The sequence below is a fragment of the Megalops cyprinoides genome, chromosome 23 (genome assembly GCF_013368585.1).
Source record: "Megalops cyprinoides isolate fMegCyp1 chromosome 23, fMegCyp1.pri, whole genome shotgun sequence".
Taxonomy (NCBI): Eukaryota; Metazoa; Chordata; class Actinopteri; order Elopiformes; family Megalopidae; genus Megalops; species Megalops cyprinoides.
Window position 1 is genome coordinate 12,165,659 of NC_050605.1, and position 70,187 is coordinate 12,235,845.

The following is a 70,187-nucleotide window of genomic DNA, read 5'->3' on the forward strand; positions in this document are numbered from 1 at the left end:
ACTGGTTGTATTACATATACAAATGAATTTTGCATGGAATGCCACTTAATTTGGCCTAAAAAATTAAACACTCTGCCTGAGAACTCAGACATTGTGCACACAAAGCTTTGGTGACCAACCGGCTATAAGGATTGTCTGTTCTCTTTTGTTACAATTACAGTAAAATTAGCTTGCTAAAAAATGTCTCAAAGTTCCTCTCATGCTACTGTAGGCAGAGGAAACTAGCTGTGCTTTTCGAATAAAATATTTCCGTGATGGGGTGGCCCACTTTCATGCTTCGTCCTGCAGAGTTCATATAGACATGCTTGGTTTAAACCATCCTATAAAAAACATCTATGTGCTGTAAATTCTGACACTTCTACTTGAATTCCTTTTCAAACACTTGTCTTTCCTTACCATAATAGATGTCAGTTCCTCTGATGTAGTTCAGCCACGAGCTTCTCATACGGAATCAGGTCTCACTGTTTCATATTTGAAGCCATCACTCAATGCGATGCTGTGTTGTTCGACATCAAAGGAAGGCGTCGCATCACCTGCCGAGTTCATATGGAAGGAGCAAAATATCTTCAAATCACTTGTCCAAGACGTTTTTCCCTTATTAAGCCCTGCTACCAAGCAAGCTTAAAGACAGAACCGGGCCCTTTGGATAGGCTCACCAAGCCACTGTGAGAAGATTACACGCCATTGCTGCTTTTTTTCCATCCAGCAAAGACCCGCCACTTACTGCTCAACAATAAAAAGCCGAAGCTGTCATAAGCAGGGAAACCCAAGCCCATGTATCCGGAGAAACAACTCTTTCATAGTCATCTACCTGGCGCTGCACAACTCCTCTAAGCCTAAAACATTTTCAACACATATTCATTCAATACATTCAAAGCTCTGTAAGGTCAGGGAAGAAGCATTTTTTTTTTCACTACAAACTAATACTTATGACATTCTAATTAAATTGTTATTACAGGCTAAATATCCAAATATATTTTTTTGCAATTCTTGCTCATTATGAGAAAAAATGAGAAAAAATATTTTGAAAAGATTTATTTAGCCATGGCTCACCATATGTGCTATTTTAACTTCCCCAAATGGAATGAATTTCAAGATATTCCAGTTTTTTCACAACTCAGCATTAAAAATTAATAAATAAATGTAACACACAGTTATAAGTGTAATGTAAAGAGAGGAATATGAATGATTCAAAAGGAAATACTGTATATTTTTTCTCTTTGTTCTCTATTCCCAAATGTTTTCATCACCACAATCTACCGTGGGACATCGATTCTGCAGCCTAGATCCACCCTGATGGAGAGAATTATCACATTTTGTTAGGGTCGGCTGTTAACATAACCAATCGCGCTGTTGTCTTGTTCTTAAATTACAAACCTAACAGAAATCTTTTAATACCCCATTCTGAACAGGATGTGTGATTCTTAACACCCCTTCTCTAGGATCAGCACTGAGATGTGAAGTGTGTTTTGGGGGTAAGTTTAATCTTGGCAGGTCATATTTTACTCTTCTCAGATGAAACAAAGCTGCATTGGCAGCCCTACGTTTCATCTTGGGCACCGGGGTCCAAAACAAAGAGAAAATGATTGATTGAATGATGAATTATTTAGAGGCAGAGGCTGTAATATGAACAGAATGAGTGAAGGCAGTCAGGTGCAGATCTTCCTTCAAGGCTGCATCACACACACTTGCCCCTGTAATTGTACTAATGTGATCATTGCAAATTTGCAAAGATAAAATATTAATGCAGACATCACACGTGGCTATGTGGTGATTCGCGGTAAATATGAGATGTGCAGGTGAGCTCTGTAGCACACCTGAGCCTGCAGCGTTGCAAGTGATGTGGGGGTTTACTGTTCACAGAAAACCAGCAATATAAAAGAAAAGAAAATCACCTTCTGGCATTCACTCAACCTCACAATGCATATCAACACAGGAAAAACAAGCTTTCTGGGAAAAATGTGTACACCTCAAAATGTGAAGAAATCATGGCACCAAAGATAACAATGTGAGGTGGAGATGCAGAGAGAAGCACTTCACTCTTCAGTCGCCCAGGGAAACAGGAGGAGGAATGCGTACCATCTAGCCTTGCAGGTATACAGTCAACCACAGGGGGCGCTGATGTGATGCACGAACCAAGAGAGGCATAAATTTGGCCAACCTGGGCAAAGAGACACACAAGACATTTTCCAATATCCCTCCTGATGAAATTTCATTTGGATGGTAAATGCATTGTAATTTACTGTCACAAATGTCTAATGGATGTCTGAATCCAATGACACTGTGCTGGTTAATCAGCTCATTTGTGGATGAATATAGTTGAGAGGGAATGGATCTATTAAGAGTCGTTGTTAAAAAATGATAGGCAATCATACACAAGTAGAACTCTCCTCTGAATTTTTAGTCAAATCTTGATAGTAATTTAATTCTTATAACTTTCAAATAGAGGTAAGATATCACCCATAATGTGACTACCATCCTCATATAATATATATATTTTATGCAAGTTCTAATCTGTAGAGTGCTGTGCACTCAAATAACCACAACATGTATGAAAGACAGATGTGTTTTCCACTTGTTTTGTATAAGATATTCCACTCTCGGAGCTATGCTAGTACCTGAGGAGGTACCTGAGGAGGAGAACTGTTTACATGTCGTTTATGCAAAACAGAGCTGAATGTAGAAAAATGGCCGAGAGAAACCAATGTAATAGAAATGGTGCCAGACGCAAATCATAAATGATGAGTGCCAATCATCAGGCAAGAGTAACCCCCCCACCCCCCCCCCCCCCCGCGCGCCCCCAACCCCTACCCCCCCCGGTAAGAGTAAATGCAAGGCCCGTGAGAGCGAATCACTTCTGAGGGCTATGATTGTGCCCTTACCCCGCACCCATCATCGTCAGTCAAATGAACAGCTGGAGGTGAAATGCCTAAGAGTGGAGCTGTTTTACGCTCTTCATTACCCCCCTCCTTTGGGCGCGGTGTGGGAGAGTAACGCAGTGGCGGGAGAGGTGTAAGGCTCTGACGCCCCCCCCCCCCCCTCACCTCCCCGAGCAGGGGGCCCTAAGAGCCACCGTGCACGGAGACAGTCCGCAGCGCACGCTTCGCTGGAATGCGGCCCCCTCTCTGCAGGGGCGAAAGGCAGGGCCCAGAACATATTGACAAATACAAAACATCCGTGACACCGTCATTTATCAAGCCTACCGTTCAGTGGAGGGGCGAAGGGGTCAAGACAAGAATGGCGGTTTTTGTGTAAAGTCCTTACTTACACAGACATCTGTCTTAAAGGTTAGCGTGGCTTGCTCTTCTTAAAGTGTCCTTTTACTTCATGAGTCTTTATAATTATCTGGGGTCTTGCTCTATGCCAAATGCTATAATATAGCATCACTGTGTCTCTCTGTAAGCCATGATAATGAATTTGACAGCGGCAAAGTGGCTATTGATGGATTTTACAGGTGTCAGTGAGGTTTACCTAAAAAGACTGTTGTTGTCTGCACAGCCATTATAACCTTCATAATGTCACGGTACGTTCATGTTGAGCTCTCTCTTTAGACGAATCAGATTTAACAAGGCATCATGAAGTCATGGTCAAAGCCTCTTTATGACGCTCGCCAGACATTTGACAAAGCACTGAGATAAACTCCGCCTGTTTTTTTTTTTTTTTTTTTTTTTTTTTTGAGTGGCTTCCCCCTTGTGCACGGAAAAGCTAAATACAAATAGCCAGCTCCTGGCCAGTGCAGCGCTCTCGTGTGCGTCATCGGCCTGAACATTCCCAGGTGTGCAGGAGTTTTCTAGACTCGGCGTCTTATTTACAGGGTTCCTGTGTGTGTTGCTACCAGGGGTAAACAGCTCTGGGTTGTGGCCCTGCCGAAAAACGGCATCCTTTAAAAGCCCGCCCCTACCTGCTCCCGATGATGTCACTGTGACTGAGTCAGCACTGTGGAGCTGTGCTGAGAGCTTGTGAGGCTGAGACACAGCATGGCGTCCCCCCAAAGTGCTACTGCAACAACACCCACACCCAGAACAGGAATGCAAGGGGAAAACAGAACACCATGTCTCAGGAATAGACTGATCATTATATTACCTGAGCGCTTATTAACAAGGTAATGGGTACATGCTGTCCAGGAGGCTTTGGGCCACTACCTCTCTAAGTCATCCCAATCGTGGAAACATCTTGATGCTCCCGATGTGATGCTATTGCCGCGGCCTGTTGTGTCCCCGGCGAAGACGTATTCCTGCTGGCCTCAACAGCGGTGAAGTGCTAACAATTATAGTTGAAAGCAGAGCAACAGGCAAAGTGATTGTTCCTTCAGCAAAGTGATTCTTTTGTTCCAGATGATTTATGTTAAAAGAGAGCTGTTGAGCTCCTTGGGAGGGAGGCGGTCCTGGTAGCACGCCTCAGGTCTCAGTAGGGAGGGAGCTGCTTCTACCGGCTCTGAGCCAGAGAGGAGCCCGCTAATCATTACAATCACTTAGTCTTAGAGAAATGCACAGAGAGAGAGAGAGAGCGAGAGAGAGAGGGAGAGGGAGAGAGAGAGAGAGAGAGAGAGAGAGAGAGAGAGAGAGAGAGGGAGAGAGAGAGGAGAAATGTTACCATCGAATGGGGAGAGAGAAAGCAAAATAAAATTAATCAAAAAAATCTGCTGATCACTAGAAAAAAAAACCGAGACATTTTAACTATGATCCACATCTTTCATTTACTTTTCAAAATAGGTCAGAGCGGAAGAATCCCTGAGTTTAAAAACTCATTATAACACAGTGCTGTGATAGTCAGAAGAACCTTTACATGGTTCTTCTTGTGAGGTTTCAATAAGAAATGACAACCGACTACATTTTTTGGGAGTATAAAGTGTAAAACTAGGCTGTGTTTGTTTAATCTTTATCTCTGGGAAACATGAAATGTAATGTGCGGTATTAGGAAATACAGACTTCCAGATGCATCCTGCTTCTTTGCAGTGTAAATAGTCTCAGAACATATTCAGATATAATAAGGTTTTGAATCTGCAACTGGAGGTTATGATGACCTCGTCTCTGATATCAGAGTCTTTAACTGGGGCTCCTATTTCTTCCATGATGAAGTACACACAAAGCAGAATAGAATGCACATTCAAACTATTAAACAAACCATGTTAAGTGCTACCAGGAATTACTGTATGGTACTTGATCTTAAATGCTTCACTAGCAAAAAAAAAAAAAAAAAAAGAGCACAAATGAACTCTTAGATACAAATTTTCTATGTCACTCAGTAGCCAACAGAGCTGCAAACGTTTATTGCATTTAAAAAAAGAGGCGTTTTAAACACTCTCAAGATATTTTTGAAGCTGCCTATCTCCATGTGGGATTCCGTGCTCTCCTTCCCTTGTTTAGAGTGCATTAGCAGCCGGTGACATCACTTTGTCGGTCTATTTTTCTTGTTGTCAGTGAAATGTCCTGAGGCTATAACAGCCAGATTCGGCAGCAATCCCCTATTCATTTACTAATACGCAGGGGCCCAATTTTCCATCAGCAAAGCATGAAATCAAGAGAGAATGCTACACAACAAGCACGTTCATACAAGAGGCACTTCTCCTTTCATAACTGCCCGGGATCCTAAGAAAAATTTAACTCTTACGTGGAAGTCAAGTGTCTGTTGGTGATTACATTTCAGAATATCACTTCTTAACAGACATGCCCATGCATAAGCAATGACATGTTTTCAGGCAAATAATCACAATATTGCGTGTTGCTATATGCTCCTTCATCAATGAGTCAAAATTTCAGGTATGGGTACTTCACTGTATTGGAAACCTACAGTGCTCATTGTTTCTGTAAAAAATGTGAGCAAAGAGAAACACTCTTAAATGTACAGACAGTAAAAACGCAACCCATTTATTTATCATAAATCTAGATTCAGCTAGCTGTACTGCTAAGCATGCATCCACTCAAGGCTTGCGTTTCAAGCAATCATCGACTCTGACACACTCTCTTCCATCCATGCAAAAACAGAGCTTTTGTGAAGTTGCAGCTACTTCAACAAACACTGTTGCTAAGCACTCCGGCAAACTCACAAAAAAGTAGTTTTACTGCTCCGCCTGTGCTTGGCTGGCAAAGGCGCAATGCAATATGCATGACAAGAACAAAGAACACATAACAATCTCAAGCAGTGGTAAGATGATTTCTTTAATAATGAATCTCTATCAGTGTAACATCAACATTCTGAGAAATAACAGCACAATCTCAAAGAGGACAAAACTTCCATTATCTAATATATGTAGACAGCAGCATGTATGTGCAGTACAACAAAATGTACCCCCAACTTCTGCTCCATGCCACTCTTATCAAAAAATATGCGGATCATTTATGTTCCCCGCCTTTGTGATCTACAAGGCACTATTTTTATCTTAATCATAGGCCGTATTTATTGACAACTGGGTTGATCTATACAGTAATGGGTAGTCTTTTAATGAACAGATTGAATGAAGGCATAGTGTAACACTCCGCTCTGTCACAATTGGCACAGATGCTGTGGTGCTTATATTTTTGAACTGTGTCTTTTATGCAGTGGCATAATTCATTATAGAAGCAAATTCAGAGCAGTTTATTTTAAAAGTGTCCCCTGTGGTGGCAGTTCATGTGTGGGTTGCACTATACTGTAGGTATGGTGCAAAACCAGTAAAAGGCTCTCAGCTCACAGCTGACGTGTTCTGACAGCTGGGGATTGTGACAGAACTGCTGATACCTACTGGGAACCAAGGAGGATCAGCCCTGTTTGGGAGTACAGGCAGATTACAGAGCGACACCACATGTCATACACACATGTATGAGGGAAGCTATCCACCAAATATGCTCTTTGTGTTCTTTTGTCCTTGCTGTGGCAGATGCAGGTCAGGAAGGACTGCCTGCACTGGATGTCAAAAGCAGAACAATCTCTCTCTCTCTCTCTCTTTTCTTTTTCCCCTCACCACCCCACCGGAAAGAAGAAAAGAAAAAAAAAAAAAAAAGAAAACATCTAACATCCACACACCGTTTCCAAAACCGGCCCAATTTCTTTTTTTCGCTTTTTTGTTTCACTTGCATATACAACGCTCTGGGTTCTGAAATAATAAGCACCATTCTTCTGAAAGGCTGTAAAGAGTGGAATTTGGACACGGCTACAATGGCTTCATTATTCGCTTGCATTTCAGGCGGGGAGTCATACAGTACATGCATGCGGTCTCAGGAGGGTTCCCTTCAGCTGCTCTGTCTAGTTACACAGCAAGCAGAACCCAAGAGTGGCTGGAGACTCAGACAGGCCTGCACGCTGGGGTAAATACTACACAAGTGTCAGAGAGGAGCTAAGAGAAGGCGCATGCTCACACACACACACACACACACACACACACACAAGATGATGGAATGGCAATACAAGAAGCTTCTCTCTTAAGTCCTGAGATGGACACCTACAAAATATCACCCTAAATGGTTATTAAAAAGATTGTGCCCACTTATGTTTTGTGACTAGACCCTGAATTTCCAGCTATAAGGGTTACACATAAAAAAACCCTTCCTTGTGTTGATTATATGATTGGATATTGTAGGTCATTTCACTTTGACATGATGGCTTCAGCTGAGGACCCTGCTGATATCAACTCAGTGCCTGTCATTTTGAAAGACACTCTGCTGGACTACATGCTAGACACGAGAACCTAAATCAGCTCAACCTCACTGAATTTGAAACAACTGAGGCTCCAGTCCCATCTTATGACATGCCTTTATTTTCAGACATAAAAACACCATGCATGGACTGTACACTGTACAATGAGCACACTGTCTCTGGCCACTAAAAGTAAAGGTAATTTTATTACCACTCTCAAAACAATGTCCTCTTTGACATTTCCTCATGAAATAAAACTGACATGGCACTGGGCTGTGTGTTGCCTGGAACGTGAAATCTCTCAGCAACATTCATGAGCATAATTCAGTTCTGCAGGGGCTGATATTGGATATTGCAAACCCAATCAAACTGAGACGATTCTCGTTGTATCCCAGTACTACTAAATATGGATTGTAATTTCACATCTGAAAATCACAAGCTACCAAATCATATGCTATGTAAATATAATACATGGGTTTTTTTTTCTCACATACTACATGCAATCCCACAGAGTATTTGAATTTAAAGCAAGCGTGAAATATAAACCCTTCACACAGATTAAATTCTGAATCAAGTAGGCCATGTAAATGACGTGGCAGCGGGAGGCACTGTGCAATTAGCATACCGGCTCCTGTTAGCACAATTAGCATACCGGCTCCTGTTAGCACAATTAGGCAAAGCAGATGGCTGGATCTGAGGAGCCAGGAAGAAGAAGGGAGTGATGGCTGGACTCGTTCTTATAGGATCCTATCCAAGGACACAGGTGAGTGTGAAAGGGAAAGGCTCTTCCCGTTGATATAATATACAATTATTTGACGCAATTTTTTTCTTGTTAAAACTACACTACCCCCCAGTAAAAAGCTAGTCTTTAACAAATACATATTGTTCAAACAAACCTCGACATTGCTTAGGGAAAACATTAATGGATGAGGATCTACCTAGGGGAAGAGACTGTCACGGACCCCTTCTGGGGAATAGGCACATTTGGATAAATCTCTCAGGTTTACCTTTCAAAGTGCACATTAGTAAATACAGACACTGTAAAAAAAAAAAAACCTGGTTACATGCGAAATGTCTCATCATAAAGCAAATTAACCTGTAATGCATAGTAGGATGTCAAATGGCATGCGCAGGTTGATATTTCAGGATATGGCTGAATATAAAAGCCTCCTGTTAAGGGGGAAAAAAAAGCAAAAGAGAAAGAAGTAAACAAAAACACAACTGTGAGCAGAACCCTTAAGCATGCATCCCCACTGGGTTAGCGAGAAAAATGACTGTCTCACAGGAGAACACACCAGTGCCTTATGTCCAACATTCATTTACATGAGCCTTTACTGTGAGCACTTAACCACTGGAATGAGTACTTCTGAAAACAAATACCGCACGCTCGAGTGTCCTACAGCTCTCAGCCCCCGAGTGACACTGATTTGGTCACAAGTATACTATGCCGGCCCTTAAAACACCATGTAATATTGTCTGATCATGTGCATTATTCTTTCAGACTAACAGGAAGTCGACATGTGTCTGAAGACTGCAGATGAAAAGCCCTGGTGTGAAATAGCAATCGTGTGGAGTAATCGGCACTGGCGGAGTGATGGTGGATCCCGCAGTGCTGACAAACAGTGTGTTTTCCTGAAAGGGGGGTTCAGGCAGGCTGCTGCCAGGGCGAAGGGGGTTAGAGGGGAGCAGCAAGTAGATTACAAGCGCCTTGATCTCACATCTCCTTACCTGAGTTTAGCCCAGGGGCCCCAGGTTTCACAACCAATAATTCATCCCGGCCAGGCTGGGAGCTGTCAGGAACGGCATCTGCTTACCGTACCTGCGGCGGCCCGGGGCCGAGAGGAGCCCCAGAAAACACTGGGCTGCTTTTCAAGAGGCGAACCCCACCCCAGCGCTCTCACCGAATCATCACCATTTACCCTGCCTGTCACTCTCTCACTTTATTCTGAGAGTCTAAACAGACAGAACACAGTGCTGCCGGGAGAAAAAAAAAAAAAAAAAAAAAAAAGAACAGGCCCTTTTAAAAATGGGGCGTAAAATATCTGTGGTTTTCGATCAAGGAGAATAGAAGTTAGAATAAATTTTTAAATAAGTTATGATCCAATTGAACAAACAACAGCAGGGTCTGTTACAGATTTCATGAGCGTGGTACATTATAAATGAGTTTGCCAATCTAAAGTAATCAATCTACTGTAGAAGGGCTAAACTTATAAAACTCTGTGTTGAGATTTATAACACAATATTTACAACAGTGCCTGGTGTCTAAAACGGTATTTTTACATGGAAGCGCGTAGTTTTCTGAAGGTATAGTTAAATCATTGCAGGCCGCAGTTTGACAGACGTAAACACTAGTCACCACTTTGCTTTTTGTAGATCTGTTAGTCTCAACAAAGCATCAGAACAAAATGAGTCTATTTTGCATCAAAGCTTTGTAAAAAAAAAAAAAAAAAAAGACGACAGCTCATTACACACAATTGCTGGCACAGCCCAGGATCTCTGAAAGCCTTTAACAAGCTCAGAGGAAAAACAGGCCGTGGCCATCAACACAGGGAGCCAAAAAGGCACAAGTTCCCATAACGGCGATGGTGTAGAATTTGTTCGGCTTTACGCACTCATTTTTATAAACACTGTATGCAGGAATACTGGTGCGAGAAAAGAGAAAAGGGCAAAAAGAAGTGACATTTTGGCATTTCGTGGCGGGTTTTCTGTCGAGAGATCAAACGGGAGAACAGGCATTCCCCTGACACTGCCCGTGCGTCTCCCCTTCCTCGTCCCCTTTGAACAGGGAACGCCGCCTCATCATCTCCCATCTCCACCCCGCCCTCATCCCGCTCCCTCTCCGCTCTCAGTCACGCCGTTCCCTCCAAAATGGCACCTCGCAGGAAAAAGCCGCTAAAAGCTCTGTCTCTCTGCCGCGACTCAGCCTCGTAAGTTTGTTATTGGACATTGGTGCCAACTCCCAATATGGCGGTGCGTGCGAGCAGAACCTTTACCAAAATGCTATCCTTCACCCGTTTAAAAAATGGGAAAGATCAAGAAAGAGCAGAGTGGGTGTCACTCAGTGACGCTGTTGAAGAGTTAAACAGAACGACTGCTGGATGCATTGATTACATTAACATATCCAATTAATCGCGACTGCTTGACTCAAGCTGGAATTATTTCAAAACACCCCAAATTCCATAACTGTGCAAACAGCTCTGGGAAACACTTATCATATAATAGTTTAATTGCAATGATATGTGCATCATTTCAGAGGAGTCTGCTAAATTAGTGCTGACCCAATTTGAGAACATTTAATGGCAGTCAAGTTTGTGGCTGAGGATTTTACAAAACTTATTTATCAAAGTGCATGAATTGGGAGGTGAGTCAGGCAGGTAAATGTCAGTATTCTCCAATCCTCTCAGATAATCCCCTATAAAGAGGCAAAGCAGTGGCATTTTCAGAGGATTCTATCAGGAATGGCAGAGCGCTCAGACAATCAGATCTATAGAGGAATGCATCAGCACTGGTTCTACTGTGCAATGGAGAGGAACCGGAGGGGATGTCAACCAAGACCTCATTTCAGAAGCCCCACAATGCTAAGTAATTACGGCTGTATTAATAAACAGGCTTGGCTGAGCCAAAGTAACAATGCGAGCGGTCTCTTTGTTTGTGTCATCGGGGGCTCTGGGGGGACAGAGAGCTTGCTGTTCCCGTCCGCTTATTTCTCCGAGTGAGATGAGACAACAGGAAAATATACAGTGCAGCCAGATTCGGTATCTCTCTGAGTCACACCGTACTGCTAAAGAGAGACAGACATCTCCTAATAAGTTAAACAACCCCCCTCTCTTGAACAATATCCTGAATGCTGATCTGCAGCCAGGCAAAACATGTGAGGCCCAAGACAGCCTCATTACATCATACTAACAAAACAATGGTTGTCTATCCCAGCAATTTATCCGTTGAGTGTAATTACGAGTAAAGGTCCAGTAACAATATTGTCAGACGTGCTATCGAGGAGTAATCAGAATCTGGGCTGAGGGCCCAGGTATATGGACCTGTTCACCCAAGAAAACACATTCAAATGGACAGCTCTATGTTCCATTAATGCCTGGCACAGACAATGCACCTCAGTAACTCTGCATCTCATTATGACAGCTTTCATAAAAATCTGCTGATATGCGGGCCATTAAGATGTTTGATGAATGCAGATTATATGAAACAAAAGACAAAAAAGGATTAAAGACTTTTTTTTAGTTGCAAGCAAAAGGAAAACTGTTCTGATGCAATAATCACAAGAGCAGGCTATAGATTCCTCATAAAAACATCACTTTGAACGCAAGTAACGAAATTGCATGCACGCGCACAAACAGCTCTGGGACGGAAAACGGCATATTTGAGTGCAAACTGATCATCGGCTCAGTGCTCCATAAGCTTATTTTGTGGGTTCTAGAGCTGCTTTACGACATGAAGTCCTTTTTAAAAGGGGAGTTTCTCTGTTTGGGTTTGGCTACAGAAGTAAACCAACAAACTGCAGTAATACATATGGTCACAGCCGTCAGTAGGACTCCACTCTCTCTGTTTAGGACGGTTTAATTAGACAGTCAACCGAGGCAGCCGGCAAACTGCACAACTACACTGCAAACAACAATAACAGATAATGGCAAATAAAGAAATTCTGGGCAGCAAGCCACTGTTCTCAGATTGAATTCGCCGTAACTAAAAACAGATCGATATTGGGCCTGATAGATGTTTACATTTTCTTGTGTTCTGAAGTCAAAGCCCTTTCTTCTTCAATATGATGAAAGCCACTTGCACACAGAAACAAAGGGTTTCACTAACAATGCTTTCCGGAGCGAGCCAACGCCAGTGTTAGCGCTATTTACATACCGGGTTCTTGCTGGCAGGAATTTGCATAATGTTTTGTAGCTGTGTGCTCAGGGGAGCTGCATTGTAACATATTGGTGCTTAATGAACTCTGAAAAAATTGATTTTCCACAGAGTAAATTAAGAAATGCATTATAGCTGTTAAAGCAATCTTGAGGGAAATCGGAGCCTTCCACTGCTAAACTATGCTTGGTAAGTAATAAATTACATGTTATACTTATTTGCCTTAATTCATGCTAATTTTGCCCAATTAATGTATCACAGTAATTCCAAAGTCTGTCACAGGAGAGCTAATTATTTATTGGATTTTTGTGTGTGTTCAACTCCCCGGGTGTCGAGCAGCAAACAAACTTGTGATTGTCTTCAGACCCGGTTCCCAATGACAGTCCTGCAAGTAGCTGAGACAGGTCTGCCTTCCTTCCTCGGCTGCCCGGATGACTCACTGTTTACAAACTGGTCCCTTCCACTACGCTATCAGACTCCTGTGACAAAATTTTTCCATTGAATCACCACCTTTAGACTTTGTCACTTGACACCAGCCTAATGTGCATTCCTCTGCAAGGGAGGCCGTGAACATTGAAAGGTAGGTAGTTCTCTTCCAAAAGGTTTTTGAAACAAAGCCAATCGAACGTCCTCCTCCTTCCTACACTGTATCATTTTGAGGAAGTTCATTTATAGGACTGTTCACAGTAAACACACCCAAACAGCTGATGGGAACAGCCATTGTAAGCAAGTGTGAGGCTTCAATGGACAGCTGAAGCAGCCGGCCATGTTCTCTGCTTCTCTCTGTTACAATATCCTTATTTGAGAGTAACATTTTCCAGTGATCTTTATAACTTCCTCTTTCAATTGATGCTGACAGGGCTAACCACAGCGTCAGCTTTTGTGTAAAACAAGTACCACACTAAAAAGCACACCTTACTGTAAGGCTAAATGAAATCCCAAGAGCTGGTCAATGTTCTCGGAAAGTTTGGCAGTATCTCTGGAAAATGTTACTCTCGAACAACGCTATTGTTAAACTGCAGTAGAGAATATTCTCCCACTAATAAAGCTTGCACCCATTTCAGTTAGATAGAAGAGACCCCCTGTGTTTTCCAAAAGGAAAGGTGAAAAAAGGGATAAATAACCAAGAACATAACAAAACATTTGAAAATTTGCTGAGGTAGCATTACTTTTTGTCATAGTTTACACAATCTTTTTCATGTCTGTTTTTTCTGAAATCAAAATGCTTTGAGGGAGATATTTCTAGAAAAATCTTTATTCAACTTTGTATTAGTGTCATGATGACCTTCTGTTCTGGGGTTAGACTGAGAAGTCCTCTTCATCTACATTTGGAAAAAAACAGAAAAGAAAGCCAGTTTCCTTGAAGACACGGCTTCAGTGTATTCCCAGCTGTGAAACCATTAGTTGCTCCCTCGCTTATGATGATTGGTTTTCTGAAGAAATCAATTTGTTTTTCCCTCAGCTGTGACTTCCTCTTCAGAGGCGCACGTAAGTATCCTCTCCTCTCACGGTTATATTAAAAAGCTTAACTGAAGATGGTTTTTCAAGTAAATTAGAGAAAACAAAATCTCCTGATTAGTCAATTAAGTGCCACATTAGCCTCTCAGTTAATTAAAAGATAGGGCACACACTTTAAGGATTGCTAAGGCAGAGTGTTTAAACAGGAGATTGTACAAATGGTGCTTATTAAAAACTTACTGCTAGTCACTTGACATCTAACATTTCTGCACCCAGAATTAGACAAACAGATTGTCAGACTGTGCCAGTCCCTGGATTCCTCTATGCAAATCTTTTGGAATGAGTGCAGAGATGAAGAGCATCAAATGCCTCTGTGTCAGGATGTTAATGCTTTGACAATCAGCGACCTGCAAACAGAGCCAAACACAAACTGTCTTGTTCTGTGCAGTTTACCAATGCCAGTCACACTTTGAGGACAGCCTATCTGTTTTCAGGTGAAGCATTCCAGTTTCTGTGATTGCAATTTTCAAAACAAGCCAAAAGAATAACCTCTTTCTTCCAGATATCAATCTTCCTTTACACCAAAAAACAAGACTGTATTGAAAATATGATCACCTTACTTCTTACTTGTAAGTGCCAGAAGTTGAATCACAAACACTAGAAGTTTGTGGATATTGCAGGTTTCTGGGAATACAACAATGTGAAACTGTGGAAAGTCCCTGCTTGTGTCCAGCCAGTTTACACTTCTGGGAAGACTGAACCTCATCTTCTTCGCCTGTGATTTGTTTCCTGTCAACAGCACCAGGAATGAATAAAAACTGCCCAAGAGAGAAACTATCTAGGGCAGAAGTCAAAGTCTTAATATTCTATGCCTAACCTTTTATATCCATCATAAACACAGTTTGCCTGAAATTGGAAGCTTGTGGGAAGACATGGACATCCACATAATCAAAAACGATATCCATTTCAATGGTCCACTTTTCAAGGCTGAAAAGAGCATCTGATACTGAGATCCACCTATTGTCTATTAATTATTCTACTTTTGCATGAAGCTTTAATTCATGCTTCAACAGAACGTCCTTGCACTTCACCACACATTTGAATGCATTTTTTATTTGTCATTGGAGCAAAAGGATAATTCTGTGGCTTGGTAATATCTTTCATTTCTAACAGAATTATGCATCACGACAGACGTTTCAGAGAAAGGTAATATCGCACCAGATTTGTAAGTCATTCTTAATGAATCTACAGATCCCCAGTTCTGACGAGAACAGGATTTCTGCCAGTGCTTTTGAGAGGCTGGGGAAGGTACACTTGAATATCACAGTTCACTGCTTGTATTGCCATTTACGAGTCACATTTCTCCAGAACAATGCTACACTTGACAGCTCATACAGAAATTCATCACGCTAAGCTGAATTTTTTCTGCCATGTGTTAATTTATTAACAACCAGTGTATGCTCTAATGTAATAAATTAGCATATACATTTTTAACCTGGAATCAGAGTCATGAATATTCTCCAGGCTGCATATTCTTTATTATTATTTTTGGTTTTGGGAGAGAGAGTAAGAGAAGAAAGAGAAAACAAACAATAGGTAGTGGTGAAGCAAAAGGTGCTCAAACGGGAAAAATCTGTTAAAAAAAGACAAGCAGATTAGCAGAACAATGCTTCTATATCCTCTCTTGAATGAATAGCAGGACTTAAAAACACTTGAGCAATGCAACCTAAAGTACAGCAGACACAAGTTTGCATTACGTGATGCGTTGCGACCATGAGCAGTCTTCCACAGGTAGTGCAGTTAAAACTCGTTACATACAGTAAGTACACATGAAAGTCATACCCCGTCTTTGCTCCAGATTAGATTTATTTTTGGGAAAACACTGAATATTTGCAAAATGAAGATGTCATTTCACAAGTTGAAATTTTAGTTGCTAAACTACCTCCTTTTTACAGAAGTCAGAGGAAGCTACTTAAATGTCCAATTAAACAGGCTAATCTAAACACAGGAGATGCTAACTTTTTGTATTTTAGCAGCTCAGTGCTATAGTGGTCAGTGCTGTGGTCCTCAGCATGACTCTGTTTTAAAACATTCTATGCAGCCAGGCCAATAAGAGCTTCAAAATACTGTGCTATAGTAGAAGAATAGGGGTGAAACGACAGGAGAACCATTGCAAATATGCATACTTACCAGTATGTAAAATATGTACTTACATGCACATTGAAAAGAAAGGTCTGTTTTGAACCAATGTCTGAGGGTAACAGACAAGGTAGCCTTTTTGAATAGCAATCTTTTGATCTTAAAGTCTGTACATATTGAAAGAGAAGAGTTATACAATGTGCCTGAAAGGCTGCAGTTAACTACCTTTGACAGATGTGTAGGACAGATGTCATCAAAAAACCTTCATGTACTGAGGCTTTATGTAATGACAGATGCAGGTGGGATATTATAGCATTTCAGTCTCTCCAAACCCTACTGCTTTTTGTAAAGCACTGATGTGCTGAAGGATGATTTTTTACAGTAGACCAAATGAGATTTTTGCCTTTAAAAAATTACTGCAGCTCAAGCATAGTAGTTTTAAGGCATGTTTCAATCTAAGACTAATGTCACAGTGGCAGGATGTCTTTATTAACTTCACAGCTAACTGAACAACTGTTAATATGTAATCTTTACATGAGTGTTTTTAAAATAATTTTTGAGTTAAATGGAAACTTAAATATACAGCACCCCAGAGATCCTTGTGTGTTTTGATGCAATTCATTTTGTTTTTCCCTGCTAAAGATGAAGGCGAAATTGAAAAATAGATTTCAATTCTACAATAATATGATCATAATATGCAGAAACTGATCTACTAAAACACATCTGAATAATAAAACATGTAAAACATGTTACTCACTTAGCACAATATATGCAAAGTTGACTGCATATGGCTGCATGTTTAATTAGAAGAACTTATTTTCCATTCTTTTTTCATTCCAAAATGGATATGCAAAAGAAATGCATAGATGCACAATGCTGCCAAAGATCTATATAATTAAAATAAAAGTCCTCTGAGCTCACATAATAAATGTGAGACCATTACACCACACTGGGCTGTTGAGCCAGTACCAGAGAAGTCAGGGCACAAGACACCATGCACCATGCACTGTCTCGGGGAATTATTTGTGAAATACTGTTCAATTGAAATGCATAATCAATTTTCACAAGTTACCATATAATATACACTCCAAAACCATACAATTTCATTCCTGGAGTTGCTAAATAAATTGATGGTCAAAAGAGCACAATTGTAACACAGGACAGGCAGCAGCATAAAGTTGTGACGGAGGGAGTTTTTTGATGGAGTTGTAGAACGTGTATGTGTGAGCGATGACAGACATTGCCCCCCCTCGTGAGGAATGGCGTGCAGGTGTTTTTGCGTGCACCTGCAGCTTCTCCCCGCGTTACACTAGAACGGACAGGAAAGGCAGGCTCCGGCGTCTCACCGACTCACATCGCTGCCTTCTAAACAAACAGGCAGTCACCACAGCAGGCTGCCATTACACGCAAAGCAAACAGCGACGGATCCGCCAGGTTTGTACGAGGCAATTACATGGCTGACGAAGAAATAAACACATTTCTTTGGGACGCTGGTGAGCGTAAAGGTGTAAAACGCAGAATGACAAGGGAATCTTACAACTGCATTTTCCCATTCAGATGCTCTCCGTACATAAACAGTGGTAATTCTTAGGATGCTGTATTGACATGAATAGATAGGAACCGCGTTTTGGCTTGTATTAATGTGCTGCTACCTGTGGAAAGAACACAAGCACGCAGTACATACAAACGACAGAATATGACATTCAGATGGCTACACATCACATTCAGGGTATGCGTATAATTTTAGCCTCCAATAACTTATAAACAATTGGCACATTACTTGCAGTCAACATTAATTCACTGTGCAGTCACTGTACAGTGCAGTATTGTACCTGATTAAATCAGACTCCTTAGTTTCCACCTTTGCTGTGCACTCCTTGTGTCCTGTTCCCTTTCTGCACTTTGGGTGCTTCCCCTTCCTCATAAGCTATGATTGCAACAACCCAGTATGGCTGCATAGTGCGAGGGAGTGAGCGTGTGAGAGATCTTAGTCTGTGGAACTCAATGAGAACAGCCTGCTCAAAGCAGAGCGCTTCAGTCTCATTTTCCCAGCAGCGCTGGGAATTAATAGTATTATTGCCCGTATTTCTACATGCAATGATTTTAGGCAATTGGCTTTCACCCACCATTTGATGACTCAGCCCCTTGGCTTTTACTCAGTAGAAAGGGGTTTCCTTGGGCCTTAATAGTTTTTCTCCTTCCCTTTCATGATTTGACAATGTGTGAATTTTTCCTTCAAAATTCTTAAGATGCAAAAATACAAATAGGTGATATTCATGATTTGTATGCTTTGTCATATTTACATATTTACACCACCAAAGTAAGTTCATGTTAATACATTCTGTTTCATTAAAAGGTGGAAAGTTGTTTTTATCCTGCAAGCACTTCAAGAGAAACAGATTGAAATGATTCAGCTTCTAGCTGAAAATCTAGGTTCATAAAGTAGTAGTCAAGGTCAGCCTCATAAAAATTAGCTTAAAGTATATAAAGGATGAAGCTTCATTTTGCATAAAGCCCCTTAAATCACTACTGCAAAAACTGTCAATCCTGAGGTTACTTCAGTTTCTCATTTAAGTAATGTTAAGCCAAAAAAAAAAAAAAAAATCACAGCTTTGTTAACTGCAACAAATCCATATCGGCAAATGACAAATAATGATGGTGACATCTAATTTATAGCTCAAGGACCATGTACAAGCAAATAAACAGGCCTTTTCGTTCCACATGTCCTCCTCAATTTGCCTCTCCTACGGTCCAATGCATTTAAAAGAAAAAAAAAAGTCGAAAGTGCATGGCTTCATTCTGATGTCTCACTTGCAGCCCCCCCCTCACTACCCCCCACCCCCCACCCAACCTCAGAGAGACAGCAGACAAGGCCTGACACAGACACCCCATTTACATGCAGCTTGATGTTTAAAAATACGACATGCAGAGAAAATGCTGTTTCTGCAAGCGCAACTGAAAAAGGATAAACACTAAAGCGTCCCGTTATGTCTTTTTTTTTTTTTCCTAAGGCAGATGTTGTCAGTACAAGACTTCAAAAACTGAGTGCCAGGAACTGAACCGCTCTGTAGCCTAACTACAGGATTCTGTTCCTTGAAGGATCGCTCAAACCGCCGCTTGCAGTCTCTACATCATCCAGGCAGCACCTCCAGGTAACAGAAAGATTAAACACAGCGAGATGCTCTCGCAAAGCCGCAAAGGTTTTGTGAAGGGGGTTTTTAAATATTTAAAGTATTAACACTGAATCCAATGACACATTACTTAAAAAATACAAATCTGTAAGCAGGAAATCATTTACTTTTTATTCTGTGTAGCAAATAATGCCGTGTTGTGGTTAATAAGGTTAGAGCATAAGATTTTATAGAGGAATAAATGTTTTAATGGATGACAGCTTTTGAGAGAAGGGGGAAGACGACTAAGGAAAATGGATGACTGCGACAATTATTTTTTATGTGCTAATGCCTTCATTGGTTTTGGATTGTTAATTAAGGGTATGGGGGAGGGGAGGGTGGAAACTACAATAATGAACCAATATAAAGTACTTTGTCAAGAAACAACTATTAAACAAATATTTGATAATGGAATAAAGACATGCCAAGGAATCTCATACTGGTAATAGTAATGTTCCACTAAGATGTTTTTGGAAAAGTGAGGTAGTACTTAGTTTTACTTTTCAAAGTACGACTGTATCTTGGTAAATACGATCAAAATCTGTATTGTTAATCACATGCTTTTTTCCCCAAAACTAGTAAAAAGGTAAATGCTTTATATGATGCTAATACACATTAATATGATTTATATTTGGTTATAAAACAAGTACAAGCAAATAAATATTAAGAGGAACATAACAGGGCCCCCATGTCATATCCAATTAAATTCTCCAGGTAATGACCCCATTTGCATAGTAAGCTGTACCCACACGTGGGATTTCTAATGGGGGCACTACCTGAGTACAATAATTGAGAGTGACATCACTTGAACTAGTTTTGTGCTTACCCCACTGAAAGATCCAGTCATATTATTTTTATGTCATGCTACAAGTCTGATACCAACAGTCCTTAACTTTGATGTGACAGAGAAGAAAGGATATTATTGCATTATGCATCGGATGCTCAGAATGGGCTCTGGGTTCGGAGAAGTAGGAACTAATGCATCTCTGGGACACTTTAGCAAGCTGTTCCAACACAAAGAACATCTCAAAATTTGAAAGAATGACGAATCGATACAATAAAAAGTTTTTTCTCATGGGCCATTGTTGGTACTTCTGAATTAGAAAGGATAAATTTTGATAGTTTTTGACTAAGAAGCCCTTAGTCGATAAATTGGTGTCTACATTGCTTCATAGATGTTTTATTGCAACCATATATGATGTCATATCTGAAATTTGCAGATGAAAATTAATGCAATTGCACAAATTTGCTAAAAATGTTATAAGTAAACCTTGATTCATGAGGTATTCAGGCAGCACTTGAAAACAGAAGTGACCTCTTTCTGATGCTATTTAAACACAAAAGCCATAAAGCAAACACTTCTCTAACTGAAGGCAACTGACATTCTTTCAGTGAAGCAAAGCAACTTTTAGCTGGGAATGGTAGCTGAGGTGGAGGTAGAAGCCGGTGACGAGGACAGCGTAACGACTCATTTCATACAACATAAAAAAATGAACGAGTGAATTTCTGACAACAGGAAAAAAAAACTGAGCCGTATTAATCATGGACTGGCGCGCCCTTGCACACAAATGAACAGAGGGGGACTGATTGAAAGGATGAAAGGTGGGTGACATTGCAAAAGGTCACGGCACACTTACCTGAAGAGGTTTCACCTTCTTTTCATTCACCTCCAACACTGCCGTAGCGCTATGCTGTCAGGAATATTTATGCCATTAGTGAAATAAGATGGTAATTTTGGGCCATGATGTATCAAAGCAGAAAAGTCCGAAATAAATGGAAATGTCTAGCGAGGGCCGGCGGGGGGGGAGGTGGGCCAAGCGGGCCAGAGTCCGGGTTAATTGAAAGGTTAACAGGGGGCTGTCCCTGCCAAAGGTCAGAGTACAACATTAGCCAGCAGGAGGGCTGTTTGGTACTTAAGAACAGGTAACATATGCCCCTCAGAGCACCAGGCTTGTTTCCACGCACTGAAATAGCATCTACGTGAGAGCATTTTCAATGGGCCCCCAGGGTGAGCCACGGCTCGCTCTCTTTGCGGAACACCATTACACAATTTCACAACCCGCTGCAGGAGCGGATCAAAATGTCAAAAGTCAAAGCGTGTCGCTACTGACAGCGGAGTCTTTTGAAATGACAATGCCACCCTATCACCAAACCAACCCTATTTACCGGCATTCTTGTGATAAACTAACACGCTCTTTGCCATTTCACTGGCTGAATTTTCCCTGGCAAAGATGGAAAGGTTCTATTGTGTCCAATACCCAAGTTTGGGAAATATCCAGACGTATCTTTCCACAGTCTATTTAAAACAAATTAATTATTGAAAAATGAAAATGCCTTTCATCACCTTTAAACAAAGACAGGAGCTTGTTTAATACATCATTGTGGAACACCCAGATAAGTCATTTTCAGCTTGTGAACAATGGATAAACAAATTCAGAACTGACAGGTAGAGACTTAAAAAAACAACCCAAAACAACAGTAGGGAATCATTAGTTCCTGCATTTATCACAGCAGGGTGGTGTAGCGGTCAAGGCATTTGGCAGCTGACCAGCCGGGACACCGCTGTTTTGAATTTTCCCCCAGTAAAGGCCCAGCTTAATAAAAGCGCAACACAGCATACAAAAAAACGTATGCAGTAAACGCATGTTGACTAGGATACGGGTGTCCGCCGAGCACACAAATCCATATATGGTCAAAGCATCTTTCCAACAAGCTTTCCCGCCTCCCTAAATGAACACAGGGGTGTGGACAGAGCCTCACTCTCACATGAGAGTATGCATTCTGGAACCAGCTCCAAAGACTCACTATTGAGGGGGTGAAGATGGACATCTCCTTTCCATTATTAGCCACAGAGAACACGGCACTACAGGTGCAAGAAGCTGAGCTTGAATCCTCATTTTTAAGTTTTGTTTTTATTTTCAAAATAGTGTTTTGCTTTACAGTTTGAACTTTTAAGTTTAGCAAACAGCGAGGTATGACATACGCAAAGACGAAAAGATGGATTACCAGACTGGAAGATCAAGTTGTCAAAAAAAGACAGTATGAAAACACACTATACCTCAGAAGATAAATAATAGACTTTGGAAAAATGGACCTTCACATTCTCTACATTTAGTGTTTTTCCTATTGATAGCAATTACATCCTACCAGCAGAAAAAAAATACAGACTACTCAAATGTTATTAGATTGAATACAGACCTCTTTTGTAATAAATGCATTCTCTGCTGAAGAGATGACCTTTTAAAAGTGCATGTACACAATTACAAACAGGGCAGCAATGAAAAGAACAAAATAAGAGAGAAAGTATCCTCAAAACGTACAAGAACAACCTTTCACTGCTTAAGCACCACCAAGTTCCTCTAAGGCACAAAATGAACATTTGAAAATTCACAAACAGACTTCTCAGGAATAACTGATTCATCTTGGACAGTTGATACATAAGCAAATAGAATGAGTGTACTGTGAAGTTAGGCATTTTCTTTTATCTTACATGAAGGATTTTTTTTTTCTCACAGTCAAATTTTTCTTGTCTGCAAGCCTTTCCCGCATAATCTGAATGCGTTTATTCTGGCCTGGGTTGTGATGATTTGGTGTAGGTAATTAATATCACTTTCTGGTCCAAAGAGTGCAGTTTGATCAATATTGCTTGAGCAGTATAACACAAATAGGTAAATACACAAAGCTCATAAGAGCATTTAAAACTTGCCTTGAGCTCGTACCATGAGTAACTAACGAGATGTCACTAAAAAAACACTGATTCACTGACAATCACACACAAAAAAGCCCTGTTTGGGCACATCAAAGAATTTAGCATAGACATTAAAAATGCTATTTAACACTGAAAAAAGGCTACAAATTCCAAAATCTGTTCCAGAGAGCCAGTATCTCATATATACCTCATATAGATCTCCAGTATATCCGTTTGTTGGTTAGGGCAAATATCCAACATTCCACATTGAACATTAAACATCTTCACAAATATATCTTGCTTTCAGATATGCACAGGTTTTGGCAAAGCAAGGAATATTCTTTCATCAATCAAGCTTTATCATGGTATGTTGTTCTGTAAAGTAATTACCGTACTTTCCTGACTTTTATGATTAATTAGAATGCAAGCTCTGATTTGTTGTAACTTTGGCACAACTTGACACACTCTTATGGTACGAATAAGTGTAAATACAAGAAAGGGATGATTGTGCAACAGATTTTTCCTTAGTTATTAAGAAAATCTTAACTATAGGAAAAATTAAAGGTAGAAAAAAAATACCTGAAAAAGCTTTAATTTGCCTTACTTCCCATTTTAAAAATTTGTTGTACAGTTTGTGTGCATGAAGCCAAGATTGACTTAAGGTTTAGCAAGCTACAGTAGACAATGCTAAAACTAAAGCATTAAAATTTAGTGTATCGTGTATACAGTAAACGCGCTTGTCAAAACAAACAGTCCGAGACTATGAAACCCTGATTGGTCACACAGACGGTCATAGAAGTGCCAAAGGTATAGCTGGTGAGAGGGGAGAGAGTACAGTGTCAGACAGTATGTAAAAAATACCTTGGTATTTGTAACAGTTACTCTTTGGTATGAAATACAAAAAAAGGCTCCACTTCGTTTTCAGTTTGTGTCATTTACACTTTGGTTTTAAAGAAACCAACCAAACAAGATTATGGAAAAAACAGTGCTACAAGAGATATGCTAAGGATGCTATCAATAAGTATATCTGACTATTAGTTTCTCTTACCTTTAAAAGCTATTCCAATATCATATTTCTAAAAGACCAAAGCGTTGACTAGCATATGTGACACTAATACCATCGGACAACGACATTAAAGGACTTTTATTTATACACTGATTATGCTGTGTAATTGTGCTATATGGATATCATGGTACTTGGTGTAAAAGTCTTTCTGGAATCTGCCGGGCCACCTGGGGGGGGGCAGTAAAGCTGTTGGTGGAGCGCGGGCAGCTTGCGCCGGAGCAGAGTGCAGCAGTCCCGCAGGGGGGGGTGGGGCGGGGCGTGGGCGGGCGGGGCCCCCCTATGTGGGGAAGCAGATCCCGCAGCACTCCATGCAGATCTCCAGGCAGTCGGACGACTCGCAGCAGGCGTCCATGATGCCGCAGTCCATGTCGCAGGGGCAGTTGCAGTCGTCGCCCAGGTCGTCGGCGCAGCAGCAGCAGCAGGACTCCGAGGTGCAGGTGCCGCAGGACGCCTGGGCCACCACCATGTTGCAGAGCGTGAGGAACTCGCAGAACAGGCAGGCCAGGATGCAGTGCACGCAGCAGTCTGCGCAGCCGCGCCGCGCAGATTCAACAACACAGAACAAAGGAGCGTTAGAGCCCATGGAAAAAACCCACTTTAAAGAAAAAAAAAACAGAAAAAGAAAAAGAAAAATCCCTGGAACAATGATAATCGTTTCCCTCGTAATCAAGAGGCTGTCAGTAATGACCCACGAATCAGCCCAGCCAATTACTTCAGCATGTTTCCTCCGACACATCTGAGTGTCCTTTTCTGTCATTTATACTGGGCTCTGGAACAATGGGAGCCATTTCTTTGGGGAAAAGAAGTTAGATACATATCCTAATTCACGCATTCACACACAGTCTGTGTGCCCTCCCCCCCCCTTTTTTTTTTTTTTGGAAAAGCGAAAGGTAAAAAATGAAGCGCGGTACACAGGTGGCAATCAGCTGCAGGTCTGTCACAGTCACCTGTGCCTGGGAGAGGCAAGGCAATGCAGAACTAGACATTAAAAGTGAGACTGCCAGCCCCTGTCTCTCATAAGTGCCTGAGACACAGCTGTGACACTCCAAACAAGCAGAGGGAAGCAGTGAGGAGAGGGCTCTGACAGGGGGAACTGTGAGTAATGCTGAGTATTTATAGAGGCCCATGCAGAAAAGCCACACATCCTGCCCAACAGCTCCAGCTTCCAGGAGAAGGGGGGGGGGGGGGGGGGGGGGGGGTGAGTATAGAGGAATCAGTGGTCCAGAGAATTTCAAAAGGAATGAATTCCACTTAGGGACTGATTAGCAGATTTTGTAATAATGGGAGCATTATCATGCGAACGCACAGGCTGATCATGTAAAGCTGATTAGTAACGTCCCAAATTTCGCCACCAAATTGCTACGCTAATGCTGACGATTTTCTCTTTTCTGATTAACATTTAACCTCTTTTTAGACGTTTTACGTGGCTCCTTGGTGTGACGGCAAATTACTGTTATTTCCTACGTGTCAGAAAAAAATCTCTCTTACGGAATCACTATTGTCATATTTGTTTCTTTTTAAGTCACTTTCCTCCCCTCAAAAATGTAACAATATTTCATTGAAACATTCTTTTATACACCATCTATTTCTATTAAACATTTGAGATCACTGGCATTTAGAAGACACTCTTATCCAGAGCGACTTACATCGGTTAGTTTGGAGATGGAATAGGCAGCACTGTAACAAAATTGCAAAATTAATAAAGCACACCCTTTTCACAAAAATGACCATGGTACACCCCACCGCAGTGTCATTAGCGGTGGTCATCACTAAGCATTCAGGAGCTGTCACCATGGATAGGGTAGCACACGGCTATGGGTGGTCCCCGTGTTGTGTTAAAGACGAGTGGCCCTTGCTGTAACAGGGTGGCCCCTCACTCAGCCAGAACAGAAGCAGATAAGTTCAGGAGCCTTTGAATTGAGTGAGAGGCAGGGCACCAGTCCAAGAACACCATCATAAACACTTCATTAGCATCTCTTTCATCAGACTGTTCTAGACTGTCCAGGGCAGGACTTTTTGATTCAGAATATTTTACATGGACTTAAGACCGCTGGACGCTCATATCTGATTAATCAAAGAGCAGAACTGACCAGCAGTGGAGGGAAGTGCAAAAGAAAGAAACTAATCATATGAAATGTGCTTTGCACTGTATCTGATTACTGAAATGGTATTATTGATATAAAAACTTAATATGGAGATATAATATTAAACCTATCTTAAGTAAGACTTACACTGTCTAAGCCCTAAGCTACAGACTAAGAATCCATAAAGAACATAATGAATTTAATGATCACATATTATGCTTCGACTATAAACAGTTCATGTACATGCATGTATATATACCATGTATGTTATCATGTTGTATGATATAATGCAAGCATGAGGAGCACACTATAAACAACTTCAAACCAAGCAAAGTAAAATAAAATATAGAAAACTTCAAAATATGAGGAAATTCTGAATCCCTTATGAGACTGAACTTGGCTATAATTAATTTATGCTGTAAAAATTTATATAAATATATAACATTATGTACTTCAATAACTCAGTTATTCACTTGGATGTATAATTTAGCAGCTGTGATCAGTTTGAATCTTGAAGGCATGGGTAGGTTATGTACACGCTGAAGATAGGCTGATATATAAAAGGAAAAATATACTGCGGACCTTGCTTCAGCGAGAGGAATCACAACAACAATCATGTTTAATGTTCACCAATGCTGGGATATCCAAAATTCTGTAAGGCCAAAAACGGCTCAGGGAAATTGTCAGAGACATGTGGAAAAACTCGAAGGCTAACATCAAACGGGCGGCAGCGTGACACGTAACGAGCTGGAATAAGGCGCAGTGGCAAGCAGCGTGAATGCGCTGGGACGGAGAGAGAGAGAGACGCGCTGGAGGATGGCCAGGAGGCTGGCCCACAGGGAGCCGCCCGAGAGGCAGGAAACCGGCCAAAGGCCAGAGCTAACGTTCGGAGCAGAGCCTGGAAGCAGAGCTCAGTGGCAGCCTTTATGCTTGACACAGACACATGGAAGGAGTGCGGAATCTACAGGCAGTTGGACTTGGATCCATCACATCACACTCACTCACACGCACACTCAAATATAAATACATATATATACATACATACATACATATATATATATGGATAGATAGATAATTATGGATGGACAACGTACTTTTTTTTTAAAATAAAATTCAGAACAGCTGATGAAATGAGTCATTAACAACAAGACAATAATATGTTAATAAGTTCTTTTGAGTTGCTTTAGAAAGAGACACACACCTTTATGGCACTACAAAAGCCCATACCTTGCCGGGTTTTTGTATTGGGCCCAGCCAATAATTCAGCTAGCTTTCATGTTGCCCCCAAGAGGTCACACATGACAGCGGTTTTCTGTAAACCATTGTGATGGTTAATGTGTTCACTTACAGGGCTATTGACCTTGGCCGTTTTTTTTTTCCCCCCCCTCTATTTAAACTAGCTATTGTGGCAGAGCTCGCAGCATTCGAGGCAAATCTCCAGGCACTCGGCCGGCTCGCAGCACGGATCAAAGAGGTCAGAGCCGCAGTGGACGTGGCAGTGGAGGTCCTCGGCGGGCGTCTCCTGGAGGGCGGCCCAGCAGCGGGCGCAGCCGTCGCAGCAGGCGCTACAGGCTACATGCAGGCAGGAGGAGCAGGCCTCCAGCAGGCCCAGGGACAGCTCAGCGCAGCGACACAACAGACAGGCCAGAACCAGAGAGGCGCAGCGCTCTGACGGACAGGAGACAGAGAGGAGGACCGCAGACACCGTCAGCGGGCGCCCGGCGTGACAGATCAACATGGCAACCGAGAGAGGGCGGGGGCTCGGGTCTCCGCAGCGAAAGCGAGGATGACCATGGGGTTGTGCCGAGGGTTAGCGTTGAGCATGGTCCCACTCGCCTACAGGGCAAGCCTGTTTGGTTGGATTTTTCATTAGGAATTAAGATGTTAACCGCTGGCCAGCGCATTAATCCTAATACAAGCACGCGTTTGGCTTCTGCATGTGTGCATGACCTGGCCTGTCCAGCCCAGAGCATCAATGATTTTTCAATATAAACAACCCTTTTTAATGCTGAGTTAGAGCCCAGGCTGAGTCATTGTGAGCAGTGTTAGTACTATTACAGCTTCATCTCAGTGCCAAACCCATGAGTCAAGAACAACAGGACAAAACTCCCTCGGGCACAGAGCATAGAGAGCCTTATTATACTGTATCACACTCGACGGATATACAGATTATGCTAATCCATGTAAACATTAACCACAACTGCATGTGTCTTTCTAGAGGGGAATAAACCGGCTACGTGTTAGTGAACATATTGATTCGGGGGACAAGTCTATAAACAACCAACACAAAAATGATAATGGGCTAAACCTCCAGCTGTAGCCTTTTTACATCAGTTAGGATCTGAATATCTTTATAAAAATTGTATGAAAAAATGTCATTCCATTGAGATGTCCAAAATGACTATTTTGATAATTACTTTTACTGGTACAACTCATCAAGTCTGAAATGGCATTCAAGTGTACGGTATGGGGTGTTACAGTTTAAAGAACTCTTCACGTCATCACATTCTCTCCAAAAACACATTCTGTTAATTGTCTTCAGAAGCACCACTTCTGTCCCCCAAACCATTCAACCAGTAATCTCTAGAGCCTTTCGATATCACTCCCCAAAGTTATGTCACGTCTTGTTAACATACACTCTGCTTACAAACACTACAGGGCACGCCAACGTTTGCTGGCCTGCAGTGAACAAAGTTATTCTTTGAAGGGGAAAAAAAAGGAAAAAGAGGCAACATGGCAAAAGCTCTTCTGCTCCTTCTCATGGAAATTAATGAGGCATTAAGGACAAAGCAGGAGCATAAGAGCAGTTATGAAGCAAACAGATGTGGGCTGAAAAGAGCTGAAATGGGAAATGGAGATGTGTGATTCACGGAACGAGCAGGCCGCTGTTAATGATGGGACACTGTTAGAAGTGACTGGCTCATGCAGCGCCAGGGCCGGCTCCCAGCAGGGCCCCCCACTCTCCTCAGCCTCATTAAAAGGTCACACCTTGGCGACCATCAATCTACTCACAATCACCCTCATTTCGACACACATCTCATTATTACACATGCACAGCGCCTTCTTGCCATACTCTAAAATAGGGACTTGAATAAGAACATGCATATATATATATATATATATATATATATATATATATATATATATATATATATATATATATATATATATATATATATATATATATATATGTGTGTGTGTGTGTGTGTGTGTGTGTGTGTGTGTACTGACTAAATCACGTTATGCAAAGTCGTGGGTAGGCTGAGCCTTTTACAGGTCCATAATCACGATAAACCAGGTGTGTTTTCACCGATTTTTTTTTGACATTTGGAATGTTTTAAAAGAGTAAAGATTGATTACCCAAGCATTTGGACTAGACACAGACTTGGCACTTGGAAAAGAGTGCAGAAGTCTTTTCACTAGTGGTCCTTAGATTTGTAGATCATTACATACAGAATCCATGTTTCCAAAGCAATCTTAATGTGAAGAACACATTCCTCATTGATGGCAAGTGTAGTATAGCTACAAGGTGTTCCTATGAGCGCTGTGTGCAGGTAAACCCTTGAAATGTGAGGAGTCCGAAGCAGACTGGTGGAGGAGGTGGGGGGGTCCCCTGATTGGGCAGCTGCGTGCCGGGTGGGCGGGTCTGCGGAATGCGCTCCCCCGCTTACCTTCCGGAGAGGAGCCAGGCTTGTGGGAGCTGCTGGAGCTGCCCTTGCTCCTCCTGCTGCTGTCGCTGTGCACCGACAGGCTGGACTGGAGCTTGCGCTGCATCTTGTGGGAAACGGGAGACGGGTGCTTTCTGGGCTCTGCCCTGGAGTGCGTGACCCCGTGGTGAATTCCACCGCCATTACTCAGACCTGTGTGGGGGCCATTTTGGAGCTGGCCCGCTTCCCCCTCACCGGGCTCCTGTGCAGATGTGGCTGGCTGAGGCAGCCGCTGAGGTTGAGCTGGAAAAGAAGTTATTTTTAAATGTCACGCTCCCTCCTCAGAATGAAAGCTCTTCTGTACAACATGTTTCATCCAGAACGTGAACCTTTTTTTTTCTGCCTGTAAACCAATTTAAGTTCCCAGCTGAACTTGAAAAAATTCTTCAGTTTACCAGCTGCCTCCATAATATGACTGACTGGATGTTTGGAAAACAAAGTATTTATTCTGTACAGTGTACAACCTCCAATACCCCTTTTCAGGCAATGTTAATTTATATGATTCAGAGGTGAAAACAGGCTATTTAACCGCTCATAATTATCCTGTCTAAGAGATGAGATGCCCTGAAACAAATCAAATAAAACCCCCGATCTCCCCTCTTGTCTCCATAAGCACACAAGGTTAGAGTACAATTTGGTGATTCATCATCCTTGCACCCTCTTCTGTAGACCCTGGTAATACTGCAGCGCATTACAGAATGTACTACTTCACAACGCACGATCAGAGGCCGCTCCCCCTCTCCCCTACTCGCGTTTAAGCGCTACACCGCGGCTGTACGGCGCCTGAACGTGGCGCAGCACCCAGGTGAGTTGGGGGGACTCCTCCGCCCGCAGTGCGCTCCCGCTGTCCTTTCATGGAGCCAGCTTCCCCCCACCCCCCCCACAAGTCCCTTATTCTTACAATCTTTACACATGTGACAGCTGTGAAAAGTCAAGCGCGGCCCATCTGATAAAACGGAGCTGTGGCATTTTCAGAAGTGGAGCGGGGTGCAAATTCAGCTCTACTGGGAGCACAGCATTATGTTCCATCTGCATTATAAAAGGAGCAGCCCCACGTATGACTTATGAGTTCTCCTGAATTATTCATTTTTTGTCTGTATATTCAAGATCTCTGCCTCTCTTCTACCTTCTTTTTTTTTTTTTTTTTTTTTTACAAACTCTGCATTTTGCTGCACGTAACGCAACAACAATAATCACAGCCAAACTTCGTGACAGCTTATGAAAGTATCATTTTGTAAAAATACCTGAGATTCTCAAATCTGACGCGCACACTGCGCTTAGTATTTTGCCTGCACACCAACAAACGCAATTATTGTTAACAAGAGGAAAAATCCAGCCCGGGATTTTTTAACAACCCCTCACCCTGGGGGCCCTCTGACAAGAATGTAAAACAATGCAATTAAACACAGACGGTGCAGACCTCTTCATCCACGGTGTGTTTAAATGCCCGCATTTATAAACAAAGACACCTTCCGAATTGCATTCTCCTGACTTACTTCAGACAAGTGCGTGCACCGAGAGAATACATTCATTAAACTGTGTTTTCAGGAAAGTACGGGTCAATATTTTCTAATGAGCAGCTTTCAGGTGACACAGGTAGACAGTGAAAAGATTGTTAATCATATAAAATTCACTTCTCCTTTATTCCACTCCCAGGTTTTAATAATGAGGTCAAACGCAATTTCCTTTAAAGCCATCATTCACTACTGTTACAATGGGTCTCAAAATTCTGGGGCTACTCATTCGTTCTCAATTTTCATCTTGCTGATGTTTTTTTGTAATTCAAGTTTACTATACATTAATATGCCACCATGGAACCAACATTTTTAAATGTCCCACCAAGATCACCTCAAATCGCCCCCATGAGTTCAGAATTGTAATTCGCCCCAGTGGATGTTCATGCGTTTAAACTATCTTGAAGACCAGAGTTTCACCCAAAACTAAAAATGAGCTCTGTGCATCATTAGAACATCTCTTTGGACAGTACCACATAGACTATGTTGGGCGGCAGGATGTTCCTAACGTAAGGAAAGAGATTGGGACTATGACATGCCTGAAGAGTAACAGACTGATCGCAGTGACAGTGAGGAATCGTAACACTCTTGCACACCTCCTGGCGAGTTAGTTCCAGTGTTACTTGCCGCAGAGTGACACTCACAGAGTGTCAGGTGCAAGGAGCCGGAATTCTGATCATTTATGATAACAGATACAATTCTGCCTTCATGACTGTAGGGCTACTGGTAATGTACGCTGTCCCCAGATAACATGGCTATTAACACCTTGTTTGCACACATAGGAGATGCAGTTATACTGCGCACAATGCGGGCTAGTGATGCGGAGGGTAAAGCCGGAGGGTAGTCCCCCTGCTCCTCAGAAGTCCCTCAACCAGAACTCTCTCACTCTCCTCTTAGATTACATTATAATCCAATGTCCAAAGGAACCAGACACCATAATAAAATCTGTCCAAGAAAGAAAATCACTACAGTGCAGGGCAAGGTTAGCTTTCAATACAGGCTCTCTCTCCTGCTAGGAATAACAACTGCTAGCTTTTTCAAATGTAACTTACAGACAACTGCAGGAAGCCCTTGCTCTTCATGTACTGTAACTTAACTTCACAGATGTGCTCTAATTTACTATTTCACAAGTCAAAGAAAGAATGAATCATTCTGAATTACTACTATTACTTTCTGTAATTCAGGAACAGGAACAGGAACAGAACCCTCTTAGCTTAGTCCAGACATGTTTTGGCTATCCTTTTTTTCTCTCTCTGTATAATGCTGAATTCCTGTGTAAAATCATTGATTTCCTCTCTTCATTCAGTTGAGTGCAGACAAATATTATGCTGATCATTTACCCTACCACAATTATACCATTGTTTTTTTTTTTCAATTTAATAGTTGCTATACTGAGTTTCTGGAACAATATGAGCATCCCATAATGCTTTGTGGGGTTTTGAAACATGTCATGTTGACACTCTCCTGCTATTCATTGTTATTTACTCTTAGCTAATGCCATAATAGCAAACAAATGCTTTAAAATGGCATATGTGTGCTACATGCAATGGTACTCTAGTAAGATTTTAAAAGTGAAAATGCTGTCCACTTCACATCTAATCAATACAAGTAGCAAAGATGACAAGATACAATCATACAAAATCAACTAAAAAATTTTCAACTGTATGCAGTCAACAGGGAATTCTCAGCACACTATAATCAACACAAACATGAGTCTGTCATGTGTCGGGTAGGACTCAGCTTTTCCATATTTTTTTCCACACTACTGGTTAGTATAACCACTAACAATAACCAGCTGCTAACATCCACTGTGTCCTAGTGATCTCTTTCTGTCTCTAGAGAATCCAGAGATGAAAAAGACATTCATTTCTAAAATAAATGATCCAAATCCCCTCACGCAGAAAGAGTTTCTTTTTATAAGGAGACCACAGAGCCGTCCGTAAATGACAAGCCAACGTTGTCTGGCAACTGTAACTACCTTTCCTGTTCGAAAAAGTCAGGCTTTCAATTTACAAAATATAAATAGTTATTAGAAAACCACAACATAAACGCGACAAAACTGAATCGGTGGTGTACTTTCCAGTGCGTCAGAAAGCCACAAAAACTGCTTCTAGTGTAGGCCTGTGAACCATCACATCCAAGGAGCAGGTGGCAAATTCACCTGTGCCAGAGAATGCAGTAACCCAGTCTGCCCTCCCTCTCCTCTGCAGATTACAGACTCTGGGACACAGGGGCAGGAGAATTCACCTTCTCTCCGTCAACCTGGCTGCCCCAATGAAAACTGGATAAGATACGCTAGACCAGATACGCTAGACAGGTCTAAAAGGGGCACATTTATTTTTATTATTTTATAAGTCTTTGAGGTTTTCCTCTCTTATCATGAAAATAGTTACAATGCACACACTGATTATTGTGCTAATGGAGTTAATCCAATTAGCAAGGCAAGCTGGTATACCACTTCCAATGCATAAAAATGAATCCATTATATATTATAAAACATTATATATATATATGAATACTTACATACACCTATACATAGGCATTCATATGTATGTATGTGACATTTTTCATCTTTTCTAAATCAGACTCAAAATTAGAAATACATACCACAAGAAATAAAACATGAACACTACATCAGCTTTTAAGTAATTATAAGTGATTAAAATTTAAGGGTTGAGGTTCACCACAAGAGCCTGTGGTACCTGGCAGATGACGAGCCCGCATACCCCTCAAGCATCGCATATTTAAAACAGCATGTTCGCGAAAAACGGCTCAAACTGGACATCCAGTCGCCTGGTTTCCAACACAGACACAACTGTTGTGCACGCTCCAGTGTCGAGAGCGCGTTGTGAGCGCAGTGTGTACATTTGTAAGTAAATTATGCATAGTGCTGTATCCCCGTACGCCGCGGAGAAACACGGCATATAGTGAGATGTTCCTGACTGAGGAATCAGCCTCTCAGCCTGGTCCCCAGAACACCATCCTGACAGGCTCCGGTGTCTTGGGAGCATTTTTAAAGGCCAGTGCGTGATGGATTCATGAAGAACACACAAATATAATTGCCATTTGTCACAAGCCTTCAGTGAATAGCCCACACTGGGGCCAAGCGCAAGTGTGCCAAGATAGTGGGCCATTTCCAGGCCTGTTCTGTATATATAACTGTGTATAAACGGTTCCGTTTCAGCACCGTAAAATGAAATTCAGAGAGCGTGGACCAAAAGAAATAATAAAATAAATGGGATACACCCTTCTGGAAGCGTTAACGTGCACTGCAGTCAGATGTGAAAACAAGATTTTCATGATGAGAATCTAGCAAACTGCAATGTGCAAAGGATCGCAAGGGCAAAACATAGTCCAGAGAAAACATTTTAATATGCACGTTTCAATGTGGCATCTCAAAAATAAGGCAAGACGAGGGAAATATCTAGGTCTATGCCTGGAATCACTCAGAGGGAAGTGAGCGTGCGAATGGCTGCTGAATCCCATTAGATTCCCATCTTACACAATGCTAAGACAAGGCCCCCTGCTTCAGCTACTATTGTGTAGATGTATAATAGAAGTAAAGAAATCCCTGTGTGTGAATGAATGGATGCAAAAAATTTGCAGCAGCAGACTCAAGACGTTCTATGGACAGAAACTGTGTTAATTGCATATAAACATTAAAGACCTCCCATAAGGGCACAAAAATGTCGGAGCCACATCTGCATCCTTTTCTGACCCCAACGGTACGTCTTTAATAGGATACTGGCACTGCACACCCAAGAATACAGTAGGCTTTGCTCACAACTCAACGTGCTCCAGAAGAAGCTAGCTATGTACAGATAAGAGAACTATCATTTCATATCATGTTGTTCTCTATTAAGCTTGTAGACAAATCTTTTCCATTTTTTTTTTATGCAGAAGTGTTTACAAATTGCTGCCTCAAATGTCATCCATGAGCTCCAGTGTAGCGGTCAATTTAGCAGCTCTGGCTTACACTTGCTTTCATCTGTTTAGTTCTGGATTTCATAACACAAATAGCTCTTTAATGCTTTTCTGCTCTATCTGCCCGTTTGAAATGCTAATTTGTAAATGTGCAATGACCTGTACCAGGAGAATTTCCATTGTCCCCTAAACAGCCCGGGGGGCCATTTCTCCTCCTAACAAACAGTCATGTAGCGATGGCACGTTTTTAACTCAAAAGGGATATTTTTTTTAGAAACTGTATCTCCAGATCAGTATTTATAGTAACAAAACCATGGGAATTATATTAGAAAACATAACACGAGGAAGGCGTCTCATTGCAATTTTCCTTTCGCACATCAAAACCCATTTACCGTTTGACCTTCCCACTCCACAACAAGGATTGCCTTTACAGAGCAGAAAACAGACTTGGGAAGAGCAGCTCCATTTTAATTGGAAGACATTGCCCTGTGTGGCCCATTTGTTGACTATACAGTAGCTTAAATCAGCACAACCAACCCCCAACATTAATTTCCATAAACCACTGGAATATACCACAATTTCCATTATTGCCTTTACTGCTAGGAATCCACAATCCGAGAACCAATCAATCAATCAAAAATTAACTTGATATGAGCCCTCTTAAAGGTTTTCCTACGGGAACACTGTATGTATGGTAAAATATTAGATTATTTATACTGAAATATTAATTTGCTGAAAGACACTAAATCTATACTTTGGTTAAAAAAGTGTTCCTTAGGAGTAATCAAAGATTTCAAAGATTTGGAATTGATTTGACATTTGGAATGAAAATTTATGAAGACAGCATATAACTTGAGAGCACACTTGATTGTGACAGAAGCATGCGATTGGCCAAATTAGCAGGTATTAAAACATGCAGTAAAGACAGAAGGCAATAAAAATGGAACTCAAATAGTAGGCCTGCCTTGCATCTGTTTTTCCCAATGAAGGTCCACAGCGGAGAGGAATGGGTAATAACAGCACTACATCCGCAATGAATGATCATATGAGGCTCTATTTATTTTACACTTCAGTCTGTGGGCCATCTCCGCCTGTTGGTGGGGCTAAATTGTCTCGTCTGATAAAAACCCGTCTGAGCACCGGTGACATGTTCGGTGACAGAACTGTTTTAACTCTATTAACCTGCCTCTTCCATTCTGATCACGCCGTATAATATTTCATTTCAGAGAAATCCCGCGTTCACATCTTATTTTCCACCCACTTTGCAGCCGACGAAATGGGTAGTCAGTATTACTCAGCGGTTTTGTGTTGTGGCATACTTTTAATTCTCTGCGACAATCATTTAAATCTGGCTCTTTAAATGCAACCTGCATAGATCAGACATGAGAAAGCGCGCTTAATATTCCGAGCAACCCTTTCTCCTGATAACAATGACAAAGATTATATAGGCCGCCTGGGATTCACTAATTTCAAATTTGGTAATTTGGCTGCTGATTGAGTGGAAAAAATAACCCCTTTGGACCCCGTTCAGCTTAATTACATTTTACAGTGAAGACGGCGACTTGAAACACAGAGCTCAATTTCCCTGACCTGAGACCCACTGTGCGGTGGGAGGCGGAGGGTATCATCAATTATCCTTCGATTTTAAAACGGAACGTTTGAGTGATTAATATGTCTAACTGTTATCTAAATCATTGCAACATCCAACGAGATGTCATCTCCTTTAAATGAATCGCATGGAGGTAAATCGCTCGCACTGCAGCGCTCACTCCAGTTTAAAATAAAAATGTAAAGAAAAAAAAAATGACCTGTAACACCTAAAGGTGAACTGCATGAGTGTACTGGCTCTTCTGGCACCAAAGGGTGCAAGAGCGGCCTGATGAGATCAAGCATCCTTGAACTTTTTTCATTTCAACATCATGTGAGAGGCTGGGGTGAAATAAAAAACACACAGAGGGAATATCATTGCCTTTTGTCGGTCTCTGTCCCCCATGGAGGGAAGCACAAACCACAGATATGTACAGACAAATCTTCTCTTGTGCATCTACACAGCTGCTGTAAAGCGCAGAGATTTTGCCCTGTTCCGCTATTCAAGTTTTCTAGAACGATCAGCTATGATATGACTCAGTACAGGCCTGTGCGGGTTGCCAGACTCCAGGCCCTGACTGAGCCCCACCCTTTCTGACGGCTGAAAACAAAAACTGAGGAACAGAAGGGGGAAGCGTTTTCAGTTTCAGTTACACTGGTGACTAACAAATTCCACTTCTTACAAAATCGCTGCTGATGTAAAGGTTCCAGAGGAAATGGGCTTGTTTGAAACTCGGGGGCACAATGCATCTGTTGTAGACATTGCGATCAGCATCGGAGCAAACAATGAACGCATGCATGCTGCAAGCTATGCTCAAAAAGACTGCCTGTTGTGCCTGCTAACAGCATACTGAATGAAATAAAGGCTAAGCAAACATTATTTGCCCAGTATTACAGGAATTGCTGTAACAGTTGAAATACACGGGTCTGGGTCATCAGTTTCACCTCCAAGTGCCAATCACGGCTTTAAGCTGTGGACTCAGGGTGAGGGACAGAGGCACTGGTCTGCTTCTGAGAGGTTTTAAGAGACTGCTCCATCGATTTTACCCTGTTATAGAAGTGCCGGCTGCACCGTGTCTGAATGAAGCCAGCCTCTGGTCCCCAGTCATCCTCCACTGATCACAGAGACCTGACAGAATGACCTACCAGAGGAGCAGTGAACCTGCAAACTCATAGGGGCAGGGGCCAACATCACCAGAGATCTCTGTAATGGAGAGGGTTTTAACCTCAATGTCAGAGCCCAAGCCCTGTTAGAGGTGTGAGAAAAAAAAATCTCCCTGCTCGGCTTTGATTTGAAGTTTTCTCCACGGCATCACCCCCGTGTTGCGTGTTTGGTTTGAGGTGTGCACTGCAGCCGCACTGGGGCATTAAGACTCTTTGTAGTGAGGAGTAAACCTGCCCACAGTATAGACTGCTTACGTGCTCACAACAGACTGGGCACAGCTGAAACAACTCACTCAGGTGAAATAACACTCCCAAAAGAAAACCACATGGAAATCTACATCCATTACATGAAACTCTACACAATATACAATGTAGGTTTTGTAAGTGTGAGAAAGTCTGTATTAAACCATCATACCTCTCTTGCAGAAGAGCCCCCAGGTGGGGTGCCTTAAAACAGAAATATGTCAAAGTAAGATGAAGGAATAATGAAATCATGAAAACACTGAAGCCAAATATTTCAGTGTTAAACTGAAGTTTTAATTAGACAAAATTATGTGGTGACTGTGCTTTCAGTATTTCATTTTCAAATTCCCTATTTTTCTCCTTGACACCAATATAATATGCATACGCACAGGTACAATTTAGCACTCCAATAATAGCATAGCTTTTATAATCACTTTATGAGGAAAACAACAATAAAAACATTTTTCATGGAATTAAAGTTCTGAAAATGCTAATGGTGATTGAAACTTTATGAAATGTATCTATAACAACAGAATGAGGAAATAATTAGTATGGAGGTAAGATTACAATGGCCATTTTAATCAACCTCTCTACTGGCATTTCACCCTATTTATACAGTTTATGATTCTATGGCCCACTGCTAAGTAATCACTTGAGAATTACTTCTCGTGTTGTAATGGCCTCTTAGTTTTAACACATGATTTCAGTGAAGGCAGGGGTCTAAAGATTAAAATAAAGATTAAGTTCCAGCATAACAACAATCAGGCTCAATTCTGTCACGCCAGAAATTTGCATCAAAATTTAATCAGAAAAGGTGGCAGATTCCAAACTGGTTCAAACTACAGCCCTTCCACAACACCCAGTCTCTCTCTCAAACACACACACACACACACACACACAGACAGACAGACAGAGAGACAGAGAGACAGAGAGACAGAGAGACAGACAGAGAGACAGAGAGACAGACATGCACGTGCATGCACACACACGATCAATAAGATGTAGCTTAAATACATAACGACATCTGGACCAGGGATTCAGGATTTAAGATTGCAATACAATAAAGGCAAAACAAGTTCTTTTTAATTGCTTGCACTATACTTGTGAATGTGCTTCTGCTTCTATTAATACTATTCATTGACAGGTTGCAGGTGCTGCTTTGATGACTGCAGACCAGAGAATGGATGAAAACACTCCGTGGAGTCATCAGTCTATCATTACACCACAAGCACTCACAAATCTCCACGGCAAATATACCTGCAACTTCATTTTCGTGAAAAAAATGACTGTCACGTAATAACCTTCCACTGAGCGCCACATCGTCTACCTTAGAAAACTCACGCACTCCCTTCCAAAAGGTCATTTCTTCAACAACCTTGAGGTTTCAAAATTAAAGGCACAATCTCCAACAGACAGTCGGCCATACAAGGGCCAGGTTAATATCTTCTGCAAAGCGTAAGGCGACATTACTTGACCTTAATGCTTCACTTCAGAATTTCCCCAGATAAAAATACCTGTTCTTCAACAGTGTCTTTTTTATCCAGAAGAGCACTTAAAAGTATTCAACAATTCAATGAATAACGTGGCGATAAAACACCTGAACCGATGCTGGCTCATGACAATTTACTTATGGCAGCACGTCTGATTCCAAAGTCCCTTTCACTCGAGATATTTCTTTCGACTTTGGTTTCAGATTGAGACTAATTAAAATATGTGACAGTCACATTTTTTGAAGGACCAAGCTTCTCTGGGATAAAAGCCATAGGCTCTACTGTAGGCCTGTGAAGGTACAAAGCAAAGCAATATGCTGTCCACAATACCTTCTGAACTGACATTAAGCGGATAACTTAATAACACTCTGCCTAGGCAGTGCTGAATGAAAATTAATACCATATACAACTGCTGCAAATGATGTAGCTTAATTGCAAACAATGAGATTACATCTAGGAAGAAAGCAGTGCTAGCTGTGAGTGAATGTGAGCATGGATGGAAAATTACCAGTATCACCAGCTCACCAAAAATTAGCTATATCGCTTTGCACTTTGGCATAAATAGCGGGTATTTGTCCATTTATATTTAACATGTGTAACAGCCTCACCACCCACCTCGTTTGACCTGCTTCACTTAATAAGCAAATGCTTAAGCGATAAATCCTGTACCTGTCACCTGACGTAACCTTCAATCATAGGTGTGGAGAGTGGTCATGATCAAAAACGCAGCAATCATTTATAGTAATAAGCAAATCAATCTGAGAAATCAGCTTGTATTTACCATAAGAATATGCCTGCATTCTTGGCCCTGCATGAGGTTTTTTTACACAAAAGTAACCAAATAACAAATTCTAACAAACCCAGGCAAGATTACCCAAATGTTTGTGCTCTGCTTACCCCTAACAATCTGAATGTCTACACAAAGAGTATTTTTCCTCCCGAAATAAATCCGACTCATTCAATTTCTACCATTAAGTAGCTTCTTTGCCACATTTACACTGGTCTGCTACTTTCAATAGAGTCACAATGTACTGCAGGAAAAACCACAGTGGATCACCGAAATCAGATATGTCCCTACCACAAGCAGGAAGTGGAAGAGCGGCACACTGAACATACAGAGGCCAAATTTCTTTCAGACTTCCTGTTCTACAGCAAGACCTAGAGCATAGAGACTGTCATGTACCACAACTTGTGATACAGCCAAAAGCCCAGTACACAACCATCTGCCTCCTTCTGGTTTCAGCAAGTGTATGTGTGGCAGAGTTGGACCCTTTTTCTCCTCCACCACCATCACCTTGAATTTGGTAGGCAGCCTCCCTAACACTTCACATCTTAAACACACTCTGGAGAATAATAATAGCCACACTTCCTTGTATTATTATTGGAGCAACTGAGACAGGGTACTGGAGCTGCTCCAAGGCCATGTACCGTGTGATTCACCTTCAAAACTCTGGAACTCTGTCTGCTGTGGATGGATGACTCTGCTCAAAATCTACAGTTTCATATAATTTTGGTTATTTATGCACACAGTGTGCACAAAGCCATTTTGTGCATGCCAGAAAAACAGCACACACAGTTGCTTGAAGCTCTGGTGATGTCAGGGGATTGTTAAATACTCTCTGCACATTGCCGAAAGTCTATACTCTTTCCATCTAAAACCTGAACAACCAGCTCTTTCTCAATGCGAAGGTCTCTGATCGCTTTAATAAGCCGAAACTATGATGTTCACTGTCATGCTCTTGGTGCATTTAAGCAATTGGAGACCTTTGCGTAAAGGAAGAATGAGTTGTTCAGATTCCAGACATTAAGAGTGATTGACTTCCAGCAGTGAGCAGATAGTGCTAATGATGCAGTAGCATGATCAGGGCTGTGTGAAACACTTGAGCTGTATATGCTATAAACTGATTTTTTGGCACCCAAGCAACTAGATAAATATCTGAAATCACACCTAATTACTGATGTTGACACTTTCAGACTTCATCTGTATCCTCTCACTAATGAGACTAGAGAAAAATAATTTCAAAAACAGTGCTTACACTAACACAAAGCCTGACAAAATGAGGCCCTTTGGTCGAATTCTGTAACCAGAATGTGTACCTGACAGGCGAATTACATGGTTTCGCTTAAAAACTTACACGTATGTTTAACACATAGCATGTCACTGATGAAAAGACATCTAAAAGGAAAAAAAAAAAACTGAAAACAACAACACACTGTTGTGTTGAAAGCAAACAATCATGTGGAAAGTATGTGGGTGGAGGCAGCCTGTTGCTGTTACTTGATACTAAAGACTGCAAGAGCATAGCAGAGATTTTATTTAGGTAAACTCATTTAGTTTCTGTTGAACTTAGAAAAGGGATGGTGCTTGCGATGACATGGATAAGTACTGCATGTTATCAGTGAGCTACACTACACTGCAGCAACTCACCCCCCCCTTGAAATTTTAAGATCCTGTCCCAAGCATCCCTCCTCCCTGGGTCACACTCCGACAGCCACAAGGGTCTAAAATCATACCCTCATGACTCAGTTTGAGGTCCCAACAGTCACATCCTCACAGCTCAGCTGTTATTCACGCACGGCCAAGCCCTGACCACACCACCGTTTCAACAATCACATCCTCATGTAAACTATGGGGCTGGCAGGAGTTATCAAAAGTTTATCTCGCCGCAGGAGCACTATCATGGCATCGCTGTTATGCAAAATGGGAATGCAAGGTGCCCAGACTTGCGCCAACCTACTGCACACGCAACAGCGCAAGACAGCAGCAGCTGCCTCAGACACAGGGGTCAACACCACTCTGCCTTAGACACACAGCTGCTGTGGTTTCACATTTCCACTTTCTACAAGTATTCGATTAAAATCTCTTGCTAATTTAGATATAAGTGGCTTCCACATGGATGAATTTTCAGTGCTATCTTAGATTTCACACAGGAATGCCTTAGTAAGACACACTGCACATTTTCCCTGTAAATATATGTACATCCAGTTAGGAAGCTGTAAGTCTCTTGCTGGAAGGAATTTCAGCATCAAATAAAAGGCACTTTGAAAAGTTCAAAAGCCCAATTAGTACTGAAGCAAATAGCGTCTGGAAGACTGAATCAGTGAATCTTTTTACCTCCATTAAAGCCCATAAATCTACACTGATTCAGTGAAATTTAATATCCAGATGAAACCTTTCCATTCATTTAGGTCCAAGGATGTTCTGAAGAGACTAGAAGCTCATCTCTGAGAACAAGAGGTGGTTCAGAATGTCTCTGAGGGTGCAGTCCACCCTTACTTCCAAAAACAGATCTCCCTATCCATACACGACACTTTGGCGTCTTCCTCACATTCAAATAATGCATTTCACTGTCATGCAAGCTGTTTGGCACAGTTACTGTGTTTAAATAAAAAATAAATAAAACTGTAAGAGGCTTGCACATGTCTTTAATGCCATCTCACTTCACAAAGTAATAATGTATCACTATAAAGTGCTAATCCATACATCCATACACTGAATGACAGAAGATATCAGTCACTGACTTTTAACTTCATTTTCATGGTAGACATTTTCATCAGGAAACACAGTACATTTACAATCTGATCTTTAAGATGTTGGTTGTGGCAAGGCAGCAGATTTTTTACTATTTAAATAAACCATTTGATACGAGGAGTGGAAATACACCAGACATTTGAATCAAATCCTGCGAGACTAACACACGGCTAGATATGATTTTTCAAGTGCAGATGTACATAATACTATAGTTGAGCCAGATCAAAGCCCCCTTGGTCAGATGGTTTATAATTTACACTCGCTGATCTCAGAGCTCATGCGTGAATGTCCTAGTTTTTACAACATCAGTATATATTCAAAATAAATGCTTCCCAGAACAAAGTCGCATTAATTCATGCGGGCACACATTCAGTGCGGTGGCATGAATTTCAATAATGCTTGTTTTCAAATAAAGGCACAGGTCTCATTACAGTTTACACATTTTAGTTATGCAGAGGCGTCGAGCTCATTTCTGCAAGCGCGGCCGCAGACTGAGATGTAATTGATACAACCAGATTCCTTTACAAACCCACACGCCGTCTTTAAGTGTCCTCGGTCACATTTTTCAAAGAGTTGTCCCATACCAAGTTTCACACGGCCAACACTTACTTCTAATGAGGTCACCGTTGGTGGAATTTCCCCCGGCCGCGTGGCCCCGCCCCTCCGGAGTCTGCTCCATGGGAGCAGGGCTTTCTGTTGCTTCCTCCGGGGCTGGTGATTCACAAGGACTGTCACATGCATCTGCGGAAAGGGAATCAAAACCATGTCAACAGTGCAGAGCAGCAACAGGAACGGAAGTGCGAGGAGATGCCACTCAGCAGAACACAGGCCCTGCGTCGAAGCGAATTGTTTGCATACTGAACAAACACACAGCACCCCGTGTTGGGCAATCACATTACGTATGCATTTGCTGCTAATTCGTTTACTAACAAGCCACACCTAAGAGCAGGAAACACAAACAGCAACCTTTGCCTGGCTTAAGTTAAGACATCACTTTGCTGCTGTGTCTCTGTCAGCTCTGTTACTGCTTGCCTGTGAATACAATAAAACATGGTTGCCAGTACACAAAATATGTGTACTGCTATTGACCACTCAGCGCTTTATTTATATTTACAGAAACAGCCATTTCCAGTGTACACTCCCACCATTAAATTACATTCAGATGTCTCATGAAATTTTCCAAAAAATACATAGATGATAACTAGATGTATGAGATTAATTTCACTGGGCTCCAACTGCAGAAAAAAAGGATAAGCCAGGGCTACTTATTTGTGCCAGAACAGATATATTCCCCTTCAGAATGGTTGCACAACAGTGTGGGCGTATCAGAAGCAGTTGATGCCAGATTTCTGGATTCTGTTTTCTTGATTCTGCTCCTGGGTATACAATACCTGCCAACGCTTTTACAACAATAAAGACAGCATTCATCCGAACTAATAAAGTACGTACCTAAAAAGCCCAAAAAACCAACGCAAGCGCACAAAACAAAGGATAAACAATGGGTTTGATAATGGTGCTCCACTGCCATGACAACATGTGTTTTGCCACACAAAGCTCTGGGCTTTGTTTTATAGCACAAACGCCTGGTTTCTAATTCAACAGCTGCACTGACTAGCTAGATGCAACATTCTACGCAATGCTGTGAATGGTCATCTTCATGAGTCATTCACGGAAGGGTAACTTCCATTATGTACTATGTTTTACACTGAACTTATGGCAGGCTGTCAGGTGAGCATGATATTGAAACAGTACACTAGAAGAATGCAAAATCCACATCCATGTTTGTAGAGCATGAATAGAGCTGTTATAAAGAAAGCTCCAAAAGCTTCTGTTCTCAAATGATCATAAATTTGCATTCACAGGAGTGGTACACAGGCACATTATGTGGTCACTCTGCTGCAAGAGGTCAATAACATGCAAGTACATGGAGCACGTGGATGAAGAAGCTCATTCTCTTGCCTTTGTGTCAGTAGCTTGACTTGTTTTGCTTACTTAATCAGTGTTTATGCATTCTACATTCAGCCATTCCTTCAGGTAAGTAGGCCTTCGCCAGAGTCTTGAACTTGCACTGCGAGTCATCACTAGCTTAAGAGTGTAGGGGAAATATACTGGGACCACAACTCCATCTTGGTGGTTTCCTTCAAGCAGAGAATGACCAATGACTCTCTATGCCACAACAAGTGTCTTCTCTCCAGCACAGATACTGTTTGTAGCATTATTGTTGCTCGCTGCATTGTAAGCAACAAGGGGCATCGAGGAATGAGACAGATAAGATAGCTTTAGATACAGTACATGGATAGATAGAAAGGATTCAGCCTTGCCTGGTGCCGGTGTATGCCAAACCTTATTTGCCGTGCAACTGTAAAAATCAATACACATTTAAGGTCCTACTGTAGTGTGTGATGCATCATGGTATTTAGTGATTGCCATTGAAAATAAATGGGTCTCTTCTAGAAACACTTACAGTCCTTTGAGAGAAGAATCTACAGTCAGCTGTGAAACACTGAAGGCCTCGAAACCCCCCATTCACCACCAGCCCTAATGATTGCTTACTTTGTCCTACTTTAGCTTTTTTTGACAGTGCTATAATGATGCCTGGTATAAATAGGATGGTAACGGTTCAGTGGCTGATTAAAAAATGGGGACAAGCTTATTTTCATATGATAATCTTAACAGCAACTAGAAAGTTAATTAACAACTATAATTGGCTGTGGTTGCTGCTAATAGTCACCAAGGCGTTCCTTCAAATTTTATTTAGAAATAATGAAAACGTTATTATGCCTAATGTTGGTTTGAATACTGATGACTGGTAAAACCAAAAGAATGTCATTTGGAGAAACCTGCACATACATTAAAAGGTTTCTATTAATGTTTTTTTTTTTTTTTTGTTTCCCCATGGACATAAAATATCAGTGAAAATACGAGTATGAATGGGATTATGTAGCACTTCCAGTCCAAAAGCACCCCACATACTGGCACGAGGTGTAGGGCGGTATTAAACATACAAACATTTTAGACAACAACTGGACACTTTCAGTACAATAAAGCACTGGAAAACTAAAACATCACCTACACTTGCACTTGACCTCACAAAGTGCAATGAAAAAAGTTTTAGAATGCCGATATTTACCATACAAAATATCACGAAACATCAAACTTGCTGCAAGTGCACTGATTTCACATATTACAAAACGTGTTATCAAATTCTGTCGACTTCTGCCTGCTTCTGTATATATATTCAAAACATCATACTCAACAAAAATTATTGAACAAAAACATACTCCCATTTTCACCTAAAGGTTTCCCTCCAAACACCTTTGAAAATGTCAATTTTAAAATGACATGGTGTCTAACAAACTAATACTGTTCCTTTCAAAATGTCGTTAGCAGAGATACTTGTCTGTAAACAACAAAACTCCTTAACAGCCTGTTTGCGGTGTGGTGGCATGCCAAAAAAAAATATGTGCTGTGACGGCGAATTCTGCAAATATTTTACCACTTGGCACAAAACAAACATGTCGATGTTTTCAACAAGACTATGCAACGTTGAAGCTGTCTTGTCTTACCGTGTGCGTTTGGAAGAAGGAGGCTATTCTCTTGTGGTAGTTCACTCCCGGGCCCTGCAGGCCCTTCCGGAGGTAAGATAGTCTTCTGAGACATTAAGCCACTGCTATCTTGGTACTGGATACAAAAAACCTCACGCCAGATCGAATCACCCCGCAACCCTGTAACAAAGTATAATGTAACATTTTTTACTGTAACTGAAGTTTGTTAATGAAGTACCGTGTCGAAAAAGATAAAAATACTATATTAGCACAACGCGATGTCAGACTGCGCAAATTACATAATGTGGTTAAAAGTTTGTGGATTTTCTTTCTCTCTTTAACAGAACATGATGAAACTAATTAGCGCATGCCAGCAGTTTATGCACAGTTTGCAATCTCTATATTTAACCATGGTCAAAGTCGTTTAAAGTAAGTTTGGTAAACAATTGAAAGTACCTTTCAAACATATCCAGAACTCCTACTTCAAGTTTGACTTATTTCCATCTCTTTCCCTCAGTTAATCTCCATTATAGTCGCGTTGATTAACTCTAATACTTCTGTGGGATCAAATCACTCTTGATTATTGATTTCTTTCCTCAGAAATCCCTCATTCCACGGTCTGTCCCGCTGTCGTCGCGAATATTTCAATATCCCTCCCTTCACTCCATTCCCTCGTTTGCTCGTTCACCAACAAAGTTTGTCTTCTCCCTCTGAAACATTTTTCATCATTTCCGGATTCCGAAAAGACTCGCTCAATGACTGCCAAGCTGCAGCTGGAGAAGTAGAACGATGCCTTCAGGGTCCTGCAGACTGCACAATATGGAAAAGAACAGAATCGTAGACGGAATATTCCTCGAGAGAAGCGAGACACTTGCAGAGTACATGCAAATCTCTGCCTGAGATTTTGATTTTATGATCATGTTCTTGTAGTTAACAGCTGCCGTGCAGTCTGTTAAGCAGGATTATTTCAGGTAGTATGTTCAAAACGACAAACGAACCCTTCAAAGCCCTCACAAGTCTTAGGGCTGAACATTATTATAGACAATTTATTATCTGTTGATTGCCTGTTGTACAGTATTTATAGTCTCCTGTGTTGAGTGAAGCAATGCAACCTAATTTTTACCTGCTGTCCACACACTACAAATTAAACGTGCTGTATGTTGGCAATCTTAAGGACTGTCTGTCATAATTAGTTTAAAAGTATGGTTTCTCACATTTTGTGTAATTTTGCAGCTCATTTCAGTTTTATCTGTTTTAACCTACTTATCTGTAACCCCCTTAGATAATGAAATGGAATTATTGTACAAAAAAGAAGTGAATCATATGAAATAAACCCTACTCATTGATTGTGTGAACTCTATCTTCTGCCTCTAATACAGAAATCACACCAAGTCTATGGGATAATGATTTACAATGAATCTTTGTCAATGTTGAGCTCACACACCCTCTATAATCCATCTTGCAGATACCCTCCTTGCTTTAGAGAAGGTGCTGTGTTCTCCATCTGTAAGTGTTGACACTATTACTGAACTGATCTGCAATCAGCCCAGACTTTAGTACTTCTCAGCCAATAATTACATGGATAGAGATAGCCCCGACACCTTATAATAGGTAGACCCCATGCAGCTGCTGAAGAAGTAGAAGTTTCAAAACCACGTCTTTAAAACTTAATCAAGTACAAAAGCATTTCAACAATGTGTAGTTTAGCTGCATTAATTGTTCTGGGACCACTGGCAAAAAAAGGTTGTCAGCATTGTCACCTTTCCTATTGTAAATATACACTTCACCTTACATTTATTGTGTACATAAATGCCCATTTTGCATTGGCATAAAGCTATGAGGACCAAAGCATTAACTCAAGACTCTGTTTCATTTTGGCATGTTACAGTTGGTCAAACCCCCAAGAACTGTTGTTTTGTGACAAAATGATATTCCTGTGGAACTTTCATTAAAAACAGTTTCTTACATGCATAGCAGGAGAAGACATCACTAGACAGATAAAATCTAAAATACATCACACTTGAATGTTCCTGTCTCGGCTATCTCTGATCTAGAAATGCAGCGTTCACTGTGTAATGTTTTCCTCTGTATCCCCTTAGCGGTGGCAGTGACCGAGTTGTCCTGGTGACAGCGGTCCCATGTCGGAGCCACAAAGGGGAGCGAGCGTGTCTCTAATAAAAAGAAAAAGAGGCTCCTCTGTACGCATCATGCTGTCATGTTGTGTCTGTGCTCTCAACTGTTGTGGCCGCATTTCAGTAGACACAGGAAGGTCTCTATTGACTTCATCTGCTGAATTGGCAGCGCGCCTGCCATCTGAAGTACAGTAGGGCCAGAACATTCCAAGTAATCCTCTCCCACTGACTCACTGTTAGACCTCAGGGTTTAGAATGTGGGTGTGCGGCGAGGCTAACTGCAGATCTGTTACTGTAAATGTGAGGGTTTAGCACACTTTTACCCTATTACATTACTTTACATGCATTACATGCATTTAGCAGATGCTCTCATCCAGAGCAACTTCCAGCACAATAGAACATAGAACAAGTGTATCCCTTCAAGTTAAATGAGCAACAGCATCAGACCAGGCTAACAACACTCACAGACCAATGAGTGTGAGCATAGCACCATATAAACCCACAAGTTAACTTGTGTAATGTCACTAGGCAAAGTAAGCCAAGAATATTACAATACATCAGTCACCTGAACAGAGAATACAAAATACATCACAATACTACACGTAAAATAAACATCAAATTCTAGAGGTAGCAAGTGTAAGGGGGAGGGGATTGAAGATTGAAACCCTAAATCTCAGGGTTTCAAATGTCTTGGTGCAGTGCAGCTTACTGACATCAGAACATAACCAGCCATCTCTGACCTTATATTGAGTCTGTTTACGCTGTAGGGATGGTCAGATGCTGTGGTCTACTGCAATGAACAATTGCGACGAAGTCCCAAATTGGTTCTACATTTTGGCTGAAGCTCTGTTACTTCCACAATCCTTTGAGGTGAGTGCACCACATGTTGTCAAATTGGTACACAATGCCCCTTGTGGAGGATTTTTCCGGTTGCTTGTATTCAGGCCATTTTTGTGTTGGAATGAAATATTCACATTTCACATCACGGGGGTCACGAAAGTCAGCCTGCAAAGCAATGGAATGGGAAACCTGTAATTAGTCCTAATGAGCTTATTCTTCAGCGCTGTGACTCGAATAGAAATGAGAAACTTACACCTTCTTTTCTCATCTGAGCATTAACGGCCAGCTAAAGAGAGGTGTCTCTTTGAACTAGCACTACAGTGCATATCCGCAACTGACCAGATCTTCAAAGAATTTTTCACAGAAGTTGTGGCACATAAAAAGAAACCCTAATAAGTCAAACCTTGAAGTTTCAGAACTTCAGTTCCAGCCTGACCATGTATCTGAAGTAACCACAGTGCTCTGGTGGATGGCTGACATTATGGTTTCTTTTACATGCTTTCTGGTCACAAATGTATGATTAACACTTCCATCAGTTTACTAATGTGAGTATCTGGGGGAAGTACTGCTCTCCATTATGTTCAGTGAAAACGCATGTGTTAAAACTAAACTGAAACATATTTTCTTACCACTGTTATTGTAGAGATATGCTAAATTAGAATAAGAACCTCACCCCCTAGCAGAAAAAGAAGTGAAAAGTTGAATAATTTACTACACAAATGCCTTTACACATCTGGACTCAACATTTGGAATCGCTAAAGAATGCACATAATCAGGAGCAAATGTTGACATGAACTGGTCATGATTTCATAAATATGTTTTTTTTTTTTTCAAACAGAAAGAACAGGCCAGCCTTGACGTGCAAAAGCCCACAGAAAAAGAATGACAGCTAGTAACAAATACTTAAGATTCATTTCCCAACAATGATTTCAGAGCAAAGTTCAATCACTAAGGGACATTTAACGCAAGCTTTGTTTTGTTTTTTGTGTCTATCCCCTCTTTTTCAAATTTTTAAGGAGGGAAAAGGTTCATTCCAGCTGCGGAAAATGCACCCATCCCCCAGTGTTACCCACTTTTTTGGTAGCATATATACACAATGCAACACTGCCTAATCATGAAACTCCCCAGTCAGCTTGCCCTGCCCTGCCCTGAGGTCAGTAAAGGATTTATTGAGCACTGGTCACATTGCCACAAACTTGTGGTTAAATTACACTGGATCTCTGAATTAAAGTTTTAGTCAATATACTAAAAGGCCTCCCACATGACTACTTCAATGAATCTGCAGTTTACAGCCAAACCACAATAAAGAACATAGCATGTGCTGCACTGCAAAAAGTATGACGATTGAGAATGAAGAATAGAATATAGTACGGGAGTAAGAGGTCCAATATGAGACCTGATAACTGCAGAGGTAACACTTTGAGGTATTGCAAAAAGTATTATAAAAGGACTCATAAACAGAAGGTTGTGGGTTCAAATTCAAGGCAGGGCAGTGTCACCTTACCCTTAAGCAAGATCATTAATCTGGATTGTTTCTATAAATATTCACCTGTAAAAATGGAAACTAGGGTAATTATTATTAAATATTACCCTGGATAAGCACATCAACCAAGCAACTAAATAGGCCCTGTATGTGTATCCATTGAAAATCCCGTATGTGTGGAAATGAAGAGTGAGTGTCACTGCCAAGGGCATACATAGGGCATGTAAGATGCAGCGACTTCCTGTGCCTGCTTGATCCGGGCCCGCCGCTAACTCTGATGTCAGCGTCTCCGTTCACAGCTGCAGACGTGCGCATGGAATGAACATGTCAAGTGACACCACGGCAATGGGAACATCTGACGACATGCCACATACATGAGATTTTGTGGAAAAACATCATATCAAAACAACACAGTTGTTTGCTCTTGATCTCACGTTAATTACTCTTGGTGTTTGCTATGATGACGTCTGAGAATGCAGTTAATGTGAGTTTCTTGCAGAAACTGACACAACATCCATTACCACAGCTTCCCCTATGGATCTCTTTAGCCTACATTGCAATAATTACTTGGTTGCTGTTATCTAGACTAGAAAACATTTTGCCATAATGTACCTTTTCTAGAACATAAATATTGTGCATACTTATACCAGCTGTTTGGTTTTGTCCCAGTTCTGTATGTGTTCAGTTCTTTCAGATTGTGGGTGTGTTGTGCAAGTATTGGTTAGAGATTGTAACACTTTCTGGTCCTATAGTTGGGTGTTAATTTACATGCTGTATTAGGCGAATACACAGAGGTAGGCGAGGTAAACAGTTAATATATTTTGTGACAAAATAAAAAATGCACAATGGTTTTAAATAAAAATGCAGTGTATTTAAATACATGACTATTTACAATCACAATTTCAACACACATTTTGAGTGCACATTGTTATCAGTTATATCTCTATAGTGAAATGTTCTCTGTAAATGGAAACACTTTACTCCTGGAACAGAAATACATTTTCATCATTCACAGTAGATGTCTGTTTTCCTTGTCCTAGATGATCTTTCGTATTAGCTATTGTTAACCACCCAGAAAATGTAGCTAACCAGCTACAGTATTTTAGTGTCTTATTTTTTATATTTTCTGTGGTAATAGATGACAAAAAAATCTCCAAATTTAGCAAACTCTAAAGCACATTAATATGAGATTCTACCTATGTTTTATGTTACTGTGAGATAGCAAGTGCAAATATGATCTGAAAATGTAATGGCTAGCTAGCTAGGGATGTTGTGAAACACATTCCAGGCACTAGTTATCCTATGTAGCATAGCATGACACTTAACCCCTCCATCACATTCTAGGGTCTCTGAATACATGGCTGGCAATGAAGCTGAAGGATGGGGGCTGTATCCACTGAAATGTCAGACAGTCAAAAGGATCAGAAACATGAGACAAGGTCCGATAACTGTCGAAAATGGAAGGAAGGCATCGTGAAATGTTACAAAATTTCTAGTATGCAGTTTGGGTATTTTGAAACTACAAATTACAAAAAGGCAAATTCCAGAGTACAACAAAGTAGTCTGAATATATTTTCTAAAACATGTAATTACAATTCTGTCCAGCCTTAGAGGTGTGTTGTATGTCTATCATATATATATCAGACACTTGTGCAATAACAATTTTACAGTACAATAGCTATGCCTGTGAATACTTAGATCTTGTAGGAAGATATGGTACCAGCTTTATGCAGGAGCATAAAGTAACACCAGGCCAAACGATCACAGTGGGTGTAATTTTCCTGTTTTGGAGAAGTGTGACACCACATACCCTCTCTGTCCTGCTTTGAGCTCTCACATGATGCAGACACACACACTCCGGAGGGCTGTTAGTGTGTCCCTGCGGAGCTTTAAAAAAATTGGCAGAGCTGGATAAAACGAGGCACATCACACAGAGAGAGAAGTAGCCATGCATTATTGAAATGTTGCTGAAGAACACTAAGCATTTTTGCCTATTTTGATTAATTTAATGCCTGACTAAGTCAGAGATTAGGCTTTGACATAGGTTACAATTAAATATTGAAATCATGAAGTGCAAGAATGTTTAATTTTTAAAATATGAGTTTTAATTTACCTCATATGGTGCCTAGCACTGGACACCTGTGGAGAAGCAATCCACACCGACTCACCTAATGCATGAATCCTGCTTGGGACTGAGCACACAGCTAAAATAAACTAATGCAATTTATTGAATAGCAGTCAAATATTTATCCAGTTGATGAAGCAGACTCTATATGCAGCTCTGACAATAATTAAAGATAAACCTGGGCTAAAAGTGGGTTATCCCTTCATTTCTGAAATGATGTATCCAGGCAGCAGTGTCAGATTGGATTGCACATCAGTCCCTCTTGAAGTAGTGCATTATGGGAACTATGACACTCAGCAGACAGTGAACTCGGACTGCATAGACGGCCTCCTTTTTTTCTGAAGCTGAGGTTTAGACTGAATCTACTTTAAAATTGTTGTGGCAAATGTCAAAAGTTATCCATCTTTGTAGTCTTATGCAATTTTTTTGTTAATATCATCAGTGACTAAGATGATAAGAACAATCACAAAAAGTGATACCTAGTACAGTTCTTCTCAAAGTAATTCTCAAAGTTAAGAACAAAACAAAATGATTGACCATTTATAGATTGGCCCCTGAGTCATTTTTTGATAGGATCAGACAATTCACATTTACTAATTTTAGACATTCACCAAATCTGAGACCTTTTTAATGTTAGCCTTGGGGACCAGCTGGACTCAGTTCTGTAGTAACCTAATCAGTGGCAACCTATGAAACTGCTTAGTGCAGCAGCACATCCCAGTGTCTATGCCCTGCAAGGTTGAAGGAAGCATCTTATCTCCTCTCTACTCGTCACTCTGGGGTGTCTCACCTGGTGTGAGTTTCACTGGCAGACACTGAAACCCGGGAGCAGCAGTGTGCTTGGAGGGATGAACAGGACTAGATGGAATGGAGGGTGGTACAGGATTCTGACTGACAACAGGGACAGAATACACTGCTTGTCTATTGTGCTGGGAGTCGCTCTGGATGAGAGTGTCCGCTAAATGCATGTAATGTGATGTAATGTTGTCCTGGGTTGTTTCTTTCGGGTTTCGGTTTTGTTTTTATCTTTGTTGAACGTTCATTCTCGGTTCGGTATTTCATATACAGTACCTTCCCTGGAAAATGTGTAGAGGCATGCAGACTGCAAAAGGCTGCAAGCATCAGGGAAAGTACAGCAATACAAAGACTGCTGTGTCACATTTGTGGATGAATGCTAGCATTCAGAAAACTGCGGTAGGTGACAATTTAGCTGATGCTCCATCCCATAAATAAGTTCCAGCTCCTTCTAAAAGGAAAAAGAGAGATGCAATGTGATAAATTACTAAGGAGGCAATGCCATTTGTGATCTGTTCTACAGCTCTCTGCTTAGATGCAAATTGAGGATCTCACAGTAAAATAAAAGCACTGCTTCTTTCGCCTCTTTCAACATGCCGAAGTGGAAAGGAAGATGTTAAATCACATTGGCCATATTGCTTGGAGGAGCATATGAAACGATTGTGTGGGCCATGACTTTGCTGGGAGAAATGAGGATTTTTTTTTTCAGTCAAACATGTTCATTTAAATGTCAGATATGAGCCAAGGACGTCCAGGATTAATGTTATGGTTATGAGATGTGTATGGAAACAAGTCAGGATTGAAAGACAGGATTTACAAATCTCCAACCAAGTTGCCTAATTATGTAAATCATGAATTCGACAAATGTCACGATTACAAGGGTGGATTTGACAAACGTAAATAATAAATCACCTATCAACCAAATCAAAAGCCTTTTTGAAAAAAAGAAAAAAAAAACAAGTTGGTTGTTGGTTCATTGGATTGTGGTGGAATTGTGGATACTGTTTGGAAGAAAATGTATCAGGCAATGCTGAGCTGAAGCAAAGAAGGATTTTATAAAGTACTATGTGAAAAAAAAAAACAGATTTCTGGAATCAACGAAAATGGAGCCTAAATGGAAAGGAAAAGCCCTCATAAAATCTTATTGGAAACCAGGCAGGCTACTTGGAAATATCCTCAGTAACCAAATCAACTTTATATATAAAAAACAGCCGTTATTTAGCTTTATCACAGCCAACTCAAATTCGGAGCAGCCTCTGGGTGAGGACTCCTTTGCCATTTATCGCTAACATCCTGGTGACACTGGAATGTAAATCTGCCAAACCATACTTCGCTGAAAGCCAAGACAGTGGCCTGACCTATTTTCCTTTAATCAAAATCTGACTCGGCTGAGGAAAATCACACAGCAATAAGAACTGCTGATAAAAAACAATTTATCACTTACAATGATCAACATCTTTGGGATAAACCAGTGCAGACCCATATAAAATACTTCTCTTAAAAGAATCAAAGCAAGTTTAACATAAGTGACTCAAGCCATTATGACTCACTCAGGGCACATAATGCATCTCGCACATGTATGGATTGTAATTTTTCCCAAACAAGTTGTTCGGCAAGAGCCAGATTTGCTTTAAAAAAGTTTCCAACACATCAGCATTGCTAATCTGTCGAAATGGTAACCCCAGCACAGCCATTAGTGAGGCAGAAGCTGGTGTGTTTCTAACACGAGGAAACGCGTCTGGCTGTTCCTCTCGCTGATATGATTCGGTGGAACCTCATCAAGACACTGAGGCTTATGAGGTCAGACACATGGAGGGATGCAATTACACAGATTTCAAATTTCCGAGGAAAGCGCGCGGGCTCCCAAGGTGACGCCACAATCATTTCAATACAATCAGCACTGTTATTTGACAAATGTTAATACTAATTTCAAAATCTAAAACTGATGTCACATTATGATGTCACAGATCGCATGTCAGTTGGGGGAAGAGCTAGGTTCATATCTTCACTTCACTACACCACGAAAAGAAGTGATGTGAATATTGTTGACTTATGGGAATTCCTGATGACATGGATTGTAATAATTGCATTTCAATGTCAATGGTTGGCAGCACCGTCAATACTGTATGAATGTTTCTGAAAAAAATATAAATATATATTGAACTGCGTATGAACCACTTAAGTCTCCTACACTTGGCCAGTCTCAATAACCGTTCAAGTGTGTGAAACCTGCTCCAAGGCCTTTAGGACTACTTTCTGGCAATCTGTGTCATGGACTCCATGAATCATCGGCATGAATTACACTTAGCATCTTGCACAGCAGACCAGGGCACACTCTTCACTGAGTACGCTGGTAACTGTCTGACAGAACAAAGCATAAGGCATTAATATTAGTCCATTTGCATGTAATTAGGGAGTTGGGGGCCACTCCCTGTGGGTTCTAAGCTTATAAATACATTTAAATAAATAACTGTCATGAATGTATATATATATACACACACACACACACACACACATCTCTCTCAAAGACAAAAACACTAGGTTTTTTGTCCTCCTACATTTGCACGGTTCAGTGAAAAGAGCATTTGCATTGAGGCCTGCAGCCTCGCGTATGTGAGTGTTGCTCAGGGCAAACACATGACCATGATGTGGAGAACAGAGGCAGCACCATGTGCACACCATGTTACATTCTAGGATTAGGCAACGGAGATGGCATTATTTTGGCCAAACACTGAAGCATTACTTTGTAGCAAAAAGATGGAAAGGAAGCTGTATCCCATAACCTGTGAAGACCACAATTCTTGCAGGCAGCTTGTACTTAGCCAGATTGTTTCTTTATGTGAATATATGATGTGCATCTTAAAATTAATACAACATATACCAATAAATACAAAAAACAAAATACTACAATTCATTCCTAATGTCTCATCCCAATATCGCAGACCGCTTCAGCTGTTGAGCATCTTTATTTATATTCTTCCTTGTATCTGTCGTTTTTCTTTTGATGAAATCATGTTATTACCATAACAAAGTCGAGAGTTCAGAATAGGTCCCAAACACAGTGTTACACTTGTCATAATTGAAACAACAACAGCTGTCGGGAAATAAACTACCAGTAATGATGTTATAAGAGGAAGATAATGTAAAATGTATGCTTCTTTTCAGTTCTGTGAAGGTTCTTAAAACACGTGGCACATCTTCAAAAAAACAAAGGGTCTAGTTGTGGTGAGAGAGATTACTATCATTATTTCAGTACATCATATGGCGTCTTCTACGGACGTGTGTTTGGACTAGACCACAATATAAATCCACCCTTGCACTACAGCACATCTTCTGGATGTACAGGAACTATTTCCAAGCATACGGCTGCCTCCTGCCCTGATGGTCTCGCTGACGAACACGTCTGTTTAGAATCACTCGAACGACTACTGTGACATCATCGCTTAAGCAGCCACTCGGGCTCCTTTCTCTAGATGTTGTGGATTTTTTTAAGGTGTGGCGCACCAACCGCCTCCAAGTTGCCCGCAAACAAAAAAAGTCGAGAGGAAACCTTTCGAGGGCGAGCGTGGTACGCGAGACGTGTAACGTGCGTAACGTGTGTGCCGCTGCAGGATGTGGGCCGGGCCTACGGCGGGAGCGGCGGAGCTCCCGCAGGCGGAGTGCAGGTGGATGTCTATTGGCTACAGCCCCTCAGTGAGATCAGCGTCTCTGCCTTGCCACATGTGCTCTCCATCTGCACGCTGCTACTTTGTATCCAGCTCACTTGTTGCCCTCGGAGTGTCGTTAGATTCCATCTAGCCAATTAACAGGGGGATAATCTAAACAGATTTCAATTGATAAATCTTTAATGATTTGAGGGATTTTATACAAATGCACACTTGACAGTGCTAATTTAAAGCAAATATGAGGCTTGATTAAAAATTCCCCTGGCTAGGAAGATAAATGTTTGAATAATTTATCAGATTTAATTGACATGGCTCTGATGTTGTAAACAGAGATGTTTTGATGTTGGTAATGAGTTTTGACATAATGAATTTTTGGGAGAGATCCAAGAAAGGCGAAACTGCAAGTATGACAGCAAGGGTGGTAGATTGGGGTGGGGGGTGGAGGGTTACTCCCTTATTCTGAAGCAAGCATGGCATGCACCAGATGAACTTTCAGCACACTGTATTTCCATATTATTACACAGCGCAGGCAGTGGGAATGCCACCGGCTGTCTTGTAATAACAAATCTGGGAAGGAAGCCTGGCGTGATGGCCCGTGAAAGCGTTCGGCAAATGCTACAGCATGCAGCCTGAGAATGAACCACTTCATCCCGGCCCTCTGACGCTGGTGCCCAGAAAGGGGCATACACGTGGCTGGAGTGTATGCGGGAGCCCGTTCTCTGCACACCCGCTGCTCCTCGCCCCCACCACCACCCCGATGCTCTGCCCCAGTCTCCGCCCGCAAACGCTGGGCGTTACGCTCCCCAAGCGTGGATGCCGACAACCACGCGTGCGTGCTGGTAGAAAAGTGGGGGGGGGGAGCTTCCGCAAGTGAAGGAAATGAACACAACGGCTTCACAGACGTACTGCGAGCATGGCCTCAGTGTGAAGATCACCATCCGACTCGTTAGTTGGATGCACTTTGCAACCCGTCTACAAATCACTGGTCATATCGCCGTGCATCAGAGGCTTATCGGCAGAAGGGCAGAAACTCCTCAACAGGAAGAAATAAATACATTCGAGCTTTAGCATTAACTGAGATCCTATAAGTGTTTGTCAGGCTGCACCATTTGGTATAAATGTGGAGAAAATGCCTTTTTCTTATTATATTGATGTGCATATACACATAACTCACATGTACCTATGTATTGTATTTATACACATGTAGGTTTGAAAGCAATTACTTACAGTAAAGCAGGCTATAAGCCAAGGAACACAACAGGCATTTTTTCATCAGAAATATCTACTTCATGATAAAATATTTCCCAGAAAATAGTTGGGTTGAATTATAAGAAGATTTTTACTTGTGATCAATACATGAATACCACCAGGAATCTTGCTGTTTGCAATGTTCCATTGACTGAATTTTCAAAGATAACATTATTTTCATGGAACTAGTTCTGATTGTTCAGAGGGAGACAGCACAGAGAAACACACACACAGAGAATGTGTGTGTGTGTGCATGTGCGTGTGTGTGTGTGTGTGTGTGTGTGTGTGTGTGTGTGTGTGTGTGTATGTGTGTGTGTGTGTGTGCTTGTGGCACAGCGTGTTGTTCTGAAGAGCAGCAATGTGCGGCAAACAAAAAAATACAATTAGATGGTCTGAGATCTGAAACCAGAGAATTAAACAATGAGGCTGCCTTGTGGTCTTTTAAATTTGCATGCTTTTGAATGCAGTGCAGAGAATATTCAGCATCAGAAAGAAAGATTGCTCAATTGTTTATTGCACCAACAGCACATGCTGTTAAATCGGGCTGCGCTCAAATGCTTCATGGAACTTTAGTGGCTGCAATTACGATATATAGGTTTGCATGCCTCCCGATGTATCACTTTCACATCAAAGGAAACGTTGCCTTTAAATGGAGCCGTAAAGCTGTGTTGTGCTTTATTAGCTTTCAATCAATAAACATGCAGTTTGGTAAGGTAATCAGGAAATGCCTCCAATTGGCTGACAATGTATCAAAGCCACCGCTTCAAGGCAACAGCAAACTCTAACAAGCAGTTTATTACCGGTAGCTGTTACTGACATTAGTCAAAACCAAGAGAGATAAAATGGAATAAGAAATGCAATCCTGGAAGAGCCTTCGGCACCGTGTTCTCCTCTTCCTTTTGAAAACCACACGCCTCCCTTTGATATGATAACAAATATAAATTGTTTAAAAACATCAAATACAAGGAAAACTAAAACCAGACTGTCACGGAGCTAATCTACCCGAGAGTGATGCATCCCGGATCCAGCAGCAGCTGGAAATCCGTGCTTGAATGGGATTCATTTATGTGCAGCGCGGCTGTCTAATTCAGCCCGGGAAGAACGTGGCGCCATTGTTTTCTGCAGGTTCCTCGAGGTCCCCAGACGCCGCGCACGCCGGGATCTTGTTGTCTTGCAAGTTCAGATTTTTTCAAAGGTAACTTTTTTTTTTTCCCCTCAGTCATCTTCACGGCCCCTGCCGTCTCGCTCGCTTGTGGCCTGCTGTCTCGCTCGCTCAGTTTGCCCTAGTGCGGAAGAAGTGAGACGGGCAAAAGTCCACACCGCTCTCATCCCCGACTTGTTTTTTTTTTTTTTCCGATTCCCGCGCTAAATTAGAATCGCAGCATTTTCAAGGGGTGACAGAGGGAGCCGAATGTATGGAGAACGGGCGCTGTAAAAAATTCTATCCAAATTAGGTTCAGGGTGTAGGCCTCCCTGAGGGCACCAAAATGCAAATAACAGATCAAAGGTGTTCTGACCAGAACAGAAAAAAACATCAGCGTGAATTTCATCAAGCCCTTGGATGCTGCTCTGGGTTGTATGTGCTGGTAACAAGAGGGTAATGCCCTGCTCTCTGCTCCTCCTCTCCCGCTCTTCAGCCTCCCCCTCTTCCCGCTGTTACACCGCTCGCTCTTCACATCTCCTCTCCTCACCTGGTTTTCTTTTTTCTCTTTCCTCCTCTCATCTTCTTCATCTCCTCTCCTGTGATCCAGCGTTCCTTCCTTCCTCCTATGCTCTCCTTTCCCTCACAGCTGACTGGGCTCCCAGTCACGTCTGTGAGGAAAAGTCACGTCCTCCTATGCTCTCCTTTCCCTCACAGCTGACTTGGCTCCCACTACAAAGTCTGTGAGGAAAAGGCCCTCTCTATCACTCACAGTTCCCTTCCCTCACAGATGTTATTCACACAGGTGCGGCGTTCGGGGTAAACCAGTCAAACCCCCCCGTTTTTGTGGATGCAGATGCAAAGTGTTGCTAACTTTCACGTGTCATGTGGCAGGCGGCTGTGTTTGAAAGCCCTCTCCTCCTAACCTCAGATCACACACGGCCTTCCTGCTCAACACAACCGATCATCTCCACCGACTTCAAATGACTCGCTGTGCTATCCAGCCAGTAGCACCATTCGAAGACGATGTGTCTCTTTTTCGCAGTTTACCGCGCTTGTGAATTTCCTCTCTTCGCCAGCAGCAAAGGGTTAAGGCAGATCACACCGCCTTTTAGAAGGAGGTGAGAGGCATATATCGCACATGTGCAGTCTTCACCTCTTGTTTATCAGGTCCCAGTGGTATTCCCACCTGAGGAACAGCTGTGAATCTTCTTGTGCCTCTCTTTAGGAGAAACCACCAGCGCAAGGCATGTGACCTCGCTAAGAATCTGCGCTCACACAAACAGACATATATACAATCACACATTTTCTGCAGCTCGCTTTGGGGCGACGAATCTATTTCCACAATCACAAATCAATTAGCTGGAGGAAACTTAAAGACTGAAAACTGATATTTAGATCAGATCCCGTTGTTCCAGTTCAATCTGGTGTAATTACAAAGGCAAACCGGGGTGGGATGTGCGACACCAGTGCATGCAAATACAGTAGCTCAGTAGAAAAAAAAGATAGATAAAAACGTGTGCATGCATTCAGACATCAAAGCCGGGGGTGAGTTCATTTCTCAAAATGACATTTTCTTTAATCTCTAAAGATTTTTGTAAGAGCCCTGCCCTTTTAAAGCCAACAGTCATTATCCCAAAAGAATGCTAACAATCTACTACAGGCAGCAGTATGGTTGCACAAAGAGGTTTTGTACATCTGGATTAAAGAATGAGATGTTCCGGTTCGGAAATGCTAGCCTGAATACGGCTGCGTTTTATAGCTGGTCAGCAGAACCCGGAATAATTGTCCGCATTCTGCTAGTAGCCGGCGTTTCTTTCCCCGGGGTCGAAGGTGTTTTCTGTTTTTAATGTGAAATTCTTAATCCGTCTCTTTTCTTCTCCCCGTCTCCTTTTCTTCCCTCTCTTTCTCCCCGCTGGCCTGCGTGCGCACCTTTTCCCAGCTCATTATTGCCAATCATTTGAACTTCAGTGCGCGGTGTCACCTGCTCGGTAATCTGATTACTTCATGGAGGAATTAGTATGTATATTTAATGCAGAGGGGTTTTTAATCTTGATGAAAACAATCTTAAGGAACAGAGAGAGAGCGGGCCGCTCGTGTGTCTGGCAGATATGCCAGTAACATGCTAATAAATGACAGCTGATTTATGTATCTGTATTCTTTTATTTATAAAAATAGCAAGTGGACTGATTTTTGATATTAATAATACAAGTGGATCCACTTTGATTAGACTTCTGTGGAGGAGCTGTGCATATTCAGCATTACAATTAAATCTTCTGATGTGAAATGGGAGTGACATGCTAATGAAGTAAGCCAGTGAGCCTGAACCAAGGCTGTCCAACATCATTACGGGATATCTCAGATGAGGAGTAATTATATGAGGAACACTGAAATGTCATTAAAAATCTTCAGTAAGTGATTTAACCTACTATTTCTCCCTAATGCTGGGATTTTAGAGGCTAACTGAAGAGAAAGTTCTTCCTCAGAAGTTACAAAAAAAGAGCCTTTCAAAAAAATGTCTGGATTTAAGGCAGAGATACAATCAAGTGTCCTAATTTAATTTGGTGCGTCAGAATTCAATGGTGGCACGTAATTGAAATCTCTTTTTTTAATAAATTCAGATGAATTGGCAATTAGGTCTTGATCTAAATCCCATGAAATGGATCAGAATTGATTGCGGAGGTCCTTGAGATATTTCATTTCAGCCACTCATACATATCAAGTTCATCGCTTGGTGTAAAAAAATGTTCAAGGGATACTATTTCAGAAAATTCATAGAAATTAGATATATGTTGTCTTTTCTGTGTTTTTGTGTGATCAGAATAAAAAATTTAAATAGCTGGGCTTAGAAAATAATTACTTTGAAAGAAAATTGGTGGTAAAATGTATCATTACCATTGACAAAAGTCAATTTTCATTATTGCTACTGAACTAATATGTGACTGCGTAGGAGGAAGTTAAAGCTGTGCCATAGGCAAAATTCAGAAATATCAGCAGTTTAAGGCCACTTTGTACACAGACTTCCTTTCCACTGCGTAAAATATGTAAGTGCGCCTCTGAATCCCTGCACATTTGTATGGGATATGCCAATGTAAGTCTTGGCAAGTACTGTATCTCCATCAAAGAATATAATATTTCTGTTCAGATTTTCAACTGTAGAATATTCACATCACCTTCAGCATCCTGCATAACCTCACATCACCAGAAAAAAGTTGGTTATAATGTATCTGTGTCAAACCTTTCAAATAAATCATAAACACATAAATAAATGCTACTTATTCTCCCCAGTTTTCACTCATCTATGCAAGACACAGAAACACAATTCATTTGTCATCATCAATTAGTTTTTTTCTTCCATGTTTTTACACATTTTTATAATAAAACACGTGAATGAAGGAAAATGATCATAGCTGATGTATAGGTGCCTGTACTGCAGAAAGGGTCCAGACTTGCTGTAGAAATACAGACATTCCTGATATAATCAGGCTCACAGGACAAATATGCAGTTCAGATGACAGTTGCCAAGATTGCACAAGACAGGAGTAATGCCATATATTGTGGAGGAAAAAAAAGCTTGTTGCAAAAAAAAAAAAAAAAAAAAAATTGTGGGCTCAAAACCCAACATGCCTCCTAGCTATGCAATTATTTCTCACTGCGTCCAATATCAACTCGAGAGCAATGCAAATTATTTAAGACGCACTTTTCAGGGGCCGCAATTACTGTATAATAATGATGATCTCAATTAGCGTCGGTATTGCCGGGGACCATTTAGTGGCCAATTTCACAGCCCAGAGGTGAAGTCATTTTGGAGAACAGACACCCGTCATTGTACGAGAAGGAACACATATTTGGACTAATAAAAACTAAGCATATGATTTTTAGTTATTGAGCACAATATCAAAATATAATAATGATTATCAACTTTTGTGTTAAATAAAATGTTAGGTTGTATTTCAAGATTGATTCAGACAAGTCTGGCCTTCTGGACAGGTATGACTGCATTTGTTTACTACACTGTTACCAAACTAAGCAATCATTAAATAAAATAATGATGGTAGAGTGTGTGTTAATTTTTGTAAGATACATACCTGTACATATACTCTATAACCAAATATCCTTTCCGTGCTTCATAATGAAATTGTGGATGACTCCAAAATCCAAATCCAAACGTCTGTCTAAATTTGTCTTAAATTGGAAGGTCCCACAGTGGGCCGAGGAATGGAGGAGGGTCCCTGTGTGCATGTCTATACATGCATATGCGGTCATTTATATATGACTCCCGTTTTTGTTGTACACTTTCATGGTCAATGATGTTTTGATAATGTTTGAAAACATTCATGAACAAAATAAAAAAAATTCCTCTGATCACCGCATTCTAAACGATCCAATTTATGAAAAGCTGTGACTGTTACTTTATGGATAACACCAACCAGAACACATTATTATTGCTTTGCCTTTTGGAAGAAAAAAAAAAGACTGTAATGCAGCTCTTAATGTTTGGGAGTTCTATGTGGCACACAGAGCTCCATGTTGCACTCCATATGTGCTCCCCTTCATTCCTGCACAAGCATTTATAGTACAGTACAAGTGCAGGAGAGGCATGGCAGTCAAGTGTTTCATATCATACTGAGAAATCAATTCAGCCTGAGGAGCAAGCAAAGCTCTTACAGGGCAAATGAGCTGATGAAGTCAAAATGTTGCGTAGAGAGAAAACAAAACAAAACAAAGCAATGTAGTATGTTTTCACTCAAACTTAAGGACAATGTATAAAATGTAGTGGACCCAGACCTGAACAGGACGTTCCTGCTGTGCAGGGTAAATAAAATAGTGTAACTGGAAAAGCACACAGAAAACCACATAAAAGTCTGGAGAGGAGGTGTAATGGAGCTGAGAGGTGTGATACAGCACACAGCACAGTCAGGTCAGTAGTGTGACTGGTTGGGGACTTGAGTCTTCAGCTTAGCCAACCAATCCTGCTGTGCACTTTAAAAGTGCGATTCTAAAGCTGCATTTGAACTACTTTTGTTACATGGGCTATGGTAATGTCTAATTTCAGATCTGTCCATATCTTACTGTTTTGAGAAAAGGGGCTAAGTCTATATTAATACAATGATGTGCAATATATCCTACAATCTATGATGATACACAAGAATCAAATAACTGACAAAAAATATGGTAGCAAGGCAAATCAGAATACTGTCATGTGTTGCTCTTGTAAATCCATCTGTACAAACAGATTTCATAGTCCTTGAATACATAGTTGAAACTGTCTGACCGCATCTTTCGTCTGAGTGAGCCTGAAACAACACGTTTTGCTGGGGAAGACTAATTCTTCTTTTCAGTCAGAAGCAAACACAGATAGGTGATCTAAACCAGACAGCCACGATCAATATTGCCCTAATGTGTAAATATTTTATTTGAACAATATGTCTACGTGAAGCACTTTTCTTTGTGGTCTCCCTGTTTTCTTCCTCTCCCTTCCTGTTAAAACAATTACATTCAGCCCCTTCCAGCAGCCAGGTTACATGGAAGTGTAATTAGTATACTGCAGTAGCCGGACCAGGATGATGTCCCAAAGTCATCATTAAAAGCAATTCCAAAGACAATATAAACAGACAACATCATGTTTTCTTTACACACGGGCAGCTAAAACTTCCTTACTTGTACTGCATGATGCCAATGGACATACACCAAGTAAACATGTGCCACACATACCATTCGATGTGTGTAAACTGAACCAGTCTGGGTTCAAAGCCAGCAGTGGAGTTCAGGTTTTCCTGTTTTTTTTTTTTTTTTTCAGCAAGGGTGCCCGGTCGTAATGCAAGATAACCTTTCAAGTAACTTCTTCTGGGCCTCGCTGCTCTTGATCAAAGAGCTGCATGAACCTATGGACACAACCCATTACAGACCCAGTGGGCTGGCAATAGTTCCCAAAGTCCCAGTCATCTAAAGAAAACTCAAGGTAGTGGTAGTTTGAACAAAGGCTTGAAACATATCCATGAAATTTTAATTGCTTTTTTTTCAAACAGCACAGCCCTGCAATGAATTTCTCCACATTGCATAAAAGTGTAATGCCCACTAGATTTTCATGGTTGTGGCTTTGTAGAAAAAAAAAATATATATGTACAAAAAACGTAGAACTCCCAGATGTTGGAGGTAGACAGTTGCTTTTCAAAAATCCTAGTTTTGGTCCTTTATTTTATTCAGCAGTGAAAAGCCATGAATACAGAACAAATAACAGCTGTTACAATTCTCAACCATGACTTCTAATGTCAGAGAATTCAAGATATGGACACAGTACACAGTAATGAAAAGTATCAAAAATTAGTTTACCTCAATAAAAGATAAATAAACAAAAAAAGGGTATCCACCAAATACATAAACATATGTTTTTTTGTTTTTTTTGTGTTTTTTTTTTTGCTACAGTTCAAATTTACTGTATACATAGGGCATCATATTCTCGATCATTAGCGAATGAGAGAGTAGAAAGGATACATGACTCAATTGCCAGACATAATGCTTCATAAGGTATGCACAGAAGTACAAGCATAAATACACATATTAGTTTAAAGCCTTACAACAGCTACGCAAAGCAGATGCAGAAAAAGCAGGTTTGCTATTCTTAGCAAGCAATGACAGAGGAGTAAAAATTCATGAAATGCAGAAAAGCAACTTTTCTTTTCTTAGAAAAAAGTCTGGTCATTTTATGGGTCCACCAACATTTTTACATAATATGCACAATTATCAAAATACAGACGGAGCATGTCAGAAAAACCCAACAAACCTAAACTCTAGTGACGAAGCAAACTGCAGTTTTGGAGGTTTTTCTGGTATTATGTGCAAGCAGCTATTTTAAACATTTCTTCTTTTTTTTCTTTTTTTTTTTACAAAACCCATGCAAAATCTACAGGTTATATGCATTCTGTGGCTGAGACATCCTTTCCTTCCCAAAAACAGTATAGCTGAGGTATGCATACTTTAGCATTGTACACTTAGGCCACCTTCCTGATGATAGTTATTACATGTTTTTATTCATCTTTATTTCCAGTCCACCAAAGTATTTTAGACATGCATTTGAAAACACAATATTCCCTTACAGGTAATCTTTTTAAAATGATCACTCTACAAATATTTGAAGACAACCCATGACAATGCAAATCTCCCATTTCTGACACTGGGAATGTAAACCGTCTGTTGGCCATGTCCTAAAGACAAGCATAATAAAATGCAACAGCTATTGTGGCATTTAATAACTCGTGCAATCTAACAATTGTTCTGAATTTGTTGTGCAGAGGTAGAAACTTTTAGAAAGCCTTTTGGGTGTGTGGGAGAACCCTTTTTTTCTAAGACGTTTTGTCCTCATATTTGGCGTGGTAGATGCACATCTTAAAGTCTATTTGCTGACTCCAGCAAAGAATAAATGATGAGCTTTGTTGCAATTCCCAGCTTCCATGTGGAACTGGGGTGTACACGTGTGTGTGTGTGTGTGTGTGTGTGTGTGTGTGTGTGTGTGTGTGTGTGTGTGTGTGTGTATGTGTATGTGTGTGTGTGTGTGTGTGTGTGTGTGTCTAGCAGCCCCCTCCTGTCTAAAACTGTTGGTAAAGCAATAACCATAAGCAGGTTGTGAGGTCCCTTGGTTTGAGGGAGATAAACTAAGAATTAAAAAGACTTGGCACAGAACTCAGAAAGCAACATATGTACAGTATGAACAAAGTAGATGTACATTGGTATTTCAAATACAATGCAATGCATTATTACTAATTATTAGAAAAAATCTTATGCATTGGTAGTTTTAGCAAAACAAAGAGCAGGAAAGCCAGCATACCTAAATTTTGGATGGTGTGCATGTCTTTTGAAGGGAGTGTATTGTAGCCTTACTATCCCATAGAAGAAGAGGCAGAATTTTGTGTAACTTTGGTTTGACTGAAAACAGAAATTACCATTAAAGCAACACATCCACTTTTCTAGATGACATTCACCAAGCAAAAACAAATTGTTTTTGATGATATTTCTTTATCTTTCACCTTTGTCCCAAACATTGTAAAATCACAAAACGTGTTATGAAGTATTTTCTTCAACAGGTATGTGGTGCAGCTCAGAAACACTTATCAGCCCACGGCTGTTTCTAACTTAACCTGTGTAGACATTAAGCGTTGGATGAACAATTATCACACAGTAACGCCACTATGCTAAAAAAGCAAATATCACCTAGAAAAGGTTGTTTTCATCCTTGATATCTACAATGGCTGTATTCTCTGCTTTGCTCTTACCAAGCCAGATCATTTCTTATCAACTTGAAATTCCTCTTCATTATTATTGTTATTTGGCTTTACTAGATCGTTTAATGTTTGGTTACGGTGTTTTCGGTTTCATTTAACACGGCTTCGGATAAGCCGCAGAAAAAAGAAAAAGAGACATCACATACGAGACAGTACCACTAATATTAGATATTCACAAGAAATCAATGACATAATGGGAAACTGTAAATCAAAAGCAAAAAACAACCGAACGAATGAACAAACGAAAAGAACAAAACAGGAGATTTACAACAATACAGATTCTGCACTTCCATTAAATACACAAATGTTGTTTTGGTCAGAGTTCTTCATGTTCCACATATAGCTGCTCCCTACCAGTTCCCACCACCTGCGTGTCGGTTCACATCCCATCTCCCCCAGCCATAAGTGCTGGGAGGGCTCTTTCTGCTCTCCAGGTGGACGCTCAACAAGTTATCAAATTACACATCAATTTCTTTGTACAGGGCTAAATGAAACAATCCCAGAGGTTATTAGAAGGTAGTTCATGGAAAGCTTCCTTTGTACTCATTAAAGTTACAGAAGAGTCAGGCTGCTTCTGTCTGAGCTATTGGCCATTGATAGAGTTGGCTTTGGTTTCTAGCTGTTGCCTTTGACTGTTTGCAGGTAGACAAAGCTTTAGAACGAGGAGGTAAAGAGAACAGTAATAGATTATGCAGAAATGCATTTTTTTTCACTATGGTGCTTGCACAAACAGTTACGTTTCAGCTTAATATCTCACGTCACATTTCAGCACAAACAGAAAGAGACTGGAAGCCTACTTTTTTTGGACAGTTGCAACAGTCTGACACTGTGGTTCTGTTATTGGTGACTAAACAAATGTCATTTACAGTTGGTGGTGCCAAAATGATAATTTAATGAATGGAAAAAAAGAAATACTGGTCAATAAAATATAGCGACATACAATCTGTGACACTAATTTCTGATACTACTCCTGTGCAAATGAATAAAGAGCAACAACTTGAATTGGACCAGCAATTGTTTCTAATATCAACAACTACTGTATGTTTGAAATTCACACTGAATGAAACTAAAACTATTTTTGGCAGTATATGAGGCCATTAGCTTTCTACACAACAGACTTCCTCCATCTCGTTCAGTACATGAGCCCATGTTAGCCAAATCTTTTTTTTTCCCCCCTCATGTATGGCCAAGCCATTTGAGTTTATAAGGAACTAAGTCTTTGTGGGTTAAAAACCAAGCAGTTTATGCCTGTCATTTCTGGTTCCCAAAGGGCTGTAACAAAAAGTTCCTTTAGGCTGTCTCCTCGATGCATGCTCAATAAATAGTCACAGTAAAAGTTTTGCCGTGTGTAGTTGGTAGTGGCGTGGTAACGGAGGCCTGCAAATTTGACCCTGTGGCTGCAGTTTGTCTCAGTCCATTACTCCAGGTCCTCAGACAAATTCCCTTCCTCCAGCTCTCTGTCCTCCTCCAGCTCCGGACTGTGATTGGCCGTTGTCACTAACGACATTGGACACTCGTCGTCGTCCATGTTTAATGGTTCTTCTTTGACATGAATGGGTGGCCTGAAATAAGCAAATGATATTTATTCATCATTTTCAAATCTGTATAACCCCCATACCTTATGCGATCTAATTAGGAAAACATACAGCTGGCTTTAATGTTCTTTCGATGACAACATATCAATAGAG

At 41.0% G+C, this 70,187-nt stretch overlaps 2 protein-coding genes across 7 annotated transcripts in view; both read right to left on the reverse strand.

Moving 5' to 3' along the window:
* Window positions 1-24,164: 24,164 nt before the first annotated feature.
* Window positions 24,165-47,485, reverse strand: mdfic (MyoD family inhibitor domain containing). Its single transcript, XM_036517517.1, has 5 exons — window positions 47,248-47,485; window positions 46,813-46,971; window positions 43,856-43,987; window positions 29,757-30,035; window positions 24,165-24,526 (listed from the first exon to the last, which is right to left on the reverse strand). The coding sequence occupies exons 2-5, from the start codon at window positions 46,904-46,906 to the stop codon at window positions 24,279-24,281; spliced, it is 753 nt and encodes a 250-aa protein (XP_036373410.1). The 5' UTR covers window positions 46,907-46,971; window positions 47,248-47,485; the 3' UTR covers window positions 24,165-24,278.
* A 21,335-nt stretch (window positions 47,486-68,820) lies between these two features.
* The window catches only part of LOC118770113 (forkhead box protein P2), a 129,366-nt gene continuing 127,999 nt past the window's right edge, over window positions 68,821-70,187 (reverse strand). For all 6 annotated transcript variants that reach the window (XM_036517552.1, XM_036517550.1, XM_036517547.1 and 3 more), the window contains one exon: window positions 68,821-70,061. In XM_036517552.1, coding sequence (XP_036373445.1) covers window positions 69,917-70,061 — 145 coding nt within the window. In that variant the 3' untranslated portion in view covers window positions 68,821-69,916. The remainder of the gene's footprint in view (window positions 70,062-70,187) is intronic.

Excerpts from the sequence above, each read along its gene's own strand:
- mdfic (XM_036517517.1), bottom strand. The coding sequence starts at position 46,906 with ATGTCTCAGAAGACTATCTTACCTCCGGAAGGGCCTGCAGGGCCCGGG. Across the intron at positions 43,988-46,812 it reads CCTTCTTCCAAACGCACACG|ATGCATGTGACAGTCCTTGT; the intron begins GTAAGACAAGAC and ends CCCTTTCCGCAG. Across the intron at positions 24,527-29,756 it reads GCCTGGCTCCTCTCCGGAAG|ACTGCTGCGTGCACTGCATC; the intron begins GTAAGCGGGGGA and ends GCGGCTGCGCAG.